Source organism: Lactuca serriola, chromosome 1 (genome assembly GCF_051521515.1).
Source record: "Lactuca serriola cultivar US96UC23 chromosome 1, Lser_US96UC23_V15, whole genome shotgun sequence".
In the NCBI taxonomy this organism is placed as follows: Eukaryota; Viridiplantae; Streptophyta; class Magnoliopsida; order Asterales; family Asteraceae; genus Lactuca; species Lactuca serriola.
Genome location: NC_136408.1, coordinates 66,102,178 through 66,174,030, shown reverse-complemented (window position 1 = coordinate 66,174,030; position 71,853 = coordinate 66,102,178). Strand labels below are relative to the sequence as shown.

Here is a 71,853-nt window from a genome sequence, read left to right as displayed (position 1 = left end):
ACCGATGACTATAATAGATATGGGCATATCTACTCAATCAAGCAAAAGTCAGAAAATTTTGAAAAGTTCAAAGAGTTCAAGAATGAAGTGGATAATCAATTGGGCAGGAAAATCAAGATGCTTCGATCCGATCGAGGAGGAGAGTACCTAAGTCTTGAATTCCACGATTATCTCAAGGAGTGTGGAATAGTTTCACAATTGACGCCACCTAGGACACCACAATTGAATGGTGTGGCAGAAAGGCGTAATCGAACCTTGTTGGACATGGTTCGCTCTATGATGAGTCGTGCTTCACTACCTATCTCCTTTTGGAGGTATGCCTTAGAGACTGCCGCCCATATCCTTAACCGAGTCCCTACTAAGAAGGTTGCCAAAACACCTCACGAGATGTAGACAGGGAAAGCTCCCTCGTTGGCACATATCAAGGTTTGGGGTTGCGAGGATTTCGTAAGACGATATACTCACGACAAGCTCGAACCTCGTAGTGAGCGATGTATTTTCATTGGCTACCCGCAGAAATCCTTTGGATATCTCTTCTATAGACCGAAGGACAACGTTGTCTTCGTTGCGAGGAGAGGAGTTTTCCGAGAGCGAGAACTCATAAGCCAAGGAGACAGTGGGAGGCAAATTGAGCTTGAAGAAATTCAAGAGTCGATAGATGAAGGAACCTCTACCGTTGGCACTCAACCCGAGGAGGAAACTCCGGTTGAACCGATTGACGAATCCTTACCTATTAGACGTTCCGAAAGAGTTAGAGTTCAACCCCAGTTTTATGGTTTTCATATTACTACCGAAGGGGACACGTATATTAGTGATGGTACACTAATAAACCTTGATGAACCTAATAGCTATAAGGAAGCCATGGCAGGCCCGGAGTCTGCAAAATGGAAAGAGGCAATGGATAGCGAGATCCAATCCATGTATGATAACCAAGTTTGGAATTTGGTTGATAATGTGCCCGGACGTAAGACCGTTAGGTGCAAATGGATCTTCAAGAAGAAGACCGACATGGATGGAAACATACACACATATAAAGCGCGATTGGTCGCGAAGGGCTTTACTCAAACTCCTGGAGTTGACTATGACGAGACCTTCTCACCAGTTGCGAAGATAAAATCTATTAGAGTGATGCTACCTATTGCCGCATTTCATGATTATGAGATTTGGCAAATGGATGTCAAGACCGCTTTCCTTAACGAAAAGTTGGCTGAGGATGTTTACATGGCTCAACCAGAGGGGTTTGTGGATCCGAAGCATCCGAATAGAGTGTGTAAGCTTGAGAAGTCTATTTATGGACTTAAGCAAGCATCTCGCAGATGGAATCATTGCTTCGATGAGAAAGTCAAAGAGTTTGGATTTGTACGAAGCGAAGATGAATCGTGTGTATATGTCAAAGCCAGTGGGAGCATAGTTAGCTTTCTTGTTTTGTATGTCGATGACATACTGCTCATAGGAAACGACATCCCGACTCTGCAGGAGGTTAAGTCCTGGCTCGGGAAGTGCTTCGCTATGAAGGACCTCGAAGAGGCTTCCTATATTTTGGGAATAAGGATAGTAAGAGAGAGAAGTAAGAGACTAATAAGACTTAGTCAGAACACTTACTTAGAGAATGTACTAAAACGTTTTAGTATGGAAAACTCAAAGAAGGGAGAATTACCGATACAAAGTAATGCCAAGTTGAGTAAGACTCAAAGTCCGAGTACCAAAGCTGAAATAGCATAAATGAGCCGAGTACCATACGCTTTCGCAGTTGGCTCAATCATGTATGCTATGACTTGTACTCACCCTGATGTAGCCTTTGCCTTGAGCAGGGTTAGTAGATATGAAGGGAATCCTAGCAGAGCTCATTGGGTTGCGGTTAAGAATATCCTTAAGTACCTTCGGAGGACGAAGGAATGGTTCTTAGTCCTCGAAGGGAGTGATGACTTGAAGGTGCGAGGGTATAGTGACGCCAGCTTTCAGACCGACAGGGACAACTACCGTTCGCAGTCGGGCTGGGTCTTTACCCTGAATGAAGGAGCAGTGACTTGGAAAAGTTCCAAGCAGGAAACCGTAGCTGATTCAACGTGCGAATCAGAGTACATTGCAGCGAGCGAAGCGTCGAAGGAGGCGATATGGTTGAAGAACTTCATTGATGATCTTGGAGTTGTACCTGCCATAAAGGAGCCCATGGAGATTTTCTGTGATAATGAAGGAGCAGTTGCCTTGACCAAGGAACCAAGGGATCATGGTAGATCTCGACACATCGACATAAAATATCACTTTATTAGAAATCGTGTAGAAGAAGGACAACTCGTAGTAAAGAGGATATCGTCGGAAGATAACCCAGCAGATCCGCTTACGAATGGATTGAGTAGGGTTAAGCACTTGCAGCATGCTAGGAGTATTGGGCTGAAGGATGATATTAGCATAGATTAGATAGTAGTAGAAACGTGTAATAGATAAATGTAATTAACATTTGAAGATTAAATAAAAGAGTATTATTTATGAGTAATGTTACTGTCTTATGTTAATTGTTTACTATTGTTTCATTTTGCATGTTTTGACTTCCAGAATAATTGAGTTTATTAAGAATAATCGAATTATTCAAATTGTCCACAATCGTTCATATGTTGGAAGTAGATATGAATGAAGATTGTCATGAATTGGTGTGTAGATTGTCTAAATGGTTTTAGACATAGCAAAGGGTTGTTGCAACATTCGTGAGTGCTTATGAACTATTTTTGAGCATTGGAACAAACCCGCGCTTGCTGGAATCACCTTATGGAATATGATATAAAAGGGTGATCGCAAGACGATAATATCATATAGTCTTAAAACCTAGATATATGGTTTGTTATTTGTTAATTGGTTATACATTGATAATGCGAAAACGCATCAGTAACTCGGTGTTATAAAACGCATTGTTGTGTATAGTTGATTAATGAATAAGTAAATGCATATAAGTCGAAGTTTATCTGTAACTTTTATCCGAAGAGGATAAAAGCGATATCTCGGCCGCTCGATAATTTGATTTGACTTATGTGTCGGGCCCAGTCAGAACTGAATTGATGTGTTCGATTAAGTTCTATGTCAAATAAATCGGAGATCGAGAAACCAAAATGCTAGACTAATTATTCCATAGAATTGTCAGCATGATATCTAACAGAGGACTGTACGATCCCTTATCTAAAGGACAAGATTGATTAGATCAGAGTTTGACAGCGTCTTTGAGAGCTACGATTGCAAATCGAATTGTACTTGTGCATATAGTTACTAGACTTATCCAAGTGGGAGACTGTTGGAATAGTGTCTAAGGCTGCAACTATATTAGGCAAGTATTTGACCCGATTGTACATGGTCCTTTTGGGTTGCCTTCACCATAGCAACTTGACAGGATGATTTATTATGAGAGAATAAATATTATTGATATATTATGAGAATAATATAATGAAAAATAATATTGTTATTTGATTAATATAAGTCATAAATTAATTAGAATTAATTTGGTGACTTAAAGAGATTAATTAAATAAGAGGGTATAAACTGTCAATTGTTTGATAGTTACACTTTGGGTTGTAAATCCTTCTTGGATAGGGTTGGACGATTTCTAGGGCTTGGGATAAGCCACAAATCGTCCAAGGACTTATCATGGAAAGGATTTGGATTGCTTTAAGGAAAGATTATCCAACTAGGGTTTAAGGGTGAAACCCTAGGAGCCTTACAATTATAAATAGAACCCTAGGGCAAGGGAAATCAGCACCTCTGCTAAAGCAAAGAAACCCTGGCCGATTTCTAATCCCTCTCCCCTCTCTCAAATAATCCTCTTGCTAGTTGGTGTTTGTAAGCCATTAGAGGAGTGACATTTGTGACTCTAGAGCTCCAAGAACAAGAAGATCAAACAAGTGTTTTGAGGTAAGCTTCTAACTTTGATTTTTTTGTATAGTTCTTATACTCAATTAGCCATTAGAAGTCTTGGATTCAATGCATGTTTAATTAGAGAAACCTAGATCCAAGCATTAGGGTTTGCATGTGCACATAGGAATGTTCATATGGCCAAAACCCATCATAAACTACATATATTAGTAACATCGAGAATACGTTGACAGTCAGGTGACTGCAAACGCCTCATCCTAGGGTATGAAACTGCCCGAGGGATAACACTTGGTATAGGGGAACCAACTATCCTACTGTTGGGAAATGTCTCCATGATCTAAATCTACAAAATTAAGATGTCAAACAACTTACCAACTTAACAAAATTACAATACTTGTTGCTTAAAAACTCTTATTAAACATAGTGTACATACCTTAAATGCATAGACAAATCCTTGTAGAGTATATGTGTGTCTACTGTCGACTCTTGGCGTATTCGGGCTCAAATGGTCTTTAATCTTATCAAACACAGTACACATCTCTTTGTAAGTGAAATCCCATATCACTCTGCCCCATGAGTACCTATGTCAAAAATTGCACTTAATAAGTATATGTATCATTTTGCTATAATGTGTGTAAAAAAACTATGTATCTGTTAAACTTGTTTAAATTATAGACAAGTGTCATGCGTTCATTAGTAACTGGTTGTCGAGGGTATTTCCCCAAAAATCCGTGCTCTAGTATATACAACAGGGAGTCTCTCACCATGTCTTCATTACTTAATTGATGAAGTAAGTTATTGAACATATGCATAAGGTCATTCATACTTACCGAACGTGAAAGCGACACAAATGGAAACATACGTTCTCTGAACTCTGCAAAACCAAAACTAGGAGGGAAATACTCTCCGAACCGCAAACCGGTGACCAAGCATAATGCTTTCCTGTCAAAGCAAACATGATAGTCGCTAACCGGAAATATAAACGCTTTTAGGTTAATTGGATCAAAAGTAGTAAATTCCTTGCACATAAGATAATGACATAGTAAAGGGTGACATTCGATACCCATTGGCATGTTCACGTAATCACCAAAACATGATTGCCTAAACATGACCCCACAAACTGGTCTGTTTTGTAAATGTGTCATGATTTCGTGCCCAAGTTCAGGCTTGCATGTTGTAGTAACAACTTTGTATGTTACTACAAAATCGTACTACAATCAAAAGAATAATTAATTAGACATTTTTGTATGTATGTTTCGGAACGCAAGTCCGAACCATAAATTCTGGAACGCAAGTCCGAACCATAAATTATGGACCAAAATTCTGGAATCGGTTCCTTGTATTCCAGAGAGTTCTAAGTATTCCAGACATGCTTTTCGGATTCCGAATATGTTCAAGACTAGTGAAAATGATGATTTTTATAGCAATTTTTGATATAGTATACATGTATAAGTACATGTAATCCTATAATTGTCTTAACACGATAGAAACTCTATAATACTTATATAATTGCATAAACTAAACATGCTTTAACGTATAATCTAAAATAAAGACATATAATTATAAACAAAATAGAAACGTACATACAAAAACTACATCTCATTGCTGCTATCAGAAGACATTTTTAATTTTAAAAGTGTTCGAAATGGGATGTCGGGTAATCCGAAACAAATGACGAAATCTAGTTCGAAACGAGGTTAAATGGTACTTATAGGAGAACCATATTACCGGTTCGGATCTATTACCCGATTACTGAATATAAAATTGGGTCCGAAATACCCCATTTCGGATCAAGTGGTCATTTTCAAAAAAAAAAAAAATTAAAATAACACGAAAAAAATAGTTAAATTACTCATATTGAACTTTTTTTCATATACGTTCCTGAAATTAAACTTTTATTTCATATACGGTCCTTGCAAAAATTGAATATTACGTCTATATCCTTGTAAAGTTTATAATTACATATATATCATTATTAACTTATTAAACTCACATTTATCATTATTATCTTAATGATGTATAAATCAATTTAATACCCATATTTATCATCTTAAAGTTTATAATTACATATATATCATTATTAACTTAATTAAATCTAGTAATTTAATGAGGTATAAATCAATTTAATACCTTAAAATATATTTAAAAATCAAAATAAAACATGAATGTACTAAAATATCCTTTCCAAATTATTAGATAATAGAACTAAATGAATCCAATTAACATTAAACCTAATTAAATAAAGAAAAACCTCAAACATATGATTTACAAAACCCTGTCGAACACGTCAAAATCCAAATAATCATTAGTTACAATATGCAAGTTAAGCCTTGTTAAACAATTGAAACCTCATAGCATACATCGTGGGTTATGTTGCTTCTTGTTGTGGCTGAGTTGACAACCTATAATGCCGTTATAACATCAAAAACATTGTCCCCCCTCCTTGTTGCATCTTGTTGTGCTGCTTCTTGTTGTCTCCATGACAAGAAGAAACGTGATCACCTATTGGCTGCCAAATTATCTCTCCCTATCTCTCTCCTCTTAACATGGTGTTATAACATAATGAACACCACTCCCTCATCTTGTTGCTTCTTGTTATAACACCACTTCAAGGTGCCCATACCATATGCTCTCACAAATAATCGTGATGCACGTTAATTAATGTACATACTTCAATAGATTCGTTATACATACATACATAACCGGCAACTTGGAAACTTTAATAGTCTTTTATATTTAAAATGGTCATATATCAGAAAGTATTTTTGACTTACGGAATTCTCATATACAACGCATACTATCCACTGCCGGTAATGAAATCGCATGTATGACATTATGAGGTCAATGAAGAAATTTATTCAGGCAGCACATAGTGTATTTTGGTTCGAGACTTAATTTTGCCTCTAATTAACAATTTTTAGCAAAAAGTAACAATATTTAATTTGGGATATAATTTACAAAGAGTATTTTGGTAGATTTATATATACTTTTTATTTTTAAATATATTTTTGGTATTAAATTGATTTATATCTCAATAAATTATAAGATAGGATATAAATGCAAGTTTAATAGGCTAAGAAGAATATTTACGTTATTGTTATTATATATTGGAATGATATATACGTAATATTTAATTTAATGTTTGCAAAGGCTAGTATGAAATTTTTCCTAAAGTTTAAACCAAAAGAAAAAAAAAAAAAAAAAAAAGCTGATTTACCACACACGTATAAAATGGTGGTCACTTGAATCAGCGAATCCCTCCAGATCCCTGGCTTGTCGCCTCACCTTTCTCCTAACCATCTCTTCCGCCAAAAACCATGGCCTCCCTCTCGATTCTCAATCCATCACCAATCTTCTCAACAACAAACACACCTCCATTGACCAACGTCCTCCTCTTTTGTCAATTCAACTCAAAATCATTCAACCTCTGGTCAAAATTTCGTGGGTTCATCATCTTCAAGACTTATCCCCAATCCCCATTTCGCAACCTAAAACCTGAATAATTCGAACAAACAGAAACACGGTGATTGATTCCCTATTCCTCCCCAAACTAATTCCTCGTTTTTTGTTTCCCGGGAAAAGAAGTCATGATTCCGATTGCAGTATGCACGAGAAGATGAATGGAGAGAAGAGGGCAATCACCTCTTCGATCGGATGTTTGATCCTCATTCTCGTTGTTTCGGGTTATCTGCCACGCTGTGTTCGTTGTCAAGACGACCCCTATGATCCTCCTGCGAACAATAAACGACCTAGAATTGCCCCATTGTTTTCAAATTTCCTTTCTCAACAATTCAACAAGTCGATTAGGAGATACAAAACTTCAATCCAAAGAACCCTACACTATTGCACTGAAGATGTGTGAGTATCGAGTAATATGCACCACTCACAATCTCCTCCAATTTCACATTCCACTTCGTATGTTCACAATTTCCATTATGTTCTAGGGACAAAGACATAAACGGAGCTTTCAACTTCGAAGGCAAAGACCAATTCTTCACAAATTGTCAAGTGAAGTTCAAAGGTACAAAGTACAAACAAACCCTTTGCAATTTACATACATGATACATCCACTATATGCAATTATGCATACTAATAATAGCTTCAAAAACAGATCTTGCAAAGAGATTATGTACAGCAGCTGAACTTAGAGTATACTTCACAAGTTTTATAAAAGAAGTCGATGATTCCACAAAAAGCATTTCACAAGCTCATTTCTTGGACCCTAACAGAAACTGTAATCTGACATCATGGACAAGAGGATGTGAGGCAGGATGGGCTAGCGCTGTAAATCCAGGCCAGAAATATGAATTCAATGAGACAGATCCACGTAAAATCCCTTTCAGAACAGATAACAGTCAACCATGTTGTGAAGGGTTTTTCTGTCCTCAAGGTCTCACTTGCATGATACGTAAGAGTCTAATTCACCATTTTCTTCATAAAAAAATGTACTTTTTTTGCTTGTTATTGACAAATGTCTGTCAATTTGTGACTGAAGCATGCCCTTTGGGTGCATATTGTCCTGTTGCAAAGCTGAATAAAAAAAGTGGAATTTGTGATCCGTAAGTTATATATTATATGCTATTTTGGAATTCTTTTCTTATAGTTTTTAAGATTTGATTATGGTTTATATGGATTACTAAGACATAAATGGGTAGAGAAAATTTTCAGATACCACTACCAACAACCTGCAGGAAAGCCAAATTACACTTGTGGAGCGGCTGATATGTGGGGTCCTGTACAGATGGGTAGTGACATGTTTTGTGCGCCAGGGCATTATTGTCCAACGACAATTAAGGAAATCCCTTGCCCCAAAGGGTATTATTGTACATTCACACCCTTCACTGAATTTTATGTTCTTTGATAACAAGATTTTCTTGATGACATGTAAGTTTTTGTTTGGTTGCAGGCGTTACTGCAGGATGGGCTCTGTTAAAAGCAAGCGTGAGTTCCATTCATAATATCATATTATCATATTATATATTATATTCGTTACAGATTTGTTATTTTGTGAATTACTCCTATGATCTAACATATGATATTTGTGCAGTTTGTTTTGCTGGATCAAGGTGTGAGAAAGAGACAAATATTCCAAGCATGAAGGCTTTCGGAATCATGCTCATTGTAAGTAATTGATCTCTTATTTGTTATCAAAAGGTAGTTATTTTTTCAAAAAATTGAGAATAATAATAATTAAACTAGTTGCATTTTCATTTTTGTTTTTGTAGGTTTTGTTGACGGCTATACTAATTATCGTGTATAATTGCTCAGACCAACTCATGTCAACTCGCTACAAAAAACAGGCAAAATCCCGAGAAGCAGCAGCGAAACACGTTCGAGAAACAGTTCAAGCGAGAGAAAGATGGCAAGCTGCAAAAGAAATGGCCAAATCCTCAGATTTATTAGGGTTACAACAACAGCTGTCAAAAACCATTTCAAGAAGAACAAGTGCAAGACACGATTCAAAACCGAAAATCCCCAATCCCTTTTCAATCGGAAGTAAAAAGGAAACAACGAAACTCACCGAAATGTTGGAGTCGATGGACGATGGATCCAGCAACAACAATGACGACAACAGTTGGTTCGGTTTGGAAGATGCGACGAAGAAAAAGGGGAAAACGAAGAAAGATCTTCACACGAAAAGCAAAATATATAAATACGCGTATGGTCAAATCGAGAAGGAGAAGCAAATGGAGGAGATGAATAAGAACATGACGTTTTCGGGATTGCTTTCCATGGCACAACGGAAAGGTGATGATATCAGGAAAAGACCTCGGATTGAGATTGCTTTCCAGGAGTTGACTTTGACTCTGAAAGGGAAACAGAGATATATTATGAGATCTGTTAGTGGCAAAATTATGCCGGGGAGAATATCTGCAGTCATGGGTCCTTCCGGCGCCGGAAAAACCACCTTCCTCTCTGCTCTCACCGGAAAGATAACTGGATGCACCATGTCGGGGATGATTCTGGTCAACGGAAAAAACGAATCCATTCATTCTTACAAGAAAATCGTCGGTTTTGTCCCCCAAGATGACATCGTTCATGGCGATTTGACAGTGGAAGAGAATCTCCGATTCAGTGCTCGCTGTAGGTATGCAGTCTTTAGATTAGAGAGAGAATCAGAAACTACTGAACTAGCACCTTTATAGTTTGACCAGTTGACTAATTTTGACTTTTTTCTTGAATTTTTAAAGACTATCCGCTGACTTGCCAAAACATGATAAAGTTCTTATAATCGAAAGAGTAATCGAGTCATTAGGACTCCAGGGAATACGCAATTCCACAGTTGGAACAGTGGAAAAGAGAGGGATTTCCGGAGGACAAAAGAAACGAGTAAACGTCGGATTGGAAATGGTGATGGAACCCTCGTTGTTGATATTAGACGAACCGACATCCGGTCTCGATAGTTCATCTTCCAGTTTGCTTCTTAGAGCTCTTCGTCGTGAAGCTCTTGAAGGTGTTAACATCAGCATGGTCGTTCACCAACCAAGGTAAGTAAAAATAAGTAAGTAAGTTCGCCGGAAAATTCTCCATCTCACACTTCCGGCGAAAAACTCACCGGATTTTAATTCCTTTTAATTCTTCAGTTACTCGTTGTACAAGATGTTTGACGACTTGATACTTCTGGCGAAAGGCGGAATTACAGTCTACCATGGACCTGTGAAAAAGGTGGAAGAGTATTTCGCAGGGTTAGGGATTACGATACCGGAGCGTGTAAATACACCAGATTATTTAATCGATATTCTCGAAGGTATGATAAAGCCAAACGGCGGCGTGACAGCTCAGCAACTTCCGGTAAGATGGATGCTACATAACGGATACAGAGTACCCCCTGATATGTTACATCTCTGCGATCAAAGTTCTTCTTCTTCACCTCCACCTTCAAATCCCGAAGCCAAAACCAGTGAAATCCAGCGAGATGTTCCAACGTATAATTTCTTCAGAACTCCAGATTTATCCGGCAGAGTAACTCCCGGAGTTTTAACGCAGTATAAGTATTACCTCGAAAGGTGAGTGATTAGTTAATTTATAATATTTTTCCGTTCACTTTTAACTTGTGCGTATGAAATTTAGGGTTTTCCGGCAACGATTACGTGAGGGAAGAGTACAAGCTGCAGATTATCTGATTCTTTTGCTGGCGGGAACATGCTTAGGAACAATGGCGAAAGTGACAGACGACACATTCGGTGCTACTGGTTATCAGTACACAGTCATTGCTGTATGTAAGTGGTGAAAAACAAAAAACGAATTTGAATTTGAATTGATTTTAACAAACTTTTAATTTGGATTAATCTTAAATTTGTAGCACTGTTATGCATGATTGGAGCTTTGAGAACATTTTCACTGGATAAACTACAGTATAAAAGGGAAAGCTCTAGTGGGATGAACAGTTTATCGTATTTTCTATCAAAAGATACAATGGACCATATAAATACAGTGATGAAGCCTTTAGTTTATCTTTGTTTATTCTATTTCTTCAACTATCCAAGATCAAGCTTCGGGTCAAATTATCTAGTTTTGGTCTGCCTTGTTTATTGTGTAACCGGCATAGCCTATACCCTCGCCATCTCCCTCCAGTTTAGTCAAGCCCAATTGGTATGTAACATTTATCAACACCACTTTTATCAAAAAAAAAAATAATAATAAATTAATAATTTAATAAATAATATTCTTCTCTCTACAGTGGTCTGTGCTTCTTCCTGTTGTTCTAACCCTAATCGCGAATCAGAGCAAAAATTCTGCTGTTTCGGTTATAACACCATTTGTGTTTCCAAAATGGGCTTTGGAAGCTTTTATTATTGCAAATGCAAAAGAGTATGTTCTATTGTTCTCTAGACATTAATTACGTTATAAGATAATAATATTTTAACACTAAGTGCATAAACTAAAATGTAAATTTTCAGGTACAATGGTGTGTGGTTGATGACGCGATGTGCTGCATTGAAGCATTATGATTATGATATTCATAACTCGAACAAATGTTTATGTTTACTTATTGCTACTGGTTTAGGTACACGTATTATAGCTTTCACTTGTTTGCTTACTAGACAGAGATAGCCGAAAAAACCTTTGTAATTTGTACAATCCTTCTTTTCACATTTTTTTTTAAATAGATACATGATTGAAACGAATATCATACTAAGAGTAGAACCCATTTTATGAGTTAACCTCTATGTTGACGACTTGGGATTGATGGATTTCTTGTAATCTGATTAAAATTTGGGTCATTTTAGGTCTTCTTTCAGGTGAAATGTGAGTACAATCAAGTGCTAACTCAGCAAGCTTCAACATATCTTCATGCCTTTCTTTTTCTCCTAATATTTCCAAGTCAAATATGTCCATTGACCAGTCGCTATTCAAAACACCTCTAACCCAATCTAAAAGATCCTCGTGGTTATTATTATCATTATCCCCTGGTACTTTCCCTGTAATCACCTCCAATAGCAAAACCCCAAAACAATAAACATCAGCTTTGTTTGTCATCTTCTTCCCTTCCACAAACTCGGGACACTTCCCGATCGCAAGTTTCTCAGATGATCTTTGCGAGGGTAAAAGTGGAAAGTAGCCATAATCCGTGAGCTTGGCTTGTACGCTTTCGGTTTCTTCTGTAAAGTTGATAAGTACATTTGACGATTTTAGGTTTCCATGAGCCACCTTTTGTGAAGATAGAGATTGTTCCAAGAAAATTAAACCCTTTGCAACATCCATCATGATTTCTACCCTTGTTGTCCATTCAAGTGGTACTCTCGCAAACCCTCGATTTTCTACACATTTCAACAACTATCAGATAGAGTTATATAAACAGATAGATAGACAGACAGATAGATAGATACGAACCATGTAATAACTCGAATAGGCTTCCATTTTGGATGAATTCGTGAATGATTAGCTTTTCTTCTTTGGAGTAGTAAAAGGAAACAACCTCTACTAGGTTTTGATGCTTTAACTTTCCGAGTATTTGCATTTGTTGTATGAATTCCTTTTTGCTCAAGGAATTCATCTCTTTCATTCTTTTTACAGCAACAACCATACCCGATTCCAATGTCGCCTTGTAGGTGGTGCCTAGTTTTCCATTCCCGAGTACTTCAGCTGATGACCTCAGCAAATCATCCAAGTCAAAAACCGGCTTATGTTTGTCAAAAAACTCCAAATCTTTCGTTTTTTCAGGATCATCTGTGCTTCGCGACCATTGAGCTTTAGCGACACCTTCATTAGGATTTTCCTCTGTACATATACGATTCATCAGCTTTACAGGAATTTCATCGAACACATGACATGCACTATATATTTAACGTATTACGTACCAATGACCTCCTGTTTCTTAGCTGCTTTTTCTTGAAATCTTTTGTAACAACAAAACAAAAGCAAAATCACAAAAAATGGCACGATTGCTGCTGCAGCAGCAATCAAAGCAACACTCCATATTTTAAGAGTTTTCTTCTTGTCTTTTGGAGGTGGAGAAAAAGGGCATGGTGTTTCCAGAGGCTTTCCACATAACCCTGTGTTGTGATCGAATGAACTGATTCCGAATCTTTGTAGGATTTTTGTTTCCGGGATTTGTCCAGAAAGCTTATTGTATGACAAATTGAGAGAAGTTAATGATTCCTGATTGAAAGGTGGAATTGTGCCTGTGATTTCGTTCTCCTGAAGCTCGAGTGTAGTGAGCTTCGGGAGGTCAAGGTAGTCCGATGGAATGGGACCGGAAAAACGATTACCGGAAAGGAATACGGATTCCAGATTCGTAAGATTGGTGAGGGTTGGAAGGTCTCCGGAAATGGAATTGTTGTTTAAGTTGAGTTTCGATAAGAAGGTGATGTTTTGTAGGAATGCAACCGGGAGTGATCCTGATAAATTTATGGATTCCAGAGTCAGGTGAGTTATATGGGAATTGGTACACCCAATTCCCATCCACCTGCTCATATTGGTCCGACACGGCGGACCAGTCCAGTTTCCATGTAAATTGAAATTGGACTTCATAGAGTCCCGGAACGGAATCAACGAATTCCTCTCCTCATCGTAGAATTCACGTGTTACTATGTCTGACTTAACAAACATGAACATGGTAAGCATGAGTTGAATTATGAGAACTTGGTAAAATCTTGCTATGTGAACCATGGTGGCTGCAGGGTGGTGGTGAACGGAGGATGGTGGTGGGAGTTGAGATTGGGGAGGATAATTGTGTGTTGAAGAATGTATCGTTATGAAAGACATGGAAGGAAAGTGATACCTTATTTTAACGTGTCAACCAATGAACCATCTTTAGCATTGTCACAAATTAATATAATTACAACTTATAATGACTTGTTTAACAACGTACGATACAATGCAAAATAGATGAATATTTTATCTTTTCCCATTTGTTTTTTTGGATCTTTCAGAAAAGAATATTTGAGTGTTAATTGGATCTTTTAGACAATAGATGAATATTTTATCTTTTCCGGTTGGAAATTTTTTGAAATAAGATAAAAGGTTTTTTAGACAATAGATGAATAGGTTGTAAATTTTGATTTATTCAAAGAAATAAAAAGATGATTAAAAATAATGTTCTTATATAATGTTTGAAAATTTATCTTGTATCAATGTGATACTATTCTTAATGTATTATCATCTAAAAAAAAGGTTTTACAGTAATATTGGATAAAATTGGATTTCACGTGGTGTTGAAAATGACGCGGAAAATAATTAATTAATGAAAGAAATTAATTACAAAGAAGCGGTTAACAGCTTTGCTTGACTTGAAATCTTAGTTGGAATCCTTTGGTTTCTTGTTGGGTTTTTCTCTTTGTAATCAACTTTCAATTTTCAACAGCAAGTTGTCCAGCTTTACAAGAGACATAAATTTTGATAATGTAAACTACTGTCTGAATATTCTTGTTGTTACGAAATAAATAACTTTATATGATTTAAGTATATATTATTACAGACTTCATGATTTAAGTGTATAAAAATATTATAGAATTCAATTCTGATTTGTCATCCGCTAATTTTTATAAAATAATCCTAATTAATTATCAGTTAGTTTATAAACAAAAAGGATTTTTTTTTCAGCTATTCTCCCTTCCCATTCCACACAGTGTTTAACGATTCATATACATAACCTATCTTAGACTTAAGCAACTACCTTTCAATGGCTGCTAAGTGCTACCCATCTTTTTCTACTATTTACTATATTACATGATCAAGTAATAGAAGAAAAGGTACCCTCTTCAGAATCAATCATTGAACTGCTTCTGCTTGCCCAATAAATTGTACCCACAACCTGATTTAAAGCTGTAGAGAAGCAGAATTAATGTAATTGTATCACATCACATGTTATATGAAACAAAAATGTGAAACTAAGAACATCTAATCCAATCTACATAGAGGTAAATCCAATTAGAAGTTTGGAAATTTGATTATTTCAGACGTTAGGGTTTAAAGTGGTGGACATCTATATAAAAGTTAGCATATAGAAGAAGTTAGGGTTTTCAGGTTACAACCTTAAGGGTAAGAGTAGAAACAGCAGAAACAACGACAACAGCGTTTGAAGCAGTTACAGTAGAAATAACGAAAAGGTGCTTGACGCGGCTTTGAGGAAGATGGTGCAGATGTCTCCATTCGTCGGGAACGAGAATTGGCGATGCCCAGGCTTTGCGGTGGCGGCAAAATCACGCCGGTTTCGTTTGATCTAGTTTCAAGGGTATGATTAGTCTGTTATCAGCTTTTTAAATGTCGAGTCACGAGTGTCGACCCTTAAACTCTTCTTTTCCTCAAAGGTGGCCCTTAACTTTGAAACTTCAATTTCATTGATGTAAAATATAGTATGATTTTATTTATTTATTTATTTACTTTTATAGTTTTATTTATTATTATTAGTTTATTTTTTTTTATTTCCTAATTGTTATTTTAGTCAGTTTAAATAAAAGATATTCAATGCATAACTTTTTAACGTACTATTTAACAATATAATCATTTTTGAGAAAATTATAAAAATAACCACTTTTGCTAATTATAGAAGATGGCAAAAAAATCAAGATTACAAAAATAACCCTTAAAATGGCAGATGGATTAGGTCCACAGGACCTTCTAACCCGCGAATGTACAAGCTTTTAAAGCGTGAACGTGCATTTAGGGTTGTACGTTCGTGGATTATGAGTTTCTTTTGGGTATAAAAACCAATTTTCACCCATGTTCGTAGATGAACTGCAATTAATATGCGATGTACTATGCAATCCATCTATGATTTGTCGGTTAATTTTTTTTAGTACAAAAATGATTGGTTTTACTACGAAATTACCAAATTATATATATAAATTTGTAAAAAATTATAACTTTAACAGTTATTTGTTTGATATATTTCTTTAAAACCTCTGTAATAAAATTAGTGAATATTTTGTTTGTCTGCGTTGTGACCAATGGAAGCTGAGAGTTTGTAGAGAAAAATCTAGAATATGTATGTCCATAGCTCCCGTAGAGAGAGTTTTCCCCCAACAAAAAACTTGAAAATGAGTGTTAAAAAAGGTATTTATATGGGGATACGTCAATGTTCACAGATGGACAATCAGGTTCGTAGATGGACAATTTTCATATGTGAACGTACAACCTCAATGCACGTCCACGGTTTAAAATCTTGTACATTCGTAGGTCAGAAGGTAGAATCGCAGATAAACCTAATCAATCTGCGATTTTAATGACTATTTTTGTAATTTTTTTTTTGCTATTTTCCCGCAAACTGATTAATAAAAATGACTATTTTTATAATTTTCTTTTTACTAATCGTAAAAATTATCATAATTTTTGTAAATAGTCAAGTTACAAATTATGAAACTAACCCACAACAAAAGATACACAAAATACCTTAAAAGGTATTAAAACGTTTTTGAATAAATTAATGAAATCGTCCATTTGGTTTGGTTTGCTAAAATTGCGTGTTTAGGCCTTAATATTTTTTGCACTTGGATGGTCCCCTGGTTTAGATTTTGTTGTATGTTTCATCCCTCACAGACTTAAAAGACTATATTGCCTATTATATTATTATTATTATTATTTTTTTATTTTTATTTTTATTTTTATATTATTTATAGAAAACGAATTAATTGTATTGACAATGGGACCCACTCAAATCCCATTCTCACTTCCATTATCGGTCACCCTCCCATCTCACTTCCACCATTCAACGTCGGTGGTCTTCTCCGATGACCCTCCATTGGCATCTGTCTTCCATGTAATCAGACCTATAAATCACAATCAAAGACTAGGTAAAGAAGACAAAAACGTCAAAAGTTAGGGCTATACAGCAACAATAGAATAAAACATCGATTTGCAAATTTAGTTCCCTCACTATCTTAATAGATTGAAATCAAAACCACATTCAACCACTATTCACCATCACACCAATTGAGTTAGTATTTTGATTTTAAAAAGCAAAACAAACCCCGAAACCAAAAATAAATCAACAAACCCCCCCCAATTTATACCTGATATGTTGAAAATGACAGAAGGGGGAGGGGGGATATGCGGATGAGTGAGTCGGTGGTTAGGATCGCACACAAAAAAAGAAATTGAAGGAGTAGTAGAGGAAGTAGAAGATAAATGATAAAACACATGTCACCGTCCCAGCGAGGATATTGGGTTAGCCAACTGTAGGAAACGTGAATTATAGAGAGAGTAGGTGGGTTCTAGATTAGAGGAAGGTCATTGTGTAGGTCTGTTATGAACTAGTACACACATGGTGGTCGCATGAGGTGAATGTCGACAGAGGAGGCGGTGATTGGGCATGCCACAATACGACAGCGATGGTAGCATCATTGGACACTTAGACTTGCCACCATTGAGTTGAATCAGATGGAGGTAGAGCACCTTCGTCTCCGGCTCCATGAACGAATTTGATGGTGGCGAGTGGGGAGGCATTGGATGTCGCTGAAGTTTTGTGTGTAGGGGTTTCTGCGAGAGGAAGGAGAGGGACGATCGAGATAACTGCGGGTGAGGGTGAGTGTAGGTTTAGGGGGAAAAGATGATGTAGGTGGGACCATATTTTTTTATTAAATATCTTTTTAATTAGGTTATAAATTAATAAATTAAAAAAATAGACAAGGGTAAGATAGTATTTTTACATGTATTAGGGACGAAAAATGCAACGAAATGCATGGATGGTGTGAGTGTAAAATAAAAGTTAGAGACTAAACACCTAATTTTAGTAAACCAAATATACGATTTAGTAATTTATTCAAACATTTTATTATAAAGAACAATCATTTCTAAAATGTAAGAACCATTTCACAATTGCATAGCAATTTTAAAACTTCACAATTTTGTAAGTATTTTTTTTTAAAATATTTTGTTTGTGTGTTGTGGAGAGCTATTATGATTTTTTATTTTCTTGAAATCTTGCAAACTTAATGGTCAATTTTGTAATTTGTGGAAAAAGATGATACTTTATTAAAGTATGAGCTCATTCATACACAATGTATTTATTTTTGTCATACATAATAATAACATGATTTTTATACACAATACTTTTTTTGTCATATATAATAATAACATGATTTGTATAACCTTTCTAAAACATAAATTATCGTACATAACAGAATTATTACATACAAATTAGCAAACATTTGTTAGATGGAACAATCATAAATTGATCATTTAGATATTAAGTTTCACATTTTTTTTTTGTTATTCAAAAGATTTTGTAAACATATGTTTATTTCACGTCTCACTTTTGAGGTAATATCCAAAAATGTAAACATATAAAGCACTATGTGCAAATATCTAATGCGTAGTATAGAGTAAAAAGCAAAAATTAGGCCACGCACAAAACACCATTAAACAATCATGATGAAGTCTGCCTCCCGGACCGCATTAATATTAGCCACCGCTCTATCCCACCGCTCCTTAAACCCTAACCCCAGCACCCCTTTCTTCCTTCGCAACGCCTCCGCCACCGTTTCTCTTCCACTGATCTCCTACACCACCACTGTCACGCGGCGGCCATCTAGCTGCAACAATTTCTGCACTTCAATGGCAGCCGGTGACTCCTCCCCTACTTCCGCTGCTGTCGAGAAGCAGTTTGATAAGTTTCGTTTCAGTCTAGAAGAATCTGGTAACTTACGTGACCGCATCAAAGCTGTTGCGACTGAGATTGATTCGACTACGAGAATCATGCACTCCATTCTTCTTCTAGTTCATCAATCTCGGCCCATTCCTGGTATTAATTTTCATTTTCTGAAATTATAAACAGTCTTCCGCTTTGTCTAACCTATGTGATGTTCATATCCTGTCTCGTTCTCGTTTACTCCGAGAGAGAGAGAGAGGAAAAACATGTTAATATGATAATACATTGACCTAAATGATGTTTTAACATCTGCAAAACAGGATCGATTTTGGTAGAAAAATGTCATTGGCTGCATTGCAAACTCTCTGTAAACAATCGGGCAATGTGATCATAATATGGACTAACTGATGTTGTAATGTGTAAAACGAGATGGATTTAGTGGCTATTTGGCTGCCATTGCAATTTTGTTTGAAAGCAACCGGTTGATGTTAATACATGATCAATTTGGGTCCTACTGCTAGAAGTAATATCAATATAACTTGTGCTTATTCTTTCCCTTTCTTTCTTACAATCAGAGGTTCTAGAGAAGGTTAACTCTCATGTTGACAAATTGAAGCAGCTTTTCAGTAAGCTTGCAGAAATTGTTGGTGAAAGCCCTGGCCAATACTACAGGTGATTTTCGACAATTTAAACCAAGACTCAGTTATTAATTTGCATAACCACTTACTATCATTTCTTCTTGTTGTTAATGTTCACTAACAGGTATCATGGTGATTGGCGAAGTGAGACACAACAAGTAGTCTCTCTCCTTGCTTTTACACATTGGCTAGAAACAGGAAGCCTTCTAATCCATACAGAAATGGAGCAAAAACTAGAGCGTGAGTCTTTCTTTTAAACAATCATTGGCAAATCTATAAAACACCTTACATCAAAGTGTTAATTCACTCAATGCAATTGCTTTTGATGGGTAATGCAGTGAATTCAGAGTTTTGCCTTGATGTTGAAGACTACCTTACTGGTGAGTGACTGATGTTATTGTTCTATATAAATAATACGTATTCATGTTCAAATCTGTTGCAATTTTAGTAATGTATTTTCTTATTACAGGAATATGCTTTATGTCAAATGAATTGGTAAGAAATCAAGAATCCTTTCTTACTATATTTTGCTGTGTTTTTTTTAAACAAATATAATCAAGTAGTTTTGTTTTTTGCAGCCTAGGTATGTGGTGAATCAAGTGACAGCAGGGGATTATGATTGCCCTAGAAAGGTGTTAAAGTTTTTAACTGATCTTCATGCTTCATTTCGCATGCTTAATCTCAGAAATGATTTCTTGCGAAAAAAGTTTGATGGTGTGTTTTCGTTTTTCCATTATCCCCAAATTACCCCTGTCATGGCAGATTGACAGTTAAGTTATTAACTGTTTATTTAATCTTATTTTGCAGGAATGAAGTACGATTTGAGGAAAGTTGAAGAGGTTTATTATGATGTGAAGATCCGAGGGTTGGGATCTAAGGGTGTTGCGGAAGGAGATCAAAGTGTACAAGAAAGTTAGATCTTTTTGGAATATGTAAAGGATGTGCTAAATTATGGGGATTGTAGGTGAATTGTGGTCAATTGTTTTTTGGACAATTTTTTATTTGGTAGCTTATCTTAGTGTCTATGGTGTTTTGTATTGTGTGTTTTCATATTCGAATTAGACTGATGCTTAAGGGTGGACGGGGTCGACATGGTTAGTGTGCGGGTCAGTGGTGGTACCGCCAATTGAATCAAACCGTGATCAATCCCTCCCTACGCTCTCTCTACCCTTATATTTGCTTTTGAAAAAAAAGGGCAACTGCAAAAATGGTTCCTATGGTATTTATTTTTTCCGGGTTTTGGTCAAAACCATATCTTTTTTGGATTTGTGGTTTTTTGAGCTAATTTTGTTGCGTATTTGGTCCCTTCAAAAATTAAAATGACTATAATATCTTTGGTTTTATTATTTTCCATTGTTCTTTTGTTTTTTCAAACCTGTGAATTTTTAAATCCCATATGATATTTACAATATTATTATGAACATTTTGAATTTTATGGTGTGAATTCCGAATACTATCATAACTTAGGGGGTGTTTGGGATATCTTTTTACCTTTAAAAGTCCTTTTTGCAAAAGAACTTTTTGTAAAAGGATTTTTTACAAAAGTTGTTTTTGAAAATGTGTTTGGATTAGTTTTTGAGAAACAAAAGTCAAAAGTTGTTTTTAAAAAGGTGTTTGGTTTAACTTTTACATGTAAAATTATTAAAAGTTCCAAGGGCTTATTGATTACGGTAGTGATAGTTGGGGGGTATATGAATAATTGAAGTGTCAAGGGCTTTAAAAGTTCATAAAGTCACCGATACATGACTTTTCCAAATGCTCATTTTCATTCTTTCTGAAAAGTTGGTTTTAAAAGATCTTTTTCCTTTCCCAAACATCTTTTACCTTATTTTTAACTTTTTTGAAAAGATAAAGACTAAAAGTTGGATGAAAAGATAAAACAAACACCCCCTTAATCTTAAATAACCAATTAGTTATTAACGACAATTTATTTGTAGGATATTGAATGACAATTTATTTGTAGGAATGTAATCACCCTATCCATTAACAATATTGAAAATCATATTTTTCGGTTTATTTTTCAAAAATATTTATGAAGGATAAATGTTGCCACTATTATATCTATTTTAGTATTCTCATTAAATTTTGATATTTTGTTTTATATTTTGGTATCTTCAATACTTCAAACAAACATAAGACACGATATATATATATATATATATATATATATATATATATATATATATATATATATATATATATATATATATATATATATATATATATATATATATATATATGTGTGTGTGTGTGTGTGTGTGTGTGTGTGTGTGTGTGTGTGTGTGTGTGTGTGTGTGTGTGTGACATCAACAACAAAAAAATTAAATCTACTATAATAAATGAAGGTTTTTTGCCACATGTCCTCTTCTCATTTATTTGGACACATGACATTTTCTAGAATTTTTAAATTTTCTATTTTCCACTTCTAATTTTATTGTATTTTTTATTTTATTAAATTAAAATTTCACATTTAATATGTAAGGTAATATATATATGTAAAGTATTTATTAGAAAATGTTTATATATGTAATGTATTCAATACATTAAAGCCTCATTAATTTTAATAATTCAAAAATTTTCTCATTTTTGTTATAAATTCAAACTTTTCAAATTGTTAAAATTTCATATTTAATTTTTTTTTTAAATAAACCCATATAATACATGGGTCTCACACCTAGTAAATAATATTTTATAAGCTGAAATTAATAGAATTTTGTTATTCTTGTTCCATGCTTATTGTTAGTTTGCAGGGCCGACCCAATAGGGTGGGCAAGGTGGGCGACTGCCCCGGGCCTCGTTATGGTTTCGGGCCCCAAAAATAATTCTTTTTTATACTTAATATATATGTTGTGTGTTAAACAATTGCATATAATTTCACTAGATCAGTTGGTTAGCCTTCTGGTAAAGGGCATAGGTAGGTGCTCATTCTTTCTCTTTTTAAAACTAATAATAAATAATCAACATTTGCTCTCTTTCATAACTTGCGACCTCATTTTATCGAAATTGAATTCAAATTACAAAAATAGTCCCTTCATTCTTCTTTGTTATTCATAAATCATCCAAGTTATTAATATGGTCCTTTTTTTTGACAAACTACCCAAACATTTATTTTATTTATAATTTTAGTCTTTTCTAGCCATTATCAAACATAATTTTCCAGCTAAGAGATTTTCTACATTGCATGGTATGTTAATATATAATTATTACTATCTGTATATTTGTTTATAAAAACCATGCTAACATGTCAATTAGATAGGTCATTCTTCAAATTATTTTAGAGTTTTCTCCAAATGTGATTTTTTTTCCAAACACTCATCTTTTTATTTGTTTGGTCAGACACCAAAGTGACGGTTTTTTCAAAATGGTTTGATTGTTCGTTTCTTTTATTATTTTGCTTTGTTAGTAGTTTTTTTACTAACCTAGTGGTTTATTGGTTTTAATATTTAACTCGCATCCTTTTAACCCGTTTCAAATTTCTTTCATACTATATAATAACAAGTGCTTATGTATTTGTCTCCATATCATCATTGTATTATTGTTTGCCATTACTAAATTTTAAGGGGCCCCATTTTTGTTTTTGCCCAGGGCTTCAAATCGTCTTGGGACGACCCTGTTAGTTTGGTTCTCATGATATCAATTAATTATCTTATATAGTTTGGATTAGGATTCTTTGATCTAAACTATTACTATATATGTTAAAGACAAAACTTCAAAAATGGTCCCTGTGGTTTCCAAAAATCTGAAGTTTAGTCCTTAATTTACAAAAACCTTACATATCATCCTTGTGGTTTCAAAACTTTTAACAAATGATCTTTTTCGTTAACTCCATTAGCTTTTGGCCGTTAAGTGAAGGACATTTTGGTCATTTCACTACTACAAGGGCCATTTATGAAGTTTTTCCTTATTTAAAAAAAAGAAAAATAAATATAATTATTTAATATAAAGGGGCCCCACCCACCCATCTCTTTCTTTCTTTCTTTCTTTTCTCTCTCTCTCTCTCTCTCTCTCTCTCTCTCTCTCTCTCTCTCTCTCTCTCTCTCTCTCTCTCTCTCTCTCTCTCTCGGGTACACTCTAAACAACCAAGAAACCACCATAACCACCACCTAAAACCACCCTTATACCTCCCTCTTCTGATAAAAAACGTCACCCCAAACACCACTTCACATCTCCCTCTCATCCGTTTCTGCCCAGAAAAAGGAAGGAAGAGGTGGCATCCACCTTGCTGCCACCAAACTGCCACCACCCCACCCATCACTGCTATGAAGAGCACATCCCCAACGCTTTGTTGCTGCTGTTTTCGATCACCATAACTCTCTCCCTCATCTCATTTGTTTTCTCTGGCAATTTTAAGCAAGAAAGAAGAAGCAGAAGGCCACCGAAGCAACCTCCTACTGCCCAACTCCACCTCCTGCCGCTGCTTTAAAAATCACCCGCCACCACACTTTCTCACTGAAAAACCACCCCTAAGATACTTAGTGACCTTCTCCACACTCCCTTCATTGAATACAGTCAAAGGAAGCAAGAACAGGGCATCCGAAGACCACCAGAGTGGCCTCCTGCTACCCCCGTCGTTGTTCCAAATCACCGCCATCACCACCTGTGCGGCTGCTGCTACTCCACCACCATAAGTCCTCCTAAACCATTCGTAAATAATAAACTCCAGTCGAGTTCCACATTCAAAGCCACGCAAATCGGTTTCTTTTTTTTCTCTGGTGCGATAACCTGAGAACGAAGAAGACGCAGGAGGATGTTTACCTCCTACATAATCAAACTTGAATACAGAATAAATATATACCACACTTACATTTTTTTTCTCGTTTTTGCCATTGTTGTCTTCCACACCTCACGAGAGGAGTAGAAAACCCAATTCAACAACACTAAATCTCAGCGAAGTGAATCGAAATCAAAGTGCTCCACCAATTGCAGAAGCTGTAATCAACTTGATGGAGTCTCCGACTTACTACCAACCACCGCCGCCGCTACATCACTTCGACTCATCTCGCCCCACCTTATGCTTTCTGATTATCATTGATCATTCAATATAATCCTGAATTTGGTCAGCCGGTGAGATACGAACGAGAGGGAAATAGTAGTGGGTGGATATTTGGTTTCGTTGTGATGTTCGTGAGACGGAAAAGAAAACAAGAGAGAGAGAGAGAGATGGGTGGGCCCCCTTTATATTAAATAATTATATATTTTTCTTTTTATAAAATAAGGCAAAAGTTCATAAATGGTCCCTGTAGTAGTGAAATGACTGAAATGCTCTTCATTTAACGGTCAAAAGCTAACAGAGTTAACGAAAAAGACCATTTGTTAAAAGTTTTGAAACCACAAGGACGATCCGTGAGGTTTTTGTAAATTAAGGACTAAACTTCAGATTTTCAGAAACCACAAAGACCATTTTTGAAGTTTTGTCTATGTTAAATTTAGAGGACACAGTTGACCAACCTCAATTGGGGATGGTAATACCCTGCAAAAATGGGTATCCGGAGATCCACATTAAGTTAAAATTGGGGATGGGTTGGGGCTGGATATATCAATCCCTAACTCGCCTCGTCCCCGCTTTGATGACACACACACAAGTATATTGAAAAATTTATTGAATTTGAATTAAGTCCACTAAGTATGAATCAATTTGTATTAGACTGTATTAGACCAACAAAGATATAGTCCATATACTAAATTATGTTCCCAATTCCAAGAGTTTGCCAATCGTTAGTTCCTACAATGGTCCGTATACAAACTCGTCATTTCTTATTTTGATGTTTGTTAAACTTTATTGATATAACACAATCTAATTATAACCTCAGTTTTGATGGCTTATTAACCTTGAAATTATTTTTTTGCATAAGTTGAATTTATTTTGTTGATATATTAAGAATGAACCGGGAAATAGCCTAAAATCTAAGGGGGTGGGAATTCGATTTTCTACATCCGTTTAGGATGAGCATTTGGTTAAACACTTAAGGATGTGTACATGGCCCCAATTTCATCCATACACACCCATAAATACATATCCAATCATTACAGGGTTTTTTAGCACCATCCTAAATTTATATATAAATTCAAGCACAATTACTGTTTGAAAATAAAGAACTAATAAATAAATAAATAGAATATTTAATTGAAAGAATTTAACAAAATTTCATAAGCAGCTTTTAAATATCTTTGCCAAACATAACAAAAGGAAAAAAAAAACAAAAAAGCTAGCTGTATCTTATTTTGCACTTAGAAAATTTATATAATTCGATATAAGCGAGACTCCTTTCCAACAATAGCGGAAGCTTGCACGGATGAAAGTACACCTTTCTAAGTTGTAACCTTATCCTAAAAGTTAAGCGTTACCTCCGATATGTGAACACCAATAACAATTTTGGGCTACGCACGTTGTGATTCACGCCTACTCAAGTACTCAACATAAACGAACCGGCCCTAATGCTGTGAAACCAGATAACTGAAGGAGCATTGCAATGGTGTTTTCTTGCAGGTGTTTCTCAGTCTATTTTGGAGAAGAGACCGAGTACCTAACCATAGCAAAATCTTCAAGCGAAAGCTATCATACTGCTTGTTCGGAATTCGATGGAAAACGATTTGTATCCGAACCTAATTTTCAGGATGAGTTACCCGATTTAGCAGAGAGACCAAAGAATCCGCGAGTATTTACACTTACTGAGCTCAAAGCAGCCACTACAAATTTCTGCAGGTCTTCAAAGATTCGCGAAAGTGAATCAGGAAGTGTTCGTATGGGCAGGATCAAGAGTTCTGTGTATCCGTATAAGACGATTAAGGTGTCTGTGAAGCTACGTAATAGTGGAGTACTGCAGGCACGTGTTTCTTTCTTTAGTTAACTTTCTCCATTCCTGACATTCAATACTTCCTCAATATTGCTTACGAACGCTTAAACCTTGATCTTATGGATGACAGGCTAAAAGCTTATTGATTCTGTTACATTTTTAGCAAACAGGGTGACAAGCAGTTAGCGACAGAAGTCAATGAACTGTGGAAGATTGAGCATCCAAACCTCGTCAAGCTAATTGGTTACTGTGATGAGGTTGAACGAAATGGAACCCTTGAGCTTATAGTTCATGAATATATGTCTAATGGAAGCTTGCATGATCATTTATCAGCTAAGTCAGATGCACCCATCTCATGGGCCAGAAGATTGCGTGTAGCACGTGATACTGCATGTGGCTTGGCATACCTACATGAAGGAATGGACTACTCGGTATTCAATTCCGACAATATCCTTATTTTTGCTTCAGTTTTCTTTCTTTATCATGCTAAACGTTAAACATATGGTGCAGGTTATCTTCAGAGATTTCACACCCTCTAACATTCTTCTGGATAAAGAATGGCATGCTAAGCTTTTAAACTTTGGCAACACATCAGTAAGTACTTCAGAAGGACAGACCCATGTATCAGGGTATGCAGCTCCTGAATATCTGAAGACGGGATATCTAACAACAAAGAGCAACGTATGGAGCTATGGAGTCTTGTTGTATGTGCTTATCACAGGTTGGCCTCCATTAGATCCTCATCGCCCCATGAACGAGCAAAAGCTCTTGGACTGGGTGAAACCCTACTTATCGGACGACAAATTTTGCCAAATAGTCGACTCTAGGATTGAGATCGACGATTTTGGTTTACGTGAAGCAAAAAGACTGTCGATTATAGCCAATAATTGCTTGCGCAAAAACATAAAGCTACGACCAAAGATGAGCCGTGTTTTGGATATGCTTGACCAGCTCATGACGAAATCTGTAATGGAAAGAGCTAGTGACAATGCAGACCGAGTTTTGCATGAACCATATAGTTCTATGAAAATGAAATTCAAAGGTAAGAGAAGATTTGAATGCTTGTCTTGTATATGTTCATCGACCAAATAGGATTTGGATGGGAATATTTATTATGAATTATTAATTTATGTATAGTTAAATCATTTTTGCTTTGTAAAATGAATGATACAATAGTGTGGGAAATGTATATATATACATACTATAATCCACATAGTCATGTACTAGACTACATCGCGATGACTCACATACACAAAAACAGCAGTGAGTCCGTAACTAATTAACCACTAACTTCCGCTTGTGATATAGCTTAACATCCCCCATCTAGCTCAACGGCAAAAAGAGCTTCCAACTTAGATTGAAAAGTGAAGTGATGGGTAGGCGGTTCTTTGGCAAAAACATCAACAAGCCAAAGTTTGTGTGGGAGGAGGTGAACGGGTGGTGGAAGGGGAGTTAGGAGGCGAGTTTTCATTTGTAAGGTTTGTGGTGTGGTTGGAAGATGATAGGAATTGTTTGGATTTGAGGAAGGTGTCGGATAGTTCATCCAAAAAAGTGTAGGAGATGTGAGTTTGGTGTCATCTAGGCAAAGGGAAACTATTGAAAACATGACGAGAGATTTATGATATTTTTTGAAGTGAAGTCTAAGCATCTAAAATCATCTAAAATCTCATGTGGATCCTATTAGTATCACATAGACAGGGCTGGTCCATAAGATTTCTATGCCCCGGACGAAAAGGTTTAATAGTGCCGATATATTTGTACAGATCCCATATAAAACTTGTGTTTATAAAACAAAAAGGCAACATTCCATTTTATTTGAAAAATCTATATATATGGATACACACTAAAACTTGTAATGTTGCAATCACCAAAAATGATGCATGTATTTTTATACAGCAACAACATTAGTTACATCTCAGATTATAAAATTATACTTTTCAGAGAAAGGATTAAACTTGGAATAAGTTTCTGTTTTAAGTGTTGGTGGAAATTGCTTGAACTTTTGAAGCAAATGTATCTGAAAAGTGAAAAACAAAGAAAACAAGAATTAGTAGATAAGTGACACTAGACAAATTCATCACATAACATCTAGTTCACAGCAATAGCCTATCAAATCCATGAAACTAAACATAAAACAACATTTAATTTTCAAACAACAATCGGACTTTTGGTTACTCGACAAATTTAATGGCCATTACATATCAAAACATCTTTCCTCCATGTTATTAGATCAACACATCAAAACAATGAAAATAAACACAAAAAATAGAGAAAAGTCTCTTTAAATACTATAACAATGGTAAATTGGTAAAGGCATGTGACCTAAATTTCCAACTTACATATCATCATAAAATATGCGCATTAGATCTAAATTTAGAATTTTTGTTCATTCCAAAAGATGTTATAACCTTTTTCTATAATCAGACAATTAAACCTTTAATCTGTAACGTTGAGAAAAGATCTCTAGTGCAACAGATAATGTAAACTTTCAGTAATATTTTTTATAACTTCAATCAACTTCATACAATCATTAGATAACCCACATCCACAAACTGATTTTGCTTTCAATTTGCTTAATTTCTACTTACTGCATAATAGGAAATAACTTACAATGGTGAAGGGATGTGACAATGTTCAACGAATGGTAGAAAAAAGATTTTTTTTGTACCAAATTGAATTCAGAAAACTTACCTCAATGCTTATTGCCTTCAACTTGTAAAAAAAATTAAAAATTCTGAGGGTCACTGCTTTACAACAAAAATTTAGAAATAAAAAACATTTATAATTGAGAAAATGAGAAAAATAATATCATAAATCAGAATAATTACCTCAACAAAGAAAAAATATATTCAACAATTTGATTCCCCCTGTACCGATTTGTTGCATGCTACCGGACAAACGATGATCGATCTCCATGAAATCTCGTTTCTCGAGTTGAGCAGCACTACGAAACTTATGTATAGAAGTGAAACAAAAAAAATCAGAGAAGAGAACTGATAACTTGAATAAAAGAAATTAGAGGGGGACTCAAATTTTAAATCAAAAGTCGATCTATGGATTGAGCGAAACTCCTCAATCTAAGCGTGTTGCGACGTTGCATTCACCCAAACATTAAATCGTGTCTTGTGCATCGTATCTTTTAGCCGCTCAATTGAAATTGATTTTTAGAGTTAGCGCCATTATAGCTGCACGTATTTACCCTAGTGGATCCCTAATTTGGCCCAGAATATATGAACACAGATCATAAGAAGCACATACAATCTGATGCCCTTCAGCCCATTGCTGCCCTGGGCAGTGGCCCAACTCGCCCACCCCTTGGGCCGGCTCTGCACATAGACTATGCAAATGAGCGTGGTACTCAGGTTTTCTTCACGTTGAAAGGTTTGAATATCACATTTTAATTGATTTTTGACGTAAGCATGAAAATGAAGGAACTTGGAAAAACATCGGTTTTTAATCAAAGATGATAAACCTATACAAAATGATAAAATTGATTTAGAAGAACGACATAATATTTTATTCCACTATGACTTTGAATTGGAGAAGTCTATAAAAAGAAAATTGACGACAAACTCAGATAAAGGAAGTCCTACATGTTTGCCTAAATGACACGGTTGACAAATTACATTAGACATTTTATTATCATACGAATTAAACAACTCGATAACAAATGTTGAAACTAGTTTGATGGGATGAATAATGCACTAGTTTTTATTTATAATTCATAATCTATCGCATCAAAACCACACTTTACAAACAATGAACCTGATCGAGTATAATATAATTTTGATAAAAGTGTTGAACTTAAAAGGGAACTATTAGTCATGTATCTTCTGTTTATTATATATGTATAGAGTGTAGGAACCTAAGTGTAAATATTGTGTTTAGGTCAACCTCATGTACATTATATATACCTCACGGCAGGATCAATAAAGTCAAGGAAACTATTTTGCATTATATTATGTATTATATTATGGTATCAGAGCTCCCTCTCTGAAAACCTAACCCTACTAGTCGTCATTCCTTCACAGTCTCCATCTCCTTCTATTTTCTTTCGTTCCTTCTCCCTATGGTAGAAAAATTACATTCGGCTCTCATGATCACTAATATCTGGAATTTAATTTCGATTACTCTCGAGATGGAAAGCGCTTAGTATACTTCATGGGCTGAGTTGTTTAGAATCCATTGTTGTGTATTCCAGGTCATTGATCATATTGAACCCAAAGATGAACTCATCTCCTCCTCCACCACTGATAAAGCTGGGGCTGATAAACCAACAAATCCCAAACTAATGGATCCTGATCTATGGAATCGATTGGGCAGGCTGTCCGGGTACCCGTTGTTCAACCTCCGGTTACTGCATCTTCATGGGTAATAGCTTACTTTCCTGGTCCACTAAGTGTCAAACCACAATCTCGAGATCTAGTGCTGAAGCCAAGTACCGAGGAGTCGCCAATGTTGTCTCCGAGACGTGCTGGATACGTAACCTACTATGTGAGCTATTCCACACCCCGCCTAAAGCGACACTTGTGTATTGCGACAATGTCAGTGCAATTTATCTCTCCACCAACCCAGTCCAGCATCAACGCATGAAGCACATAGAAATTGATATTCACTTCGTGCGGGAAAAAGTTTCTTGGGGTGAAGTTTGCGTTTTACACAAGCCCTCACGTTTTCAGATTGCATATATTTTCACCAAAGGCCTTCCACGCGCACCGTTTGAAGATTTCAGATCCACTCTCAACATCAGACCTCCTATACTTTCGACTGTGGGGGTGTATTAGTCGTGTATCTTCTGTTTATTATATATATAGAGTGTAGGTAACTAAGTGGAAATATTATGTTTATGTCAACCTCATGTGTCACACCCCCAAACCGGAATGACAGAAACGTTCGGGGGCGGAGGACGTCATGTATAGTATCACAACAATTGAATAATAGTAATCAAAGCAACAACAACCATTGTATTGATACTAAAATGTTTACATTGTATTCGAATCATATAGGACTCACTCCAAAAATAAATAACAACGTAAAGACTTGAAGCTACTATGCTCCGTCTTCTAAGAACCCATGCGTGTACCTGTATACTAGTGTCCTGAGAATACAAGTGGTTTTGAAAGAGTGTCAACATTAAAGTTGGTGAGTTCATAAGCGTTTTGTTTTAGAAAACAAGATCTTTGTTCTTTGTAAAACATGATGTGTTTCTCCAGAAAATCCTATATTTTCTTATGTAATGAATGATAAGTAAAATGACTTGTACTAGTTCCTTCTACGAGTACTTAGTGTATACAGGTCATATACAATCCTGATCGAACAGACAATCGATTGTGTGGTTCTGCCCCAAGCCCACAACCAAACAAGGAACAAGAAATCAGGCGGAGGCCACACATCCCACTGTCTGTCGGATCCTCATGTATATAACCTTGACGTATTCACTAGGTACTTACAGAGTTACCTGTATTAGTCCTTTGAAATATGATGAAAGTGTTCCTTAAGAAAATCCTATATTTTCTTTGTAAGAATATGATAATACCAGTTCCTGCTATGACCACTTAGTTTATACTAGCTATATATAAACCAAGATCGAACAGACAGTTGATTGTGTGGATCTGTGTAATGCCTGTGTTTCTGGGCTTGTCATTAATTTTGATATAATAGTCTAGGTTAACCTTTGTAACCCCTTTTGAAATAATAGAAGTGTATTATTTGAGTATTATGTGTTTTGTGCTTAATTGCTTAATTATGTGATTTGATTAATTAAGAATAGAAATAAGCGTCAAAACTTAAGTGTAAAATAAACTCCATATCTTTACATAAAGTTGTAATGGCCGAATCGAGGTTTCCGAACATATATAGAACGCCCAAATCTGACTTCGTATGAGGAAGTTATGATTTTCTGAAGTTTCGACTTAGCAGTATGCAGCCCGAATACTCGATTTGAGATCGAGCAGTTTTTAGCCGAAACAATCTAAGCGATAATCGAAGATCTCGTTAGTGGTAGCGAAACGATAAAAAGATAGGCGAGAATGGATGTCGGATAAAGAATTTATGAATTTATAACGAAGTTTTCCTGTCCCGGCCTACTAAAAATAAATAATAAAAATAAAGTCAAAATTAGCCAATGGAGTCTAAACGAAAGTTGTAGAGCGTAGTCTCACCTACGCGTGGATATAAAGAACGTCGAAAACGGAGTTCGTATGAAGAAGATATGAATTTTTGAAGTTTATTAAATAATTAATATATAAATTTAATTATTAAATCCGACATTATCCGAAGGGGAGTCATCGGACTTATCTGAAGTACGCCCAGCGTACAACGAAGCATGACGACCCTCGCACTCGAGTTCTTCAGATGACGCATGCAATGACGATTTCGGAGGAGTACGCCCAGCGTACTATGAGGCCTCGACCTCCTATAAAAGGGATGCGAGGGAAGCCGGCTCATTTGCTCATTTTCTCTTCTCTTTCTCCTGTTTTGCATCGTTTTGCGTGCCAGAAGTATCCCGAAGCCCCGGTATCAATCCCGAGCCCCGAAGCAAGTTTCGAAGCCCTGAAGATCCCAAGAAGTGCGATTCCCGAGCCGAAGCTCTGCCCGCGAGGAGCCCGGTTTTTGTGAAGATCTTCCAGATCTACCGAAGAATACTACTTCTACAAGTCGTAGTGCTGTCCGATCATCTTCTGATCAAGTGAGTGTGTAGTTACTTTCTTCTAACGCATAATTATGAAGTATTTTATACGAAATACGTGTTATGTGTATAATTTTGTTGTTATGTGTGTGAATGTATATTCACTCTCTTCTATCTCATAGATCTGATTTATTTTCTATGAAATACGTGTTATGTGGGTGTGCCTCATCTGTTATGTGGAATATATATTGATTGAACATGCTATACAGTTTTTAAACTATGTATAAAAATATATATTTTTATCTACTAATATGTTGGGTAAAATATGGGTAGATAGTTGGTATGTAATAAACAGATGAGAGGCCTCGATGTTGTTGTTGTTGATCTAGTTATTCAGCGGAGTATGGATAACGACCACAGACTCTTTCTAGACAGTCATGTGGAACGCTAGCAGGTTCATAACCTGTAGGTGTTGTGAACGATGTGTTCACCCGTGTACTCTATCCCCCTCATGGTTGCCTTTAGGATATCTATTGTTGAGGAAACCCCTTAGCAGTAATGTCCGTCCCGATGAAAATCCTAGATTAGGTCCCTTGAGATAGATGTTGTTTTAGGGACGTAAAGTGAGGATAACGGGAATGGGTAATCGGGTTATCGTAGGTTGGTGAAATTAAAAATAATTTATTTATTGTGGGTTGAAAACCCTATATGCTCACCAGGCTCCCAAGCCTGACCCACTCAGTTTTATTTGTATTACAGGAAGTGGCGCAAGGGCATAAGACGGATGAATCATCGAGTTGTTTTGTTTACAAGTCTGTATATGTATATATTTGTTGAATGACTTGTAATGTTATCGTTTATGCTTTATGGTCTGTATCGGAACATGACATCCCGAGTTTTGATTATATAATGAAAATGCATCTCTTGATGAAATGCTTTGATAAATATTATTTTATCATATTTTGTTTTGGGAACAAATTCCGCAACTCTTTTAAATCAAAAGGATTTACTCTGAAATTATTTTAAAAAGCATAAATGAAATCGGTCTTTTCTGGCCGTGATTTTGGGGATGTCACAATCTGCCCTAAGCCCACAACCAAACAAGGAACAAGAAATGAGACGAAAATCACACACATTCCACTGGCTATCACATATTCTTCATACATTACCTTGATGCATAAACTAAGGAATTATAGAATTAACAATAGTTGTTTATTAGTTGAATGATGAACCGTTTGCTTGTGGCTTCATGCCCACACACACAACATGCAATTATGTCCGAAACTTGTGGGGATCTTCATTTTCCAAGCCTCTATAGGTAGGGAGTAGGTGGATAAGTCTGGATTTAAGTTCAAGATTTGTGCCTGCCGGATATGTGATATAGAGAGGTTGCTGTGTAACTTCTTGTCTCGACCATTGATGAATGGTTTGCTCAGGTGGTGGATTTGGAGGTGGATTCCCTCCATGGTTGTCTCCTATTGTGTGATTAGTGGTTGAAGTTTCAGTGGATGTAGTGTTTGAGATATTATAAGTAGGTGAAGATGGTGGAGTGGTATTTTTCGGCGAAGATGGTTGTGGTGAGAGTGAGAGGCTTTTTGTTTCAGATGTGGAAACACTTGAGAGGGGTATGTCCTCCCAAACGTTGATGACAGGGGGGTTAGATGATGAAGAAGTCGCGGAGCCCGGTTGCTTCTTACGAAGCTTGGCTTGCTTCCTTAACTTCTTTGCAGTTTTTTTTTATCTCCGAATCAATTGGCAGTAGTGTACATGTACGGAAAGATCTAGGCATAAACAATTAGTAACACCGTGTCCCCGGAAACGGCGCCAATTTGTTAGGTGTGTTAAACCCAACAAATAAAGGGGTACAAAGTGACTTCAAGAACACTGTTACTTTGCACTAAAAATGTAATACAATGTAAGCAGGGTCGATCCACAAAGACACGGGACGAACAATTATACCCTTTTTGCGTAAGGTAAAAATGTGATCATGAAAGAGGGGGATTTAAATGCAATGAATCAAACAAAGAACTGAAATAATAATAAAGCAATTGATTAAGTGAAGTGAATTCAAGGTTTGTAAATACTCCAACTCTATACAAGACTAATTAGCAATGTGATTCAAAATATGAAATGATATTTGTTTAATTCCATCCAAGTTGGCACTTAGAAATTCTAACAAGCTCTAGCAATTCTCATTCACCATTTTTAATCAATCAAAATAAGCTCTTTGATTAATTCTAATCTAACCAACCAAATCTAAACAAGCTCTTAGAGTTAGGTGGAAGGATCGCATTATGCTTTGTGTGAACTTTACCAACAACATTCAATACTCCTCATAAGCTCGGGAGTGTAAGAATGTGTGAATTTGATTTATCCCTGAATTATTCTAAGAAAATTCAATCTATTGTGAATTTGATTTCTCTATAGATACTATTTATACCATTTAAATCACACACCACAAAACACTCACTCTATCTATATATACTAAAATTATTCGTTCACCAAACATCAAAACGAATGAACAATTCTTTATATGATGATGATGATGATGATGATGATATGTATTTTCACTCATTGATGGAAGCGGTCGTTGTGTTGATGGGTCAATAATGCGAAAGTTCAAACACCATCAAGAGGACTAGAAATTCAATCAACACGAATCGTGAGGCTGCACACACATATTTCGTACGTGATTACTTTACCGATGATTGACTATATGACAATACTCATTTCAAACGTCGTTTTCGTATTAGTAAACGTTTATTCATGTGTATAACGAATGATTTAGAAGCTACTTACAAATACTTTTAATGGAGATACGATGCTAAAGGTAGACTAGGTTTTAGTCGTATTGAAAAGTGTACTACAACAATTAAGATTTTGGCATACGACAACACCGCCGATGCACAAGATGAGTATTTGAAGATTACTGAAAAAACCGTTCGGGAATGTCTATACAAATTTTGTGAGTGTCTTATAGACCTATACCGTGAAACATATTTGTGGAAGCCTACGAGAAGTGACTTTAAACAGATGTATGCTGCACATGAAAGTAAACACAATTTTAGAGGAATGCTCAGTAACATTAATTGTACACATTTTGAGGAAAATTGTCCAAAAAAGGCTGATCATGGAGTGCCGACTATAATGCTAGAAGCAGTAGTGTCAAACGATCTATGGTTTTGGCATGCTTTCTTTGGTATAGAAAGGTTAAATAATCACCTGAATGTACTAGGTGTGTCGCTGATATTCAATGACATTCTGCAGGGTAAAACACCTAATTTTCTATATGTTGTGAATAGAAATGAATACAAGTTTGAGTATTACCTTGGAGATGGGATACATATTCAGAGTGTGCTACTTTTTTCAAATCATACACATATCCACCAGATGAAAAAAGGAACTTGTTCAAGGTAGCACAAGAATCGGCAAGGAAGGATGTTGAAGGTGCTTTTTGTGTGCTAAAAAAGAAATGGTACTACATAAACCACCAGATACGAGCACATGATAAAAGATAAATAAATAGTGTATTGATTGATTGTGTCATTTTGCATAATATGGTAATTGAAGATAAGGGTCAGGCTATCTGTATGTATAACCCGAATGACGTACTTCATCCACCTATGCAAATACTAATGGTTTTTAGCACTACAAAATTCCTATGGTTTACATGCAACCCTAATGCTTTGGACTAGGTTTTTCTCAAGTTATACATGCAAATTATTATCCAAAGCATAAACCCTAAACTAGCATAAAATTTTGAAATTTATAACCAGAACAAAGTTAGATGAATACCTTTTCCTTATAGCTTGTAGATATTGACCTTCAAGAGTTTAATGCCTTAATTGCTTCACCTCTAATGAGTCACAAACACCAAGTAGCAATTGGAAGAATATGAGAGAGAGGGCGAGGCTCTAAAAATCGGCTAAGGTTCTCTTTCTTAATTCATTGGCCGATTTCAAGGAGCCAAAGGGTTCCTTATATAACTGAGCTGCTAGGGTTTCAGGTAAAACCCTAATCTGATTGCTTAAGCCTTAAGCAGTCCAATAGATCCTTCCAGAAGCCCCCCTTTGGACGAAATCTATTTGGGCTACACATAGAATTTCGTCCACCCCTTCCTAGGGATCCATAAGCCCAACTTGCAACTATCATATAATTGCAATATCAGTCCCCGTAATTTAATCAATCTCTTTTGATTACCAAATTAATTCCAAATTAATTTTTGATCAATACTAATTAAATAATATGATTTCTAAATTAATATATTATTCTTATAATATATTAATAAATCACAATTAACTTGTTTCTCCATAATTCATTCTATCAAATTGCTATGGTGAAGGCAACCCAAAAGGACCATGATACTATCGGGTCAAGTAAATACCAATCATAGTTATGGGCTTAGACACCTAATCCAACAAATACAAGTTGGTAGCCCATAATACTACACAAGAATTTTGGAAATACAAAATTTAGAAACGCATAACAATCTTCACCAAAATTTAACGGAGCACATTTACACAATGCAACATAACCAAGACGATGAGGATGAGTAGATTTCCATTTTTTAGGTTTTGATGTAATTTTTAATTTTAGCGTGATGTTTTTTAATCGTTTTTAGGTTTTAATGTAATTTTTAATTTACATGTAACGTTATTTTTAATTTATGTTTTCTTTAAGTTTTTTAAGTGTAATTTTTCACTTTTAGTAATGTACTTTTTATTTGGTTTAATGGAATTTTCATTTTCATTTAAAAATCTTGTATTTTTGTTAAATTTGACTATTTAAAATAATAGAAAATATAAATATTTAATGATATGGAGTGGTAGGTATTTCCTAAGTAGAGTAGGTATTAATAAGACTATAATGGAGCTGATGTGACGCTGAGGTGATGTAGTTTTTAAGTAAGGTCCCGTTTGATAGTTGCTGACAGAGAAAGTGCTGATTGAGAAATATCTGTCTGGGTAAGAAGTCTTGACTGAGTAAGAAAACATGTTGTTTGATTGTACATCTGACTGAATGTGCTTATTGATGAAAAATTACTATTTTACCCTGCTGCTTTATATAATGATTGATGAAGTTTTTGAAGAGTTATAAAAACATACAAAATTCCATAAAAAATGTAAATTAAACATGAACCATTTGAAAATCCAAATAAAAAATTGTTAAGTATTTGTATTCTATGAATGTTGATTTATATATATGATTAAACTTTGATATATAATTAAACTTTAATATATATAATTCTTGAAGTTTACGTTATATTGTAAAAAATGGTTAAGTATTTGTATTATAGGAAAGTTGATTTATATTGTAGTATCTGATTTTCAATAGAAAATTCATAAGAAGGGCCCTTACTAACTAAAAGTCCAACACACATAAAAAGAATCGTTGGATATTACTTCTTAGGTTACCATAAACCTAAATAATCACTCCCACCCTAATTAATCTTTGCTGTCATCCTCACTACCCAATTTGCAAATACAACTCTCTAAAACGAAGACGAAGCAGTTGGAGAAGGCAAAACACCTCTGTTACAGCTCATGCACTTCTCCTTCTCATGGTTATCATCCTCTACTTCCACTCTATTCCTGCTCGTTCGAGAAGGCAGAACACATACTCTCAATTTTTGCTTGTTGCAGGTGCATAAAATCGGCGTTGAAAGAGAGAAGAAATTGGGAAGGAAGCGTTGAAAACTAGATCGTAGGGCAATGGCATTTTTGGTAACGTCTTTCTCTTTCTCACTCAGACGATTTCCTTCATCTTTTCCGCTCAGATCTGGCTGACTGAATCAGACATCCAAAATTTGTTTAACAAACAACTTTTGCTAACCGAGTTAGCCAAAAACGTATGAGCTGACTCGGTCAGACGAATATCAAACACAACCTAAGTATCTTGTAGACCATTCATTATAGTTAGTGGTGGGATTGTTACGGTACCAATTCGTTTTTCCTTAAACCGTGTACCGTGCCAACTATAATTAGTATAAAAAATTTCTACCAGTACTATACCAAATATACTTGGTACCAATATATTTGGCTACCAACAAGTTTGGTTGGTACAAATTGGTAATGGTATATCCCGACTTCTTTTAATTTTCTATTGTAACATTTTAAAATAATCAAATACATCTGGTAATTTTGACGTTTAGTGAACAAAGTAGTTACACATTTCTTTTAATTTACAAAAGAATTCTATTGAAATAATGCTAAATTAATGTTTTAATTTTGTGCTTTAACGTTGTCATAATTATTGACTAACGCGACCAAATAACTATTGAAAAAAAATATTTTTTAAAAAAAGCTGTAACCTTTTTTTAAAAAAAAATATTTAAAAACAAAATAATCTAAAAAGACTAGAATATTAAAAAAAAACTATAATTTTTTAACCAAAAAAATTAACTTTTCAGGTGCATATATGTATATTTTTTAAGTGTATTTATGCATATTTCTTATACAATAGTATTTTTAAATAAATCATTAAAAATCATTTTTATTTACTAATTTTTAAACACAATAGTACAAGTATTTTATTCGAAACAAAATAAAATATAAAAAACAAAAAATGCTACAAAGATTTAAAGTGTTATCATTTCGTCGTATCAAGATTTCCATATTTTTTTTTTAATTTATCATTCTTCACATCTTCTTTATTTTCCTCAAAGTCTTCCAAATCTACAATAAATTAAAAAAAAATTAATGCAAGAACACTCAAAAGTATGTATATGTATATATCATGAAAGATTTACGTGTGATTATATTATGTAAAATTCACATGTGATTGTATCTTTTAATTAAGATTCAAATGTGAAATTCAAAAGAAAATTTTAAAAGAACAATTAACAAATAATACTCACACAGAATGCATGTGTGTTTATAGACGTAATTCATATGTGATTCACTTGTGATTTACATGTGAATTACATGTGATTCATATGTGAATTACATGTGAATCAAATGTAATTCATATGTGATTCATTTGTGATTTAGATATGATTCATATGCGAATTACATGTAATTTATATATGATTCACTTATGATTTACAAATGAATCACTACACACTTATAGTTTTTCTTCCAATTAATTATTAAAATATTATGCCAATTCACACAAATCACATATGATTTGTAATTTATTATTTCCATTGGCCAATTAATTACCATACACTTATAGTCCTACTTCCAATTAATCATAGCTGAAATTGTGATATCATTTTCACCATATTGGAGATATGCATATATGAACATATATGGAACTATGAAAAATAAACATATGCACCAATTCTCAAGTTTACTAATCAATTATCTAGTTTAATAATATTTTCAGCTAAATATACTTTTTTGATACATAAGCACAAAAGGTAAAGAAAATTTCTTAACTCCATGAAAATAAGTAAATTAGAATGATGCCAATTATACAATCAAAACTCAAATCCTAAAAACAAGTATGAAAATTTGTTTGGTTAAAGTATTAAAAACACAAATCTTAAGAACAATAAAAAAACATTACCGATTACATAGCTTCAAGGAATTAACATTTGCTATTTTTCAAATTAACGAATTAGTTATAAGCATTAGACTGAATTATAGCTGCTTTGATATCTAATCAAAGTTGTAGATCCTTATGTTATCTTTATTGTGTCTGATCCACTACATTCATTTATCAAATGCTTGTTTATTTGCTATATTTTTTTATTATAAGGGGCGTATTACCTACATAAATGTTTCAAAAGACGGTCAATATTTTCTCACCAGATGTTTGTTTTATTTTCTATATTTCTAATTATAAGGGCATATTACCCACACAAGTGTTTCAAAAGACAATCAATATTCTCTTCGAGAAATAATAGAGGAATAAATTTCAATAGTTCACTGGGGTATTTTGCCAAATTCCTAATAGGAAATTGTTAGGTGCATTTCATGCATCCATTTTGTAGTTTTACTCCATAAAAGTGCATTGCATATAGGCTTAAACTCATGCATTTTGCATGTTTTTCGAGATTTTTCATTAGACAATTTCACTCACACGCTTTTGTGGTATTTCAGGGATTTTTGGAGGTAGGATCTTACTTGAAGAGATAAATAAGAGATGTAGATGAAGTTTTGGGACTTACGGAGCACCGAGGAGGAAGATATCAATGAAATGAAGATTTTGGCCATTCAGAGATTTACATGGGCTGTGTAAATGGAAGCTTTATATTTACACGGGCCGTGTAAATGCATACTCTCGAGCATTGAAATTTGAAGGTCTGACCAAATTGTGCAGCATACTTTTTTTGTTTACACGGACGTGTAAAATTTACCTTTGTGTTTACACGGGTTGTGTAAACGTGGTCATAAGTTTAAAGCAATTCTTCTTCTTTCTAAAAGGGTGCAACTAGTTCCATTAGGAGTAAAGTGGCTTTTATGAGTTCTAGAGGCGATTTTGGGGAGCATTTTGAAGGCAATTGTCACTTGGAAACACTTGGATTTCAATTTGTACGACTTTAATTTCAATTTCTAGGTTTGTGTTTTGTTCTAGTCATGAGTGGCTAGAAACCTAACTCTCCAACTTCATGTATTGACTATTATGTGTGTGAATTCAAGCATTTGAATTGGTGTTTGTTTTAAATGCTATCTCGTGAATTTGATTTTGTTTTAATTGAAGGTTTGGTTTCAATTCTAGTTCTTTTTGTCCAATTTGAGTTTGGGTTGATTCATTCAAGTTATCTATCATACAAAATCCATAATTATATTGTTATATAGAACAAGTAACAAACACTAGATTGAATTTTCTTAGAACAATTCAGGTATAAATCAAATTCACACATTCTTACACTCCCGAGCTTATGAGGAGTATTGAATGTTGTTGGTAAAGTTCACACAAAGCATAATGCGATCCTTCCACCTAACTCTAAGAGCTTGTTTAGATTTGGTTGGTTAGATTAGAATTAATCAAAGAGCTTATTTTGATTGATTAAAAATGGTGAATGAGAATTGCTAGAGCTTGTTAGCATTTCTAAGTGCCAACTTGGATGGAATTAAACAAATATCATTTCATATTTTGAATCATATTGCTAATTAGTCTTGTATAGAGTTGGAGTATTTACAAACCTTGAATTCACTTCACTTAATCAATTGCTTTATTATTATTTCAGTTCTTTGTTTGATTCATTGCATTTAAATCCCCCTCTTTCATGATCACATTTTTACCTTATGCAAAAAGGGTATAATTATTCGTCCCGTGTCTTTGTGGATCGACCCTGCTTACATTGTATTACATTTTTAGTGCAAAGTAACAGTGTTCTTGGAGTCATTTTGTACCCCTTTATTGGTTTGACACACCTAACAAATTGGCGCCGTTGCCGGAGACACGGTGTTACTAATTGTTTATGCCTAGATCTTTCCGTACATGTACACTACTGCCAATTGATTCGGAGATAGAAAAAACTGCAAAGAAGTTAAGGCAGCAATGCAAGCTTCGTAAGAAGCAATCGGGCTCCACGACTTCTTCATCATCTAACCCCCCTGTCATCAACATTTGGGAGGACATACCCCTCTCAAGTGTTTCCACATCTGAAACAGAAAGCCTCTCACTCTCACCACAACCATCCTCGCCCAAAAATACCACTCCACCATCTTCACCTACTTATAATATCCGAAACACTACATCCACTGAAACTTCAACCACTACTCACGCACTGGGAGACAACCATGGAGGGAATCCACCTCTAAATCCACCACCTGAGCAAACCATTCATCAATGGTCGAGACAGGAAGTTACACAACAACCTCTCTATATCACATATCCGGCAGGCACAAATCTTGAACTTAAATCCAGACTTATCCACCTACTCCCTACCTATAGAGGCTTGGAAAATGAAAATCTGTAATGCCCGTTGATCCGAGCTAGTCAATTTAGAGATAATAGGGGTCAAAAATGACTTTTTGACAAATGATTATTTTGAATAAATAATCTTAACCAAGTTTTAGAATATGTCTCAAGGGTTCCGTACATATAAAGAACGCCGAAACCCGAGTTATAACGAAGAAGTTATGGCCCGTCGAAGTTTTTCGGCAAAACCGGCACGACACCGGGAGATGTAAATAGTGAATTTAAGATAGAGGACTTTTTAGCCTTAGTGATCTAAATGAAAGTTGTAGTATACATTAAACCGAGAACATACAAAAAAAAAGAACGCCCAAATCTGACTTCGTATGAGGAAGTTATGATTTTTCTAAGATTTGGCATAGCAGTGCACGACCCGCAACTCGAATTTTAGTTCGAGCGGTTTTTGGCTTACGCAACCTTAATGAGAGTTGAAGATCTCATTAATAGGAACTCAACGGTAAAAAGATAGACGAAAACGGATTCCGTATGAAGGAGTTACGAATTCTTCGCGGTCATTTAGCAGTCTAAACTCCTCCTACTGTTAGATTTAAAATCGGTTGAGAATTAGCCAATGGAGTCAAAAGGAAAGTTGTAGATATTGTTTTTACATACGTGTGGATGTAAAGAACATCAAAAACGAAGTTCGTATGCAAAAGTTATGAATTTTTAAAGATTGGCTGTTTTACCTGCGTCCGACGCCACTTGTCAGCACCAGACTTCGCCTTGGAGCCTACACAAAACTCACGACGTGAACACCCTTTTTCACGACGTGAATTGGCCCAGACAGCCTATAAATAGAGGCGTAAATCACCCCCAAAACTCACACCTTTCATACTCTTTCTCTCCCATTACCCCAAACCATCTTCCCCTTTCCCTAGCACCTCCTAGGTGCTAGATGCGAGTCCCGGAGCGTCAGAAGGCTCCGAGAAGAAGAGATTTCAGCTTGGAAGTTCTGCCCCTGCAACGCCCAGTTTTGAGAAAAACCCGCTGTAAGTGAGTTATGCCTACCCTATCTTTAGTATAGCTTATGTTTTAATATAGTAACATTATTATGAACTTATAATGAGTATTGGGGCTATTATTATGAGTTATATAAGATGTTTCCTAACGCTTATATAATAGTAATAATAGCTAGACTATTAATTAGTCGCGGTTAACGTTAGACTAAACTCTAGTGGTAATGATACTAGGTTTCGTCAAGGGATAATTATTTTAAGAGTAACGAAGTGCTGTCCGAGTGCCGACTCACCACCTTACCAGGTGAGTGCATAGTCCCTTTCATCTTACACATATATATGAAGTATTTTAATATAAATTATGTGCTATGTGTGCATAATGTCTGAATACTTGTTGTCTATGCTGGGTGAAAGATTTTTTTATACATGTTTTAAATGATTTAAACTGTATATGCATTTTATATCTACAAAATGTGTTGGGTAAAACATGGGTAGATGAAATAGTTGTTGTGTGATAACACGATGAAAGACATCAATGTTGACAGTGATCCAGTCATCTAGTGGAGTATAGATGACGACTATGGACGATACTAGACAATCCAGTGGAGCGCTAGCATGCTCGTAACCTGTAGGTGTTTTTGAACTAGGTGCTCATTAGGTATTTTTGAACTGAGTGTGTTCACTAGGTATTTTGAACTGAGTGTGTTCACTAGGTATTTTTGAACTGAGTGTGTTCACTAGGTATTTTGAACTAAGTGTGTTCACTAGTTACTTTTGAACTAAGTGTTTACCAGATGTTTTGGACTACGTGTTCACCGATTATAATCTATAAGCCTTGGTAACGATGGACTTCGTGCCGATTCCTTAGGATGATCCTTAGGAATAAATAAACGAAGAATAGCTGATTCTTAGGGTAGATCCTTAAGACTAAAGAAGATAATGAGGATGAGTAATTGGGTTGATTGTTTGAATATTTAAACATAATAATTATATTATTGTGGGTTGAAAACCCTATGTACTCACCAGGTTTCCCAACCTGACCCACTTAGTTTATTTATATCACAGGTGTTGATATGAAGTCACATTACACTGAGAGATTAAAGAGATGTAGATCACTAGTGTAAATAAATGTAAGTTCCGTTTATGCTTATGTTTATGTATTGACGACGACATCCAAAACGTTTCAAAATGAATAAAATACGTTTCTTCGAAAATGTTTTGATAACGTATTTATCGTGTTTTTTCTGGGTAAAAATTCCGCAACATTTTTATGAAAAGAAGTACTTTGATTTTTACAAAGCATAAACGAAACCGGTCTTTTCTGGCCGTGAAAAATGGGGATGCCACAAGATCCCCACAAGTTTAAGACATAATTGCATGTTATCCTAACCCTAGTTTATGATCAAACTCTAGTCATCATTACCAATGATCATGGACAACTATGATTCAAATTAACACAATCAAAATGATCATCTAAACTGTATTAATTCAACAATAAGGAATAAAATAACAATCTTTAACACATATGGATCTTGCAATCAAACTTGAAAAAATAATTTAAACAAGAATAAATGTTCCAAATATCAATTTAATCTATGATTTCAATGATTCATTTAATCATAAACGCAAAGCAAAGGGTTTTAACACCCTAATTGTCACACTCTAAATTTTCAAATAAAATTTTCATTTTTAAAACCACACAAAACAATATTTCATATTTCTCAAACCCAAATCTATAAGTTGTTCAAAACACAAGACAAGAAAATGTTTGACAATATCCTAGAATCCTCAAAACATAATATCAAGTTGGTGTGTACAATTATACCGACGCCTTCCCACGATCCTGAGAGGTACCTGAAACACATTTCATACAACACTATAAGCACGAAGCTTAGTGAGTTCCCCAAAATACCACGCACAAATAATTAGCCTCTCATGACTATATCTCGATAAGGACCCTTTGGTCTTGTGTCTTAGTGAAGACCTGTAATGCCCGAATCCTGATATGTATTTTAAATTAGAACATTCATTTTTGCAATGGGACTCGACGAGTTGGAGGCCCCAGACTCGTCGAGTAGGAACGAATGATTGGACGCGGGGCATGAATTCTACTAGATGAGTCGAGAGGCCTCGACTCGATGAGTAGGGCTGCCAGAGTGAAACCCTAATTTTCAGGGATTGCATCCTATTTAAACACTTTAACTGGCCTCAACTTCAGCCTCCATCACCTCCAAACCTTATTCACGAAACCCTAGCCCATTTTGTGTTCTTTGTTTTATACATTTGTAACAAGATGGGGCATTTGAAGACCTTTGCAAGACATGATGTTTTTAATACCCTTAAAGTGTCCTAATAAGTTCTTTAAAAAATGACTTAATAATTGTTATGATGCTCACAAGTGAGTAAGTATAAAGAAAAAGAAAATCTTTGCTATTTTTTAGTGGTCTCCGGTAACAATTTAATACCTAGTCTAGTATATTCAAATTGTGTGATAGAAACAAGTACTTTTTGTACTTACCAGAACACAAAAAATAATAAAATACAACTGTAGGTTATAATAGTTACTCAAAGACCAGTTGACCAAGTTAACTACAAATGAACAAACTAGTAAATCGGAAGTAATGAATTATGGATTAAGGGAAGTACCTCCTCGATGACAAACATGAAAAACTTGTAAATCATCTAAATATTTAGAAATCTATCAACAAATTCTCTAATTTCAAACTATCTTAGTTTCTAAAATAAGATTTTCTTCAACCAAAATTTTAAAATATTATTATTTTCTTGATACAAAAATCAGTCAATCATCTGTATTTGATGCAATAATGTTGTGTTATATTCCTAAAGACAATGTATTTGAAACATAAAAACTGAAAAGATAAAATATTGTTATTCTTACTTCTTACAATCGACAATCATGAATTGTCAAATCTCAATATATAATTAGAGAATGGACCGAGAAGGAAGAATAGATAAGATGTTGGTTGCGTTTCAGATCTTTCAGTAATCCATTTTCAAAAATCGATATTGGAGGGACAGGAGGAGAAGGCGTCAAGATGAGAAGGAAGAAGCACACTGAAATCGAATCGTCCCAGCATCGCTACTTGTTGATTGTGGTGTATGTGTGTATTGCGTAACAAACTAACAATCTCTACTAGAAATTAGGGGCCATAAGCCCTTGCTTAAGTTAAGGCTGAGCATGGCTACAACACCACTCGGAGCATCCACAATGGAGAGTTCAATGAGAGAGTTGATGAGGTGGCAAGTCTACTTAATAAATGAAACTCTATCATTGTGAGATACTACCTTGACATTTAATGAATTTGAAGTTCAATGGTCACTAAACTATTCAATAGAAAAAATGAAAGTTTACAAGTCTTAAATAAATATTATAAATTTTTGGTAATGTTCCATTAAACTTTATAGAGTTCAATGTATTATTGTAAGAAACAAAATTATAAATTTGTATGAAATGGAGAAAAGTGATTTATTAATTGAACTCTATGAAATCAATACATTATGGATTTCCTCATAATGCAACAACTTTAAAAAGGTTTCCTAAAAGAAATGTTTATGCATGCATAAAATGTTTTGGAACATATATATTTGACCACTTACCTAATGCTATATATATTTTTTGTTTACACAAGACAACCTTATTACCTAACGTGTTTTTCTACTTGATATATCACTTATTATCGTGTATTAGTTCAATCGACTTATCTATTTTATGGAACAATTAGGATACGTTCATTGAAACACTAAGGGTTTGTTTGGCAGGATCTGAATTTTTAAGAGGTCTAAATTTCTAAGAAGGTCTGAATTTTTAACATGCTGTTTGGTTTGAACCTCTGAATTTTGGTGCTGAATGATAAAAATGACAATTTTACCCTTTTGTATCATTTCTTTCAATTACAATATCTTTGAAAAAAAATCCATGGAAGTAGGATGCTAAACATTACTCCCAATATTACAAAAAAATACAATGAAAACTAAACAACCTAATATTTCATTATAATTACTAGCCAATAGTTTCCAATCATTCAAATCGACTGTGTCATCTTCGCTATCCAGGTATCAAACCTGACTTCCCAATCTCAATATCGTGCCATTCGCTATCAACATGAACAAAACTAGAGTTGAAATTCACTGAATCAACAAATAAGAATTCAATTTTGACTTTTTATGTTTGACTCCGATGAACATAATTGACTCAATTGCGTACGACTCCAATCAAACAAGTATGTTCAATCAAGTAAAACCATTCCATGTATGTTCGAATGAACACATATAGACCATAAAAATCAAAATCATCGTTGAATTTTGACTTCAACTCATTTTCAATTTCTTTCCGGACACGAACTGAAAACATTACCGGATTTGATTATAATTACCTGAAGAAGATGTCGAGGGCGAAGCAGCACGACCCGGAGGCGAAGGCGACATAAGCGATGTAGTCGGAGACGGTGGTGAATCCGGCGACGGCGGCGGCGTTGCAGATTTAACGGAGCCAAACGGATGATGTCGGAGGGTTGTAATTGTGCGATTGGAGATGGAGGAGAAGGAGGGGTCGGCGGTTGTGAAAGAAAGAGAAGAGGGAAAGGGGTGACGTACCAGGGCAAAAAGGGAACGGACGCCTTTTTTTTTTCTTTTCAATGGGCTTCCAAGTCTGATTCGATAAGCAATAAAATTCAGATTAAGACCACAAAATAAGAGGTAAACAAATACCGATTCAGATCTATCCTTATTAAGTGGTATTAAGATGCAAACAAACGGACCGAAGAGGAAAATCTAAAAACAAAATTAAGATAAAAATAAGAATCTAATCAAACGGTCAATAGGCACTACAATGCTACTTGTCAGGACCCATATAAAATACCTGAGAGGCTGTTCACAATAATAGTTACATTTAGCTTTGGGCATAGAGAATCGAGAAGATGAGTGGTGAATAAAAGTGCTTGTAGTTGTACAAATGAATTTAATCCCACGCATGTATTAAACTTTCAGTCCGTTAAATTAAATAAGTTGAATTGGATTAATATTTTTATTTTTCTAACTTTATTGATTAAACAAGAAAACCCAAACTTAACCAAATTCCGAACCTATAACTGGTAACTCGTTGACACCTTTCATAAAAATTGAAATCATATATTTCAATAGAATTTTTTTGCAAAAAAGGGTCTTATATTATTTCATAATGACACAAAATGAAATAATAAATTTCTTCTAAAACAAAAAGTGAATTATATCGTCACCTCCGAAATTGAGAAGGAAATTTCCACTACCAGTAGACAGATTCCTTTTAGTTTCCATGGAGTCGTGTCACGTTTCCATAACACTTTCTTTCGCATTTTCGTTATTACCTTAACCTTTTTGAAATCAATGATTTGAAGGAAGAATGGTGTTTCATTGTAGATGTTTCTCATTCGAATATGAACCCAGAAGTCGAGGAAAATCGAGTTCGACTGAAACATTTTATACCGCTTCGTCGGATTTCAAACGGTCCAAATCCGATCATCATACCTCCTCAAATTTTGCCCTAAAAGGAAACAATCTTAGGGTCTTCACATTCGGCGAGCTCAAGTCAGCAACTAGCGATTTTTCCATGTCTTCCAAGATTGGAGAGGGTGAATTTTGGAGCGTCCATAAGGGCACAGTTAAGAGTCTGGAATGTCCGTTTGATGAGATTCAGGTAGCTGTAAAGCTCGCCAATGGACGATTGCCGGTTAGTTTAATTTTCTTCCTCAATTCCTTTCTGAAATAGCGTGAGATTACGAGAGAATTCAGAAAGGTTTTGAATTTGGTATTGATTAATGATTATTGCAACAGGGGCATATAAAACGGCTAAGGGAGGCGAGTCTTCTGGGTGTGATTGATCATCCAAACCTTGTAAAGCTAGTTGGTTACTGTGTAGAAGATGATGAAACGGAAATAAACCCGCCGATTTTAGTCTATGAGTATATGCGTAATGGAAGTGTGGAGGATTGCTTATCATCTGCAACGTCCACAACGCATCTCTCGTGGACCATGAGACTGAAAATCGCTCAAGATGTTGCTCGTGGCTTAGCCCATCTGCATGAAGGAGCAGAGTATCAGGTACGTATTTCAATGGCTCGCTACATTTAAAAACAAGTAGTTTACAAATGGAGATGTTTGTAGGTAATTTTCAGAGATTTCAAATCGTCTAATATCCTTCTAGATGATCGATGGAACGCTAAGCTTTCGTTCAGGTGGCTTAGTTTACATCCTCACCCACTCAACTATATTTCAACCTCATCGGTATGCTACCTCCTACTTTATGGTGGATTTTCAAGTCTATAACCAAAGTTTTCATCTTTAAATATCTGGATTTCTTGATATATATATGTTATATATAATGTCATGATCAGGTAACTACAGGGTATTCGGCTCCAGAGTACAATCAAACATTCATTGAAACAGGGCATCTGACAGCCGCATGCAATGTATGGAGCTATGGGTGCTTCCTGTATGAACTTATAACGGGTAGGCTCCCATTGGACAGAAACCATAGTAAGAACGACCTGCGGATTGTAAAAAGGGTGAAATCCTACCTACAATCAAAAAGGGTAACTGTTGATCCAAGACTTGAAGATGATTACTCGATTAAGTCAGCGCAAAAGTTGTGGATTATAGCCAACAGATGCTTGTCGAAAAACCCAAAGTCTAGGCCAAAGATGAGTCATGTCTTGAAAATGGTTGACAAACTCATTGGGGTTCCATCACAAGGGGTGTAGACTTTTTTTTAAAAAAAGTTCCTATTAAGTTGAAGAAAGAAACAAAGTTTTTTAAGTACATGCAAAACGACTCACAATAACATCTTGGATCTCTTGAAATTTTGTTGATTTTGAGGGAGTACTGTTTTGTATCATATCGAGTAACAAATTATGTTTTGTCGTGTAATTTGCTTCTTAAAATCTAGGATTGTTGACTCAAATGATCTTGAAGTTACAAAATTGTCACAAGTTAGCCATGTAAGATCAAAGCATGGCAATTAAGCCATTGAACTCTAATTTTTGTTACTATTTCATCTTTACAACCGCCTACTTCGGTTTTGCATGTTTATTTGCACATGTGGAGCTGATATGGTATTGATCCTAGCATATATTGAAAAAGAAAATTGAATTTAAGAGCTTAAATTCAAAATGAATTCATTGATTAAGTTTCATAAGTTGTTATTAATAGTATGTGTGTCCTTCGAAATTGAAATTAATAGAAATGTTTCCTTGAAACTTATGTGAAAAATGATGATTTTTTGAAAAGTTCAAAAATTAGTAAATAGATTATTTTGGAGCTTATAACTCGATATCTAGAGCCAATATGTAGTTCCTTTCTAAGAGAAATTTGTGTGGTTGATATGATATATATGAATCCATAGATGAAGAATCGACTAAATCCAAGTTCATATGAAAAATCTTATAGACATTTGAAGTTAGGGAAAAAGTTGCATGAAGTGAAAAAAGTATTTTCTAAATGAAATAGTGAATTACCATTGAACTGGAGTGATATTATTTCTAAATCAAAGTTTATTCACAAAAGCACTTTGTATTATCTAAATGAAATTAATGATTGCAAATTTGCAATTCTAGAAGTGTTTGAAGGTATTTAAGGAACAAAAGGATCATTTGAGCTAGCAATTGCAATGCATGGATTTAAGTCTCACAACTCCACAGTTGAATTTGGAATCATGTGTTGTAAGGTAGAAACGTGTCTTTCAGTATTTGATCTACAAAGATTGTTATTTCTTTTGGGGATTGAGGTTAATCTTTTTCTTATTTTCTATAATTAAACTTAGAAATAGATAAAAGATATGAAAAAGACAATAGTAATTTTTTTTTCTTTTTAGACGAAGGAATTTTTTTTAAACCATAAGAACATAATCTATTAAATTTTCAAAGATTAGACAATACGATTTTAAGCAAACTACAAGGACCATTATTGTAATTGACTCTTATTAAATTGTCAAAATAATACTACATAATGATACATTGGAACGCATTACCTTCTTTCTTTGAACTCTTCTGTTTTAGTTCGCCACTAAATATCATACGATCTTCGCCGTTGAAAGAATTATTTTGCATAATCAATGGTTGGCAAGGTATCAAGTGACACCATTGATAATTTGATACCATGGGTCAAATTCGACTGCTCGCATACCAAAACCTCCCAATCCATTCTATATATATAACATGATTTCGCTCGCACCTTACAACATATATTGCCACAAACCTCCAACCATCAAGTATAATTAAAATGGTTAGTTATTTATTATTCTTTTATTAGCAATAATACAGATGTTATTTCAAAACGTGTATTTATAAAATGATTATCATATCTATTTTATGTTTTAAGATATGTATTTTGAATGGTTGTTACAAAAAAATTATGTAATGATTGCTTGTATTTCTTTTTTTACATCTATTATTAGTTACTAATTTATTGAGAAATTTAAGTTATTAGTTGATTTTTACGTTTAATTAAATTGTCACTGACCAATTTGTATATTTTTCATGTATCGAATAATGGAAATTTTGTTCTTCGCTGTTGAATAGAGTTCTGCAATCGAGATCAAGGTAACCTTTCCAACATGGCTTTCATGCAAATTGAACCGAGAGAAATTAAATAATTTAACGATTCTAAATGAGTTTTTTAAAGAAAATAGCTATATGTTTTCAGTTTTTGAAAAATAATCATTTCTTCGGGAATGCTTAATTTCAGACTACTGTTCATACTTTAGAGTTTTTTATTTTATTTTATTTTTTGTCAAATTTTTTTCAAAAAATCTTTTTACTTATTTCGAAGTTTTTAATGTCACCATTTTACAAAAAAAATGTCGGCTTTTATAGACTAATATCGTATATAGTTCATGTCTACGATGTTTGTTTAAGTTTTTGTTTGATTTAAGTAAAAAAACCAACATTTTTCGCGAAAGTCCATAATTGTTCATTGGATTTTAAGACTTGGTTTTGAAATTTCATGAGATTTTTTTTCGAAATCCGAAATGTTGGTCCAGAATCCGGAATGTCGGTCCTAAATTCCAGAATGTCAGTCTGAAATGTATTTTCAGAAAAAATACTGTATTTTTTTCTTAGTCCGAAATATTTATTCCAGATCAAGTAGTTATTTTTGTTAAAAATTAAATTTTTGGTTATTTTTTTTTCAACACATTAAAATGTGGTTAGATTACTTAATTTCCTTAAACATACTATTAATTAATCTTGTTTTTGCAACTTTTTTATTTGATTTCAGAAAATTTTCATTCAAAAATCTGAAAGAGTTAAATCGATTGACTTGCATCCAACCGAACCATGGTAATGATTTTTTCTATTTTTAATTTCTTTCTTATTTCTTGCGTATGTTAAACATACTTAACAATTAAATTACATTTTTTCTATCTAAAGGGTCTTGTTAGGTTTGTACTCTGGAAATGTTTCTATTTGGAACTCTCACTCTCAAGTAAGCCATTATCAATTTATGTACTTGTTATTTGGATTATCTTTATAATATGGGATTATGATACCAACAAAAATAAAACATATATATATATATATATATATATATATATATATATATATATATATATATATATATATATATATATATATATATCCAAATATTTATTCACGGGTAGCATCTTCTTTGTAGGTAACAGAGAAGACTTTTGAAACCGGCAAATCGCCAGGTACGTGATTTTTTTCGACATTTGTCCTAACAGTTAGATTGTAATAAATATGCGATGTCTCATGTTCAAGCTTAAGAATATTACTCGAATGACACTTTGATTTACTATCTATTGTTGATTGTGGATTATTTGGTGGATTTTTTTACAAGTTCTTACTAAAGTTATAGACTTGTATCTTGTGAAATCTAGTTATGCTTACTTGTAGTTTATTTATGTTTTGTAGTACGAACTGCAAAATTTATTGCACACAAAGAATGGATTGTTGTTGGATCCGATGATGGCTTTCTTCGTGTATATAACTATAACAATATGGAAAGTGTCGTGGAGCTAAAGGCACACACAGACTTCATTAGGTCTATGGTTGTGCATCCATCTCTTCCATACATACTTTCTGCATCTGATGACAAGCTCATAAAGCTATGGGATTGGGAGAATGGTTGGGAATGCACTAAAACATTTCAAGGGCATGAACATTATGTCATGCAAGTAGCATTTAGCGCGAGGGATGCGAATGTATTCGCAAGTGCATCACTCGATTGCACCATTAAGGTACATAGTATTAACTTTCATTGTACAACCCATTAATGCGTACTGCGTACAAGTAACTACATATTCATGATTAGATACTATGATTCTAATTCTTTTATATGTTTGTCTTTCAAGATGTGGAATCTTGGATCATCAAGTTCACATTTGTCGATTGTAGGTCATTCAAAAGGTTTGAATTGTGTTGAATTTTTTGAAACCGATGAAAAGCTCCACTTTGTCACAGGATCCGATGATTATACTGTTAAGGTATGTCTATGTAATTTTTATCTTTTTATTTGATCAAAAGTAAACCAACATTATACTAATACATGAACATTAATTAGGTTTGGGACTATGACACCGAGGTTTGTATTCAAACTCTTGAAGGACACACAAACAATATTACGTCTATACTACATGTGAACTTGGACTTTAATTTAATCATTACCGGATCTGAAGACAAAACTATACATGCATGGAATGCGACAACTTATAAGTTAGACCAAGTGTTTACCTCCGAACTTGGCAGAGTTTGGACCATTGGATTCATAAAAGACTCATCCCAGTAAGTCTCTTGAATTTTACATTTGACCTTCGGTTGATATGATTATAAAACTTACAATTATTTTTATATAATAGGGTTATACTTGGTTGCGATGAAGGAATACTCGTTGGGCATGTCATCCGTGCTTGTTCTTGAGCAAACCGTAGATCAACTGATCTATAGGTGTATTATGTATTACTATTATTAAAATGCACCTTTTACTAAATATCGTGTATCTTAATATTGTATATGTATGATGTATGATATATCTAAATATTATATATGTATGATATATCTCACTGTTATATATGTATGATGTATGAAATCATATAATTAATAAAATAAATAAAATGTGATGTTATATTATTGGTTGAATGAAGCTTTAAGAATCGTGTGTGAATGATCTCCATTGTATATCTTTCAAAATTTATCGATTTCATATATATATATATATATATATATATATATATATATATATATATATATATATATATATATATATATATATATATATTGCTTTTGTCTAATCAATTAAAATAAATTTAATGTACTGTTAATAAATAGAAACCACGTTTAGGAATTCGTTGACATATGATAATGTTTAGGATTTGAGGATATGGTCGAGATTCCAAATTGCCATTGGTTTAAATACAATGTTATTTCGTAATAGCCTCCAAAGTTAAAATAAATGGTTATTCATATAAGATAAGTAGATAACATGTACTTTTTGTTCGATGCATTCGACTAAAAAGTCAATATTAGAAAATAATAAACTCACTAAATTTTTTTTCATAAAAAACATCATAAATGGTCCCTATGGTTTCTCAAAACCTGAAGTTTAGTCCATGTGGTTTAAAAACGTCATATATGGTCCATGTGCTTTCAAAACTTTTGATGATTGGTCCTTATTGCTAACTCCGTTAACTAAATGACATTTTCGTCTTTTCACGATCACAGGGACCATTTATGAAGTTTTTCTCTTATTTACAAAGGGGTCTCTCTCTCTCTCTCTCTCTCTCTCTCTCTCTCTCTCTCTCTCTCTCTCTCTCTCTTTGACGCCTGCTTCCCCCTCTTTTGTTTCCCTCTCTCACACAGTGTACAAAAAGTTGAAGCTTTCATGGTGCCATGATTCATCGGCTACCGACTGCACCCATCGTGGTAAATCAAACGCCCTACCGTACCCAACCCACCATGCTCAACAACTGCTTGGCTCAACAACTGCTAGATCGATGTTGATTTCGCCCTCTCCGGCAAATCTGAGTCGTCAACCCTTTTCCATTCAGTTGACTTCCAATCGTCAACCCCTTTCAAATCTGTTCATCGTCGGTGTGGGTCCGGCGGTGCTTGGGCTTTCTTTAATAGGCAACTCCAATAAGGGTTAGATCGAAAAAACCGGACCTTGAAACACCGACAAGGGTTAGATCGACGAGGTTTCACATCAACGGTGAGAGGGATAATCGGAGAAGGACGACTAGCGGTGGTTGATTCCATTAAACATACCAGAGAGAGACAACCAAGGAACTAAAAATTGTATCAAACTAGAAATCGGACCCCCTTCGATTCATAGAATCCGATCGACAAACACAATCAACCAACGTCACATCCTCCTTCTCCTTCTTCTAATCTCGATCACAGTTCTTCTTTTTCTCCTTTCTGAATAGACTAGCCTCTTCTTTTATCTTTTATTTTTTTACATTTGCAGCTATTAGGGATGATGATAATGGAGGAATATGGGAGGTCTTTGGTGATTGAAGGTGACGTTGGGTAGTGATCTTTGTGTGGGTGGTGTAGGGGGATGAAGAGTAGAGAAGAAGTTGATGAAGGTAAGTGAATGGAGACTGGAATTAGAAAGTTGTGAAGGTTTGTTTGAAGGTTAATTGCTATTTGTTTATGGAGTAGGACTGTAGGGTAAGGTGGCTGGAAGTTTTGAGGAAATAAGGGTGGTGGTTTTGGTGGTCATGGTGGTGAAATGGTGAAGGTGGGTCTTGGTGAAGCGGTGGCTGGAATAGAGATTATGGAGCTGGGAACGGTGTTCGATGATGGTGAATGGAGGAATAAGGTGATTCATGATGGTAGAAGGTGGCGATGGTTGTGTGGATCTTGGGAGGTTGATGGTGGTCATGGAGAGAGAGAGAGAGAGACCTTTAATAATAATAATAATAATAATAATAATAATAATAATAATAATAATAAATAAGAGAAAAACTTCATAAATGGTCCCTATGATCGTGAAAAGACGAAAATGCCCTTTAGATAACGGACAAATTTAACGGAGTTAGCAATAAGGACCAATCGTCAAAAGTTTTGAAAGCACAGGGACCATCTATGACGTTTTTAATCCACAGGGACTAAACTTCAGATTTTAAGAAACCACAATGACCATTTATGATGTTTTTTTCTTTCTTTCAACTAGTTCCTTTGAAAACATTATAAATTTATAATGGGCTAAACTACCCGTGAATGTGATAAGGACATTCCCAAATTATATCTATACTAGGAAAATCGGTGGTTTAAGTTTTCTTTCCACTATTTAGTCAATGTACTTCTTATTTCTATCACTATTTTTCTTTTAATTTGTAAAAGGACACTTTATACCCTACACCAGGTTAGGGTTCCAAAATCACATTTAGGTTATATGAAATGTAAAGACATTCATACCTGTATGGTGATGTGTCTACAAAAGTTATGCATGATTTTATTTGAAATACCACCTCCATGCATATTGATTGTAAGGCCTCGTGAATGTTACTACATTTCAATACAAGGGAGAGGGAAATAAAAAAAATAGTCGCATGACACTTTGGTAATTTTCAAATAAATAAATAAATAAATAACTACCATATTTTTCTCTATAAATACTATTTATACCATTTAAATCACACACCACAAAACACTCACTCTATCTATATATACTAAAACTATTTGTTCACCAAACATCAAAACTAATGAACAATTCTTTATAGGATGATGATGATATGTATTTTCACTCATTGATGGAAGCAGTCGTTGCATTGATGGGTCAATAATGCGAAAGTTCAAACACCATCAAGAGGACTAGAAATTCAATCAACACGAATCGTGAGGCTGCACACACATATTTCGTACGTGATTACTTTACCGATGATTGACTATATGACAATACTCAATTCAAACGTTATTTTCGTATTAGTAAACGTTTATTCATGTGTATAACGAATGATTTAGAAGCTACTTACGAATACTTTTAATGGAGATACGATGCTAAAGGTAGACTAGGTTTTAGTCGTATTCAAAAGTGTATTGCAACAATTAAGATTTTGGCATACGGCAACACCGCCGATGCACAAGATGAGTATTTGAAGATGTCAGAAAAAACCGTTCGGGAATTTGTATACAAATTTTGTGAGTGTCTTGTAGACCTATACCGTGAAACATATTTGTGGAAGCCTATGAGAAGTGACTTTAAACAGTTGTATGCTGCACATGAAAGTAAACACGATTTTAGAGGAATGCTCTGTAACATTAATTGTACACATTTTGAGGAAAATTGTCCAAAAAAGGGTGATCATGGAGTGTCGACTATAATGCTAGAAGCAGTAGTATCAAATGGTCTATGGTTTTGGCATGCTTTCTTTGGTATAGAAATGTTAAATAATCACTTGAATGTACTAGGTGTGTCGCTGATATTCAATGACATTCTACAGGGTAAAACACCTAAGTTTCTATATGTTGTGAATAGAAATGAATACAAGTTTGAGTATTACCTTGGAGATGGGATACATATTCAGAGTATGCTACTTTTGTCAAATCATACACATATCCACCAGATGAAAAAAGGAAGTTGTTCAAGGTAGCACAAGAATCGGCAAGGAAGGATGTTGAAGGTGCTTTTTGTGTGCTAAAAAAGAAATGTTACTACATAAACCACCCAATACGAGCACATGATAAAAGATAAATAAATAGTGTATTGATTGCTTGTGTCATTTTGCATAATATGGTAATCGAAGATAAGGGTCAGGCTATCTGTATGTATAACCCGAATGACGTACTTCATCCACCTATGCAAATACTAATGGTTTTGAGCACTACAAAATTTCTATGGTTTACATGCAACCCTAATGCTTTGGACTAGGTTTTTATCAAGTTATACATGTAAATTATTATCCAAAGCATAAACCCTAAACTAGCATATAATTTCGAAATTTATAACCAGAACAAAGTTAGATGAATCCCTTTTCCTTATAGCTTGTAGATCTTGACCTTCAAGAGCTTAATGCCTTAATTGTTGCACCTCTAATGAGTCACAAACACCAAGTAGCAATTGGAAGAATATGAGAGAGAGGGTGAGGCTCTTAAAATCAGCTACGGTTCTCTTTCTTAATTCATTGGCTGATTTCAAGGAGCCAAAGGGTTCCTTATATAACTGAGTTGCTAGGGTTTCATGTAAAACCCTAATCTGATTGCTTAAGCCTTAAGCAGTCCAATAGATCCTTCCAGAAGCCCCCCTTTGGACCCCCTTTGGACGAAATCTATTTGGGCTACACATAGAATTTCGTCCACCCCTTCCCAGGGATCCATAAGCCCAACTTGCAACTATCATATAATTGCAATATCAGTCCCTGTAATTTAATCAGTCTCTTTTGATCACCAAATTAATTCCAAATTAATTTCTGATCAATACTAATTAAATAATATGATTTCTAAATTAATATATTATTCTTATAATATATTAATAAATCACAATTAACCTCTTTCTCCATAATTCATTCTATCAAATTGCTATGGTGAAGGCAACCCAAAAGGAACATGCTACTATCGGGTCAAGTAAATACCAACCATAGTTATGAGCTTAGACACCTAATCCAACAAATACAAATTGGTAGCCCATAATACTACCAAAGAATTTTGGAAATACAAAATTTAGAAATGCATAACAATCTTCACCAAAATTTGACGGAGCACATTTACACAATGCAACATAACCAGGAGGATGAGGACGAGTAGATTTCCATTTTTTAGGTTTTGATGTAATTTTTAATTTTAGCGTGATGTTTTTTAATCGTTTTTAGGTTTTAATGTAATTTTTAATTTACACGTAACATTATTTTTAATTTATGTTTTCTTTGAGTTTTTTATGTGTAATTTTTCACTTTTAGTAATGTACTTTTAATTTGGTTTAATGGAATTTTCATTTTCATTTAAAAATCTTGTATTTTTGTTAAATTTGACTATTTAAAATAATAGAAAATAAAAATATTTAATGATATGGAGTGGTAGGTATTTCCTAAGTAGAGTAGGTATTAATAAGAATATAATGAAGCTGATGTGACACTGAGGTGGCGTAGTTTTTAAGTAAGTATCTTGTAGATCATTCATTATAGTTAGTGGTGGGATTGGTATGGTACCAATTCGTTTTTTTTATACCGTGTACCGTGTCAACTATAATTGGTATAAAAAATTTCTATCCAAATATACATGGTACCAATATATTTGGCTACCAACAAGTTTGGTTGGTACAAATTGGTAACGGTATATCCCGACTTATTTTAATTTTCTATTGTAACATTTTAAAATAATCAAATACATCTGGTAATTTTGACGTTTAGTGAAGAAAGTAGTTACACATTTCTTTTAATTTACAAAAGAATTCTATTGAAATAATGCTAAAATAACGTTTTAATTTTGTGCTTTAACGTGATCATAATTATTGACTAATGCGACCAAATAATTATTGAAAAAAAATATTTTTTAAAAAAAGCTGTAACTTTTAATTTTTTTTTAAAAAACAGTATAATCTAAAAAGACTAGAATATTAAAAAAAACTATAATTTTTTAACCAAAAAAATTAACTTTTCAGGTGCATATATGTATATTTTTTAAGTGCATTTATGCATATTTCTTATACAATAGTATTTTTAAATAAATCATTAAAAATCATTTTTATTTACTAATTTTTAAACACAATAGTACAAGTATTTTATTCGAAACAAAATAAAATATAAAAAACAAAAACTGCTACAAAGATTTAAAGTGTTATCATTTCGTCGTATTAAGATTTCCATATTTTCTTTAATTTATCATTCTTCATATCTTCTTTATTTTCCTCAAAGTCTTCCAAATCTACAAGAAATTAAAAAAAATTAATGTAAGAACACTCACAAGTATGTATATTTATATATCATGTAAGATTTACATGTGATTATATTATGTAAAATTCACATGTGATTGTATCTTTTAATTAAGATTCAAATGTAAAATTCACAAGAAAATTTAAAAAAATAATTAACAAATAATACTCACACAAAATGCATGTGTGTTTATAGACGTAATTCATATGTGATTCACTTGTTATTTACATGTGAATTACATGTGATTCTTATGTAAATTACATATAATTCATATGTGATTCACTTGTAATTTACATGTGATTCATATGTGAATTACATGTGAATAAAATGTAATTCATATGTGATTCACTTGTGATTTAGATATGATTCATATGCGAATTACATGTAATTTATATATGATTCATTTATGATTTACATATGAATCACTACACACTTATAGTTTTGCTTCCAATTAATTATTAAAATATTATGCTAATTCACACAAATCACATATGATTTGTAATTGATTATTTCCATTGGCCAATTAATTACCATACACTTATAGTCCTACTTCCAATTAATCATAGCTGAAATTGTGATATCATTTTCAGCATATTGGAGATATATATATATATATATATATATATATATATATATATATATATATATATATATATGAACATATATGGAACTATGAAAAATAAACATATGCACCAATTCTCAAGTTTACTAATCAATTATCTAGTTTAATAATATTTTCAGCTAAATTTTTTTGATACATAAGCACAAAAGGTAAAGAAAATTTCTTAACTCCATGAAAATAAGTAAATTACAAAGATGCCAATTATACAATCAAAACTCAAATCCTAAAAATAAGTATGAAAATCTGTTTGGTTAAAGTATTAAAAACACAAATCCTAAGAACAATAAAAAAACATTACCGATTACATAGCTTCAAAGAATTAACAATGGCTATTTTTCAAATTAACGAATTAGTTAGAAGCATTAGACTGAATTATAGTTGCTTTGATATCTAATCAAAGTTGTAGATCCTTATGTTATCTTTATTGTGTTTGATCCACTACATTCATTTATCAAATACTTGTTTATTTGCTATATTTTTTATTATAAGGGGCGTATTACCCACATAAATGTTTCAAAAGACGGTCAATATTTTCTCACTAGATGTTTGTTTTATTTGCTATATTTCTGATTATAAGGGCATATTACCCACACAAGTGTTTCAAAAGACACTCAATATTCTCTTCGAGAAAGAATAGAGGAATAAATTTCAATAGTTCACTGGGGTATTTTTCCAAACACCTAATAGGAAATTGTTAGGTGCATTTCATGCATCCATTTTGTAGTTTTACTCCATAAAATTGCATTGCATATAGGCTTAAACTCATGCATTTTGCATGTTTTTTGGGATTTTTCATGAGACAATTTCACTCACACGCTTTTGTGATATTTCAGGGATTTTTGGAGGTAGTATATTACTTGAAGAGATAAATAAGAGATGTAGATGAAGTTTCGGGACTTGCGGAGCACCGAGGAGGAAGATATCAATGAAATGAAGATTTTGGCCATTCAAAGATTTACGCGGGCTGTGTAAATGGAAGCCTTATATTTACACGGGCCATGTAAATGCATACTCTCGAGCATTGAAATTTGAAGGCCTGACCAAATTGTGCAACGTACTTTTTTTGTTTACATGGCCGTGTAAAGTTTACCTTTGTGTTTACACGGGTTGTGTAAACGTGGTCGTAAGTTTAAAGCAACTTTTCTTCTTTCTAAAAGGGTGCAACTGGTTCCATTAGGAGTAAAGTGGATTTTATGAGTTCTAGAGGCGATTTTGAGGAGCATTTTAAAGGCAATTGTCACTTGGAAACACTTGGATTTCATTTGGATTTCAATTTGTAAGACTTTAATTTCAATTTCTAGGTTTGTGTTTTGTTCTATTCATGAGTGGCTAGAAACCTAACTCTCCAACTTCATGTATTGACTATTATGTGTGTGAACTCAAGCATTTGACTTGGTGTTTGTTTTAAATGCTATCTACTGAATTTGATTTTGTTTTAATTGAAGGTTTGGTTTCAATTCTAGTTCTTTTTGTCCAATTTGAGTTAGGGTTGATTCATTCAAGTTATCTATTATACAAAATCTGTAATTGTATTGTCATATAGAACAAGTAACAAACACTAGATTGAATTTTATTAGAATAATTCAGGTATAAATCAAATTCACACATTCGTACACTCCTGAGCTTATGAGGAGTGTTGAATGTTGTTGGTAAAGTTCACACAAAGCATAATGTGATCCTTCCACCTAACTCTAAGAGCTTGTTTAGATTTGGTTGGTTAGATTAGAATAAATCAAATAGGTTATTTTGATTGATTAAAAATGGTGAATGAGAATTGCTAGAGCTTGTTAGCATTTCTAAGTGCCAACTTGGATGGAATTAAACAAATATCATTTCATATTTTGAATCACATTGCTAATTAGTCTTGCATAGAGTTGGAGTATTTACAAACCTTGAATTCACTCCACTTAATCAATTGCTTTATTATTATTTCAGTTCTTTGTTTGATTCATTGCATTTAAATCCCCCTCTTTCATGATCACATTTTTACCTTATGCAAAAAGGGAATAATCATTCGTCCGGTGTCTTTGTGGATTGTCCATGCTTACATTGTATTACATTTTTAGTGCAAAGTAACAGTGTTCTTGGTGTAACATCCAAAATTTCAAAACAATTAAAACTTTTCAAAATCACCCACTTTATTAACGTTGTTACAAAAAGGTTTTCAATACATTATTTAACAAAGTAATTTCCCAGGTTCATATGATAAAACACCAACGCGAGGAACGGTATGATCACACCTTTGCCTTGCCACAGACTCTTGAGAACCTGAAACATAAAATCACAACTGTAAGCCCGAAAGCTTAGTGAGATACCCCCAAAATACCAACCACATATACGCCTTTCGAGGCCCTGACCTTCCGGTCCATGTGTCTCAGGGGACTTCCGTCCCTGCTGGGTAAACCTTCCGGTCCTACCCACGCCGACCTTCCGGTCCACAACACAACACCTTCCGGCCCATAACATAATCGCCTTCCGGCCCATAACATATTGCCTTCCGGCCCATAAGCATAAAATGCATATATAACATAACAAATAATCATATAGTAGTTCATAGACAACAATCGATCAACAGATCACATATCATAGCATTACTCTAAACAATATACCGGTCTAGCCGGTCACTAGCATAACATTACCCTACGAATCAGTCAACATACTAAATGCATACATACACCTTTCCAGGCCATGACCTTCCGGTCCACATAGCAATGCCTTCCGGCCCATAACATGTAATGCCTTCCGGCCTATATCATAACAATGACAACTACCCGGATTTCCATCCGATAAAAGGGTCGCCCTTGGTGCCATAAACCCTAGCGATATAGTGAGGATAACTCACCTCGAAACTGCCGACTGAACAGATAGCTCAAGCTGCTCTGATCACTGATACGATCTCCACCTCTGGACAACCACCAATGCACTGAACTTCAAACAATAAACAACAATTACCAAAATACCCCTGGAACCACTGGTCAATCCTTGGTCAAAGACAAGGTCAAAGTCAACCCCTGACTGACCCTACTCGCCGAGTCAACCCTATGACTCGCCGAGTCCCCATACTCAGAACTTCACTCAACCCGCGATCTAACTCGCCGAGTCACCCCAAGACTCGCCGAGTTCAACAACTCTGATTCCACTCGCCCTGACCTCACCGATTCCTTAAGATTCCCTTTCTACACGTCGAGTATCCCCCCTTGACTCGACGAGTTCCTCCTGGATGAATCGTGGGGCCACCCCGACTCAACTCGCCGAGTCTGAAGAACAACTCGACGAGTCCCAGTAAATCTTCAAGCTACTCGCCGAGTCTGTTCATCGGACTCGGCGAGTCCATGCCATGCAACCGCTCAAACTGCCTTCTAAGGTCAGAACTGCTCCGACCATTCATAGGTCTGGCCTTCCTAGACTGATTCATCACGTAAGGTCTTCATTTCGGTGCTCATAATACACTCCATGACTCATAAATTACATTTTGACCTAAGGCATAAGGATTCCAATCCAAAACCTCCATTGATTCCCGAAATGCTCAGGCATGGGACATTCTGGACTTCCAAGAGTCCCAATATAGGGTTCCAATCGCTTGGGGGACTAAGGAAACACTCAATCTAGCCACAAAAGGGTTCAATAAACCCTAAATCCATATACACATCATCATAGAAGAATGCAACTCGAAATTATTACCTGAATAACGTTGCTCTGTGTCTCCAATCCTCACAATGTGGCTTCCCTTGTTGTTCCCTTAACCAAGCCTCCTCTTCCTTGCAAAACAACACTTCCAAAATCAACAATAGTCTTCTACCTTGCTCCAGATGTTCACAATCGAATTAGGGCTTCACTCACAGGACTAGGGTGAACAATGACGGCCATAAGGTCCCTCATATACGGCCCAACCCTGAACGGTTAGGGTTTTCGCTAAACAGCGCAGACTCGCCGAGTCCATATCCGGACTCGTCGAGTCCAGTCGCGAACCCGCGACCAGATCCGCGATCCTACTCGGCGAGTCTAGGCTCCAACTCGCCGAGTCCCCTCTTAAAACACCCAAAATCCTAAATATAACAATACCTGGAATTTCAGGCTGTTACAACTCTCCCCCACTAGGACTAGACTTCGCCCTCGAAGTCTCACTCTGAAAAATAGGTCCGGATGCTGCTCCCACATCTCACGCTCCGGCTCCCAAGTCATTTCCGATCCCTTCCGGTGTTGCCACTGAACCAACACCAGAGGTACCTCCTTGTTCCTCAGAACCTTGATCTTCCGATCCCTGATGGCCACTGGTCTCTCGGCATAATTCAGGCTCGCATCCACCTGAATATCCTCTAATGGAACCACTGCCGACTCATCGGCTATACACTTCCTCAATTGCGACACATGAAAAGTGTCGTGGATCTGCCCCAACTCTGCTGGCAACTCCAAACGATAGGCTACCCGGCCTATCCTTGCAATCACACGAAATGGCCCAATATACCGGGGTCCCAACTTGCCCCTCTTCCTGAATCGAATCACTCCTTTCCAAGGAGAGGCCTTCAGGAGTACGAAGTCACCGACCTGAAACTCAAGCTCGGACCGGCGTCTGTCTGCATAACTTTCCTGTCGGCTCTGGGCGGTCAATAACCTCTGTCTAATCTACTGAATCTGCTCTGTCGACTGAAGCACGTTTTGTGTACTGCCCATCACTCTCTGTAACCGAGAATTACCCAAGATGCAACTCTGCTCTAAATCTCAACAATCACCCGACCCATAAGGGTTAGGAAACCATGAACCACCGGATCCCCGATCCAAAGCCCACTTTGTCCATTCCGGACCGAATGAGAGACCCATTCTCACTCTCAGAGCAACTCTCACGAGTTCTCCTCTTGCAATCACATACACCTTGTAACGCCTGCAGATCCGGGCTAGTTAATTTAGAGGCAATAGGGGTCGAAAACGACTTTTCGACAAAAAGATTATTTAGAATAAATAATCTTAACCAAGTTGTAGAATATGTCACAGGGTTTCCGTACATATAAAGAACGCCGAAATCCGAGTTATAACGAAGAAGTTATGACCCGTCGAAGTTTCGCGTCGGAACCGGCACGGCGCCGGGAAGCGTAAATAGTAAATTTATGATAGAGCGAGATTTAGATTTAGCGCTCTAAGCGAAAGTCATAGAATATGTTAAACTAAGAACTTCGATAAAAAGAACGCCCAAATCTGACTTCGTATGAAGAAGTTACGATTTTTCGAAGTTTCGGATTAGCAGTGTACAGTCCGAAATTCGAATATTAGATCGAGCGATTTTTAGCCGACACAACCTAAACGAGAATTGAAGATCTCATTATTAGTAGCGTAACAATAAAAAGACAGACGAAAATGGACATCGGATGAAGAAGTTATGAGATTTTAACGGACCAATCCTGTCCCGACCTGTTAAAAATATAACTTTAAAAATAAAGTCAAAATTAGCCGACGGAGTCTAAATGAAAGTTGTAGAGTACGTCTCCACCTACGCGTGGATATAAATAACGTCAAAAACGGAGTTCGTATGAACGAGTTACAAATTATAATAGCATATTTACGTATTAAAATAAAGTATAAATCATATATACGTACACGTATATATATACATATGTATATATCATTAGAAAGGTATCGACGATGCGGTCATTATAAGACTAATGTTGAGTTCTTTCGACATTAGTTTAGTGCAAATATCATTAAATCTATTTAAAATACTATTATAAAGGGGTGTTTAGTTGTTTATATAACTATAAGGTCATTAAGTAATTATGAAGGGTAGTTTTTGTAAATTCAATTACTATAAATAAGAGGCTTGGGCTCTCATATTTCTTGCACCATTCTCTTGATTCAAGAGTCTTTCTCTCCTTATCCCCCGAGCATTTCGGTCCCTCGTGATTCGACTTCTCTTTATGTAGTTTTAGTATAGTAAGGTGAGCGCTGAAGCGCTGCACGAATCTTTCTTAGAAAGATTCAGCGACGAAGTTCTGCCCCTACAGAGCCCGACTCCTAGCTAAAATCCCCTTGTAAGTAAGTTATGCTTACCCTATTTTAAATATAGTTTATATTTAAAATTAGTATTGTTATTATAAATTTATAATAAATATTTGAGCTATTATTATGACTTATATAAGTGTCGTTATAATATCTTTTTAACTACTCGCGGTACGGGGAATCTGGTTTAAAGGGCCGCATAGGGTTGTTGGATTTCAGAAGTGCTATATGCCAAAATGGTCTTGCCCTCCGGTGTTTTATGTCTGGCCCCTGTCTGTACATAGTGGTTGGAAAGTATTGTTTAAACGCTTATATAATAATAATAATAAGACTAATAATTAGTCACGGTAAATATTAGACTAAAATCTAGTGGTAATAATACTAGGTTTCGTCGAAGGAAATTATTTTAAAGTAAACGAAGCGCTGTCCGAGTACCGAGTCACCACCTTCTCAAGTGAGTGCATAGTTACTTTCATCTTACACATAGATATGAAGTATTTTATATAAACTACGTGCTATGTGTGCACATTATCTGAATACTTGCTGTCTATGCTGGTTGAACGTTTTATACATGTTTTAAAGGACTTAAACTGTATACGTATTTTATATATACGAAAATGTTGGGTATGAGATGGGTAGATGAATGATGAGAGATAGAAGATGACGTGAGTATACATTGGCAGCTACAGACTTAGTGCCTATGGGACAAACACCGGTAGCTATGGACTTAGTACCTTTTAGACGTTGGTAGCTATGGATTTAGTACCTGTAGGAATTGGTAGCTATGGACTTAGTACCTGTTGAACATTGGTAGCTATGGACTTAGTACCTATTAGATAAAGACTGGTAGCTGTGGATTTAGTACCCGATGAATAGACTATAGCAGCTATGGAATTAGTGCTTTATGAACGAACATTGGCAGCTATGGATTTAGTGCCAGTCCCATAACCCTGGAAGTAAGGGACTTCGGAATAAACGAATGCAGGATAGATGACTCTTAGGTTAAATCCTTAAAGAGTAAAGAAGATAATGGGGATGGGTAATTGGGTTGATTGTTTGATTGAACATAATAATTATATTATTGTGGGTTGAAAACCCTATGTACTCACCAGGTTTCCCAACCTGACCCACTCAGTTTATGTATATCACAGGTGACGAAGTGAAGTGACATTACACTGAGAGATTTAAAAGAGATGTAGATCACTAGTGTAAATCATTGTAAGTCTGTTTATGCTTATGTTTCGGTATTAACGATGACATCCTAAACATTTTAAAATGAAATAAATACGTTTCTTCGAAAATGTTTTAATAACGTATTTACCATGTTTCTGGGAACAAATTCCGCAACCTTTTTATAAAATGAAGTACTCTGATTTTTATAAAGCATAAACAAAATCGGTCTTTTCTGGCCGTGATTTTGGGGATGTCACAGTTGGTATTAGAGCATTAGTTTAAGCGAACTTGGAATATGGATTTATTTCTAGACTTAAACTTAGAATGCTAAGCGATGATTGTGAGGTGTGAGCACTAGCTTATTTTAGGAATTGTGCCTAAAATGCTTTTATGTGCTAAATGCTTTGTGCATGATATGTTGTTAATTGTTCGGATCTATGGTCTGTTGCCGACCGGATCTGGAAACCTTATGTGTTTAGGATTCTAAACGTACGACTACGGTATTAGAACTAGCATGTAAATGTTTCGGAGTGATAAAGATGATTTAAACGTCAAGTAAAGGTCTAAATTCACCTTATTCGGTGTATAGATCGAGATGGTAAGGACCCGTAGCGGAAACGTAAACGCAAATGGGAACAGGAACCAACCCCCAGTGGTTCAGCAAATACCTGTTGTAGAAGAAGTTGCGCCTGAGCCAGTCACCATGGCTGGAGTTCAAGCCATGATTCAGGCTATGTTGGCTGAACAAAGGGAAGAAATGAGACGGATGTTGAATAGGGACGAACCTACTATGCCCATTGAGCAACCCGAACTGATTCCCGAGCAATCTGAGGAAGGGAACTACAGCCGCCAAGTGAGTCAAGTTGGGACTCAAGGTGAGCAAAGGGATGGCCCAGAAGGGAGAAACAACAAGGATGGGCGGATGTACAAGAACTTCTTGGGTGCGAAACCACCAAGCCTCTCAGGAAGCCCAAAGCCGGTTGAGGTTATGGATTGGATCTCTGAGATGGAGATGGTGTTTGAGAGCTGCAGCTGTAATGAGAAACAGAAGACTGTCTTTGCAGTAAGACAGCTGAAAACTGGAGTCTTGAGCTGGTGGAAGCTATTGGCAGATACGATGCCACGAGGAGAAGCCTTAAGGATGTCGTGGGAAGAGTTTTTGGAACAGTTGAAAATGCAGTACTGCTCGGAGGTAGATCTGATAGACCTAAACAACGAGTTTCAGAACCTGAAGAAAGGGAAGATGAGTGTTGATGAGTATGTCACCGCATTTACCGAGAGGATGAAGCTATTTCCCTACTTGGTGCCTACTGAACTCTCCAAGATTGATAGGTTTGCTAACGGACTGCCCACTGACTTTGGTCCAATGGTCAAAATGGCAACTACCTTAAAAACAGCTATTAGGGCAGCTAAGAACGTAGAGGCCCAGATAAGAGAAAAGGGTCTAGAAAAAGATAAGGCAGGAGAGAAGCGAAAGTTTGAGGGATCTTCGAGGTCGAACAAGGAAAGAAAATTCTCAAAACTCGGAGGAGCAGATGGAGGTGAAACAAGATGGTGTGATAAATGCAAGAAGAAGCATGGTGGGAAGTGCAACGAAGAAGTGACTTGTTACAAGTGTGGGAGGACGGGTCACTATTCCAAAGACTGCACATATAATGACAAAGTATGCTACGGATGTGGAGGCAAGGGGCACATGTCCAGAGACTGCCCAAGGAAAAATAAAGCAGCAAGACCAGAAACGCCACCAAGGCCAAGGGCATTTCACATGATCCTCGACGAAGCAGAGAACCATGCAAGGAATCAAGAATGAGGACTTCTTACCCGAAGATCGGATTATGCAGTAGCCATAGTTTCGTATGATGTAGCCTAGTAGAGGCATAGTCTAGGGTGAACTTGAACACCTATGTAATCATTTCAAGAATTAATATAAAACTTTCGTTTTGTTATCTGATGTGTTGAATGATTGTATGATTTGCTGCATGGTGACTTGGGAAACTGTGAGACAATACTTGGGACGAGTATGAGTAGGTGTGAATGGTAGTAGAGGCCTATACTACCGGAAGCACAGGACTCACACTTGGATCAGGGAAAGTCACAAGGTTACCAAGAAGCTAGTAATTGATTTCGTTTTATTCAAGTGTGTTGTTACCATCGTTTCGGTAATGACTAAGAAGATTGTTGATATTCCGACCCTAGTGGTCATATCGAATCGAGTCCGACTACGATGAGTATGTTGTGTGGCTCAGAGGACCAAGTTTGATGTAGCGTCCGACTTAAACCAAACGGTTGAAATCAAAGCGATCAATAGAAGTATCGCACTCGTTGTTAAAGAAGTTGGTGGCTAGAAATGCCTAATGTTAAAGTGTGATTATATCACATTAGAACATGAAGGAAGGCATAGTCTGTTTTAGAATTTAACTCTAAGAGACCTAAGTCTAAGTGTTGCAACATACGATGATAGGTCATTAGAATATGACACATCGATCTATAGTAGTAATAAAAGAACTTATCTCAAGTCCGTATCCAGCAAGGATTGAGATTGTGACTTGAAGGTCATAATTTGGAGTCTAACCTGAGGTAGAGAGCAGGTGCACGATCGAGTACTCTTACAGTCAATGAGTTTAAGAGATAGAATTGAAGGAATGTAGAAGTTATAATTATTACCTAGGATGAAGAGATGACGTATGGAGTCATTATATGACCCTGTTTCATTGATGATTCCGGGACGTAATCATCCAAAGGGGGAGATAATTGTAACGCCTGCAGATCCGGGCTAGTTAATTTAGAGGCAATAGGGGTCGAAAACGACTTTTCGACAAAAAGATTATTTAGAATAAATAATCTTAACCAAGTTGTAGAATATGTCACAGGGTTTCCGTACATATAAAGAACGCCGAAATCCGAGTTATAACGAAGAAGTTATGACCCGTCGAAGTTTCGCGTCGGAACCGGCACGGCGCCGGGAAGCGTAAATAGTAAATTTATGATAGAGCGAGATTTAGATTTAGCGCTCTAAACGAAAGTCGTAGAATATGTTAAACTAAGAACTTCGATAAAAAGAACGCCCAAATCTGACTTCGTATGAAGAAGTTACGATTTTTCGAAGTTTCGGATTAGCAGTGTACAGTCCGAAATTCGAATATTAGATCGAGCGATTTTTAGCCGACACAACCTAAACGAGAATTGAAGATCTCATTATTAGTAGCGTAACAATAAAAAGACAGACGAAAATGGACATCGGATGAAGAAGTTATGAGATTTTAACGGACCAATCCTGTCCCGACCTGTTAAAAATATAACTTTAAAAATAAAGTCAAAATTAGCCGACGGAGTCTAAATGAAAGTTGTAGAGTACGTCTCCACCTACGCGTGGATATAAATAACGTCAAAAACGGAGTTCGTATGAACGAGTTACAAAT

General features: G+C 35.2%; 5 protein-coding genes, 1 long non-coding RNA gene and 1 pseudogene across 9 annotated transcripts; 5 read left to right on the top strand and 2 right to left on the bottom strand.

Annotated features, from left to right (window-relative positions):
• The first annotated feature begins 7,459 nt into the window (after positions 1–7,459).
• On the top strand, positions 7,460–12,020 carry LOC145090215 (putative white-brown complex homolog protein 30). Of its 2 annotated transcripts, XM_079028536.1 has the most exons (14): positions 7,460–7,713; positions 7,800–7,876; positions 7,967–8,263; positions 8,351–8,414; positions 8,524–8,670; positions 8,762–8,796; positions 8,903–8,976; positions 9,081–9,943; positions 10,047–10,343; positions 10,440–10,862; positions 10,927–11,075; positions 11,159–11,448; positions 11,537–11,667; positions 11,757–12,020. In XM_079028536.1, the coding sequence occupies exons 1-14, from the start codon at positions 7,460–7,462 to the stop codon at positions 11,908–11,910; spliced, it is 3,255 nt and encodes a 1,084-aa protein (XP_078884662.1). In that variant the 3' UTR covers positions 11,911–12,020. The 2 variants fall into 2 exon arrangements, with proteins under 2 accessions (XP_078884662.1, XP_078884665.1); XM_079028539.1 differs by lacking the exons at positions 11,537–11,667; positions 11,757–12,020 and having other exon boundaries at positions 10,927–11,071; positions 11,159–11,323.
• On the bottom strand, positions 11,908–15,625 carry LOC145090231 (pollen receptor-like kinase 1). 2 transcript variants are annotated; one of them, XM_079028540.1, is made up of 4 exons: positions 15,333–15,625; positions 13,158–15,123; positions 12,691–13,077; positions 11,908–12,617 (listed from the first exon to the last, which is right to left on the bottom strand). In XM_079028540.1, exons 2-4 carry the CDS (start codon positions 14,062–14,064, stop codon positions 12,010–12,012), a joined length of 1,902 nt encoding a protein of 633 aa, XP_078884666.1. In that variant the 5' UTR covers positions 14,065–15,123; positions 15,333–15,625; the 3' UTR covers positions 11,908–12,009. The 2 variants fall into 2 exon arrangements, with proteins under 2 accessions (XP_078884666.1, XP_078884672.1); XM_079028546.1 differs by having other exon boundaries at positions 13,158–15,112.
• A 2,996-nt stretch (positions 15,626–18,621) lies between these two features.
• On the top strand, positions 18,622–20,561 carry LOC145090206 (Translin family protein). The gene is made up of 7 exons (XM_079028531.1): positions 18,622–19,039; positions 19,462–19,558; positions 19,649–19,764; positions 19,863–19,904; positions 19,994–20,019; positions 20,103–20,238; positions 20,332–20,561. The coding sequence occupies exons 1-7, from the start codon at positions 18,667–18,669 to the stop codon at positions 20,439–20,441; spliced, it is 900 nt and encodes a 299-aa protein (XP_078884657.1). The 5' UTR covers positions 18,622–18,666; the 3' UTR covers positions 20,442–20,561.
• Positions 20,562–25,994: 5,433 nt separating this feature from the next.
• LOC145056624 (serine/threonine-protein kinase PCRK1 pseudogene) lies at positions 25,995–27,551 on the top strand (annotated as a pseudogene). The gene is made up of 3 exons (XR_013685839.1): positions 25,995–26,296; positions 26,482–26,749; positions 26,829–27,551. The product of XR_013685839.1 is annotated as a serine/threonine-protein kinase PCRK1 pseudogene (transcript).
• Positions 27,552–28,002: 451 nt separating this feature from the next.
• On the bottom strand, positions 28,003–29,497 carry LOC145090202 (uncharacterized). Its single transcript, XR_013701432.1, has 3 exons — positions 29,147–29,497; positions 29,010–29,062; positions 28,003–28,335 (listed from the first exon to the last, which is right to left on the bottom strand). It is a non-coding gene; the product is annotated as an uncharacterized LOC145090202 (long non-coding RNA).
• Positions 29,498–49,062: 19,565 nt separating this feature from the next.
• On the top strand, positions 49,063–50,853 carry LOC145090197 (serine/threonine-protein kinase PCRK2-like). The gene is made up of 4 exons (XM_079028526.1): positions 49,063–49,497; positions 49,602–49,868; positions 49,932–50,051; positions 50,162–50,853. The coding sequence occupies exons 1-4, from the start codon at positions 49,171–49,173 to the stop codon at positions 50,525–50,527; spliced, it is 1,080 nt and encodes a 359-aa protein (XP_078884652.1). The 5' UTR covers positions 49,063–49,170; the 3' UTR covers positions 50,528–50,853.
• A 1,138-nt stretch (positions 50,854–51,991) lies between these two features.
• Positions 51,992–54,836, top strand: LOC145069105 (coatomer subunit beta'-2-like). Its single transcript, XM_079016077.1, has 9 exons — positions 51,992–52,046; positions 52,343–52,363; positions 53,040–53,101; positions 53,192–53,246; positions 53,436–53,472; positions 53,696–54,021; positions 54,136–54,267; positions 54,345–54,565; positions 54,640–54,836. Exons 1-9 carry the CDS (start codon positions 52,044–52,046, stop codon positions 54,698–54,700), a joined length of 918 nt encoding a protein of 305 aa, XP_078872203.1. The 5' UTR covers positions 51,992–52,043; the 3' UTR covers positions 54,701–54,836.
• Positions 54,837–71,853: the final 17,017 nt, after the last annotated feature.

What these genes read in the sequence shown, in the direction of transcription:
- LOC145090215 (XM_079028536.1), top strand. Translation starts at nt 7,460, where the DNA reads ATGCACGAGAAGATGAATGGAGAGAAGAGGGCAATCACCTCTTCGATC. An exon ending in GGGCTCTGTTAAAAGCAAGC is followed by an intron (nt 8,797 to 8,902) that starts GTGAGTTCCATT and finishes ATATTTGTGCAG; the next exon opens with TTTGTTTTGCTGGATCAAGG. An exon ending in TATAAGTATTACCTCGAAAG is followed by an intron (nt 10,863 to 10,926) that starts GTGAGTGATTAG and finishes TATGAAATTTAG; the next exon opens with GGTTTTCCGGCAACGATTAC.
- LOC145090231 (XM_079028540.1), bottom strand. Translation starts at nt 14,064, where the DNA reads ATGTCTTTCATAACGATACATTCTTCAACACACAATTATCCTCCCCAA. An exon ending in TAAGAAACAGGAGGTCATTG is followed by an intron (nt 13,078 to 13,157) that starts GTACGTAATACG and finishes GTATATGTACAG; the next exon opens with AGGAAAATCCTAATGAAGGT. An exon ending in CCTATTCGAGTTATTACATG is followed by an intron (nt 12,618 to 12,690) that starts GTTCGTATCTAT and finishes TGAAATGTGTAG; the next exon opens with AAAATCGAGGGTTTGCGAGA.
- LOC145090206 (XM_079028531.1), top strand. Translation starts at nt 18,667, where the DNA reads ATGATGAAGTCTGCCTCCCGGACCGCATTAATATTAGCCACCGCTCTA. An exon ending in TCAATCTCGGCCCATTCCTG is followed by an intron (nt 19,040 to 19,461) that starts GTATTAATTTTC and finishes TCTTACAATCAG; the next exon opens with AGGTTCTAGAGAAGGTTAAC. An exon ending in CTTGCGAAAAAAGTTTGATG is followed by an intron (nt 20,239 to 20,331) that starts GTGTGTTTTCGT and finishes CTTATTTTGCAG; the next exon opens with GAATGAAGTACGATTTGAGG.
- LOC145090197 (XM_079028526.1), top strand. Translation starts at nt 49,171, where the DNA reads ATGGTGTTTCATTGTAGATGTTTCTCATTCGAATATGAACCCAGAAGT. An exon ending in ATGAAGGAGCAGAGTATCAG is followed by an intron (nt 49,869 to 49,931) that starts GTACGTATTTCA and finishes AGATGTTTGTAG; the next exon opens with GTAATTTTCAGAGATTTCAA. An exon ending in ACTATATTTCAACCTCATCG is followed by an intron (nt 50,052 to 50,161) that starts GTATGCTACCTC and finishes TGTCATGATCAG; the next exon opens with GTAACTACAGGGTATTCGGC.
- LOC145069105 (XM_079016077.1), top strand. An exon ending in GTTCTGCAATCGAGATCAAG is followed by an intron (nt 52,364 to 53,039) that starts GTAACCTTTCCA and finishes ATTTGATTTCAG; the next exon opens with AAAATTTTCATTCAAAAATC. An exon ending in CACTCGATTGCACCATTAAG is followed by an intron (nt 54,022 to 54,135) that starts GTACATAGTATT and finishes TTGTCTTTCAAG; the next exon opens with ATGTGGAATCTTGGATCATC.